The 72,089-nt window shown below is 29.2% G+C and overlaps 4 protein-coding genes across 13 annotated transcripts in view; all 4 read right to left on the reverse strand.

Annotated features, from left to right (window-relative positions):
- Positions 1 to 8,603, reverse strand: part of LOC122712123 (receptor-type tyrosine-protein phosphatase N2) — a 52,195-nt gene extending 43,592 nt beyond the window's left edge. For 2 of the 4 annotated variants that reach the window (XM_043931505.1, XM_043931501.1), the window contains exons 1-2: positions 8,387 to 8,603; positions 5,594 to 5,940 (exon numbers count right to left, since the gene is read on the reverse strand). The gene's annotated coding sequence lies outside the window, so the exon portion shown is untranslated. Of the gene's footprint in view, positions 1 to 5,521; positions 5,534 to 5,593; positions 5,956 to 8,386 lie in introns of all 4 variants that reach the window. The other 2 variants (XM_043931503.1, XM_043931502.1) reach the window with 2 other exon arrangements.
- An 11,875-nt stretch (positions 8,604 to 20,478) lies between these two features.
- LOC122712193 (pyruvate carboxylase, mitochondrial) lies at positions 20,479 to 47,336 on the reverse strand. Of its 2 annotated transcripts, XM_043931630.1 has the most exons (14): positions 47,182 to 47,336; positions 35,480 to 36,060; positions 33,455 to 33,774; positions 32,475 to 32,625; positions 31,139 to 31,350; positions 29,933 to 30,135; positions 29,303 to 29,564; positions 28,831 to 29,149; positions 26,375 to 26,425; positions 24,825 to 25,292; positions 23,694 to 24,083; positions 23,067 to 23,502; positions 22,554 to 22,950; positions 20,479 to 22,475 (listed from the first exon to the last, which is right to left on the reverse strand). In XM_043931630.1, exons 2-14 carry the CDS (start codon positions 35,610 to 35,612, stop codon positions 22,227 to 22,229), a joined length of 3,591 nt encoding a protein of 1,196 aa, XP_043787565.1. In that variant the 5' UTR covers positions 35,613 to 36,060; positions 47,182 to 47,336; the 3' UTR covers positions 20,479 to 22,226. The 2 variants fall into 2 exon arrangements, with proteins under 2 accessions (XP_043787565.1, XP_043787566.1); XM_043931631.1 differs by lacking the exon at positions 26,375 to 26,425.
- Positions 47,337 to 55,333: 7,997 nt separating this feature from the next.
- LOC122712133 (cell wall integrity and stress response component 3-like) lies at positions 55,334 to 67,911 on the reverse strand. Of its 2 annotated transcripts, none has more exons than XM_043931529.1 (4): positions 67,853 to 67,911; positions 63,070 to 63,531; positions 61,667 to 62,091; positions 55,334 to 57,206 (listed from the first exon to the last, which is right to left on the reverse strand). In XM_043931529.1, the coding sequence occupies exons 2-4, from the start codon at positions 63,518 to 63,520 to the stop codon at positions 56,997 to 56,999; spliced, it is 1,086 nt and encodes a 361-aa protein (XP_043787464.1). In that variant the 5' UTR covers positions 63,521 to 63,531; positions 67,853 to 67,911; the 3' UTR covers positions 55,334 to 56,996. The 2 variants fall into 2 exon arrangements, with proteins under 2 accessions (XP_043787464.1, XP_043787463.1); XM_043931528.1 differs by having other exon boundaries at positions 61,649 to 62,091.
- Positions 67,912 to 68,466: 555 nt separating this feature from the next.
- The window catches only part of LOC122712166 (probable methylmalonate-semialdehyde dehydrogenase [acylating], mitochondrial), a 6,310-nt gene continuing 2,687 nt past the window's right edge, over positions 68,467 to 72,089 (reverse strand). The window contains exons 3-9 of one of the 5 annotated variants that reach the window (XR_006346273.1): positions 71,264 to 71,463; positions 71,037 to 71,115; positions 70,479 to 70,846; positions 69,542 to 69,970; positions 69,155 to 69,433; positions 68,667 to 68,957; positions 68,467 to 68,574 (exon numbers count right to left, since the gene is read on the reverse strand). Coding sequence is in view for 3 of the 5 variants with exons in the window: in XM_043931579.1 (XP_043787514.1) it covers positions 68,856 to 68,957; positions 69,155 to 69,433; positions 69,542 to 69,970; positions 70,479 to 70,846; positions 71,037 to 71,115; positions 71,264 to 71,463 (1,457 nt within the window). In the remaining 2 variants the exon portion in view is untranslated. The other 4 variants (XR_006346274.1, XM_043931579.1, XM_043931580.1 and 1 more) reach the window with 4 other exon arrangements.

Raw genomic sequence — 72,089 nt, forward strand, 5'->3', positions numbered from 1 at the left:
TTTTAATGTTTTCGTTGAATGTCATTCAATTTCTTCCATTTTAATTTTACGCAATAGAAACCATTTTTCTAAAAAAAAATTACGAATCGTTTTCTCTGTATAATACGTAATTCTATCGATTACAACGAATTTCCATTCGATTCCATTATCGTTCGATCTAAATGGCAACATAATTTCATTTCCATTACGATCGAGGCTGTCGACGATCGTTGCGGCTCGCCGCCCGTAAAGAACTGAATGAGTTATGAGATCAGAAGTGAAAAATTATAATGGCACGGGCCGCGTATTGCGTGGGTCATTGAGAGTGTCACGTCCGTGACGTGGGAGCGCGTGTACGCAGAGGTATGTGAGAGAAAATACGGCGGAAACACGCACCAGCCGCGGGCATCGCACCGGGGAAAAGAACGAAAGAGAAGGGGGGAGAGGAGGGGGTTGAAAGGAGGACTGGCGGGGAGACTGGAAGACTAAGTACTTACTTAAACCAGACAATTATTTTTCTAATTTGTTGCTACGTTCTGGGAAGTTGAATTATATTGCGAGAAGAGCGTTGCTACTGGAAACCTAGTTAGTATAAGAAGAATGATATTGTTCTTTCTTTTTTTTCTTTTTTGAATAATATTTCTCGTCGACATATTTCTTTTCCTCTGTCGATTTTGTCGATTTGTTAGGAAATTTACAGATGTTGATTATTTAGATTGATTATTAGATTTATCATACATGTTGTAAGTTAACCGAATCGTTTTTTTATTTTTTTTCTTTTATTTACCTTATAAATTAAATATTTCATGGATCGTTATCAAATAATTCTGCGGTTAAGATATAATAGCGGAGGATCGTAAAGGATGACAAAGAGTTCATTCCGTGCATTGCTTCGCGCTGACGCATCATCCTTCATAACTGTAGAATTTTCTCAAAAATATTAGCTCGTGAATTCTGAATTTATGAGCTATCTCAATGTGATATCACCGATTTATATTAATTAAGAATTATTAGATTTTTAAGTAATTACATTCTGTATTAAAAATTACTTTTTTTTTGTAAACAAAGAAAGAAAGAAAGAAAACAATTGTATTTAAAAAATATTAGGAAGATGAAGGATAAAGAATATTGAAATTTTATTAAAAACGTATTGAATCATAATTCCATACGTTAACTACTTTCTATATTGAAAATGTAGTGTGATGCAGTGTATTTTCTATAAAATTCCTTTTTTTTTTTTTTTTACATTAAAAATAAAAATGTATCTATTCATACGGAGAAATAATCCCATTGCGGATAAAATCTTGCATTCGTCGAAGAACTCAGTCAAAGATTTTTATCAAAGGAGATTAAAACGGTATTTTCCGTGTATAACTATATAAATTTAACTTTCTTTCTACGTGTGAACATCAACACATTATCAGATACCGTAACTTTTCGGTCCGATTACAACGAGTAACAGCATCCGAGAAAAAAATTAATCTAGACGATCTCTGCCTCTTGTCCTCTGCCTCTGCCTCTCCAATAATTTTTATATATGTCACGATCATTAGTTAGACGAATAACAAAAATTTATTTTATACTTTGCGTACTGTCATTTAGTTGACATCTGTTTTATATCTGCATTTTAATTAAAATATCTTGTTTAAGATGAACAATGTACGAGAAATAAAATATATCTGATTAATTTTTTGAAATTTTATATAGATATTGTTATATAGATATTTCCTGATCGATTAATCAGATAAAAATTTCTTTATCTAAAAACGGTACTTAACATCATTTTTTATATTCCTAAACAATTTACATGTTACCTCATTCATATGACTCACAACCAGATAAACCTTATCGAGTATTCTTTTTCTTGTTATTGTTATCGCAAATAGTTGTTTATATATAGACTGTCAATCAATATGAAATATCTTACAACGTTAAATTTTTCTTGTTTTCTTACTATTATTTATACTCGTATAAATATTTAAACTCGAAATTATAATTGCGAACATGTTTCAATTATGTTAAAACAAAATTAAAAGTATTAATTATAATATCTGAGCTAATTACTTGGATGAAATTTTATCAAAGTAAGCTTCGAGAATTTGATCCATCGAACAGCTTTGATATCACTGATAAAGTAATTGTAATCTGATAAACGTGAAACGAAGAATAAAAGAAGAAAAAAAAAAAAAGGATTTCAGTTGATACAATGTACAACGAGTAGAAAATTACTAACACGCAAATTCTATACAATGATATTAAAAACAAAATGATATAATTACTTATTTTTCCATTCGTTGGATAACATGGTTTTTGTATTTAAGTATTGGAAATTGCCACGATTAAAAAAGATAAGATAAGAATTCGTAAGAATTAAAATTTTCATAAACATGTTTAAATCTACAATGAATCATTCTACAATGAATCATTAACGAATATTTAATTCCTAAAATTTAAAAATTGAAATGATAATAAATATAGGCTCGTATAAGAATTTTATTTTACTTTTTTTAATGAAGATTCACCCCTTTTCCGGTTGTGTCTATACCACTATTGCGGGCCATCCTGTATTTTCTTCTCGGTTCCATGCATATGTGCATGACCACGGTTTCCGCAACGATGAGAAAAAGCACTTGGTGGATGAGTCAGCTGCTTCTTTCGCAACTTTCTAACGTCATTTACACGCTCACGAATCCGTGTCTGATCGTTTGCATGCAACTCGTCGTCCAACATCGATTAATCCAAAACGAGCTCAATTGTTTCCATAATACACACACATATTAATTGTGTTTCCCGGTTAATATGGAACGAAAGTATTCCAAAGTGTTTTTATTAAAATTTTATCAAATTTTTAAAACCAAGTATATAAATATTTAATGTCAATTAATATTTGTAAATAATGTTTAAAAAGGGCGATTAATAAGGCAAATAATTAAGAATTTGTTTGTTGGTTAATAGGATAATAGCTAGAAATGTTAATTCCTTTCTTGATATTATAAATATTATTAAATTATTATAATTATCAGAGTTTCGATTCAATTTTTATTCTAAATATAAATACGATTATACCTGGTTAGAAAACTTTATTTTAGTTTTAAACTGCATTGCTAGCGAGCCATTTTCACATCGCATCGATCATTTTTTATACGACGGGATTTTGTTGAAATTGAAATATATTCTAATTCACGCGAAAATAGTTTAAAAAAGTTTAATTCATCATTTTCCTTGTTACCTTGAAATTGTTAGAAAAAGAGTTACAGAGTTTCAAGGTTGGTAATTTTTGCTCAATTCCATGAAAACTATTTTCATAAAAGAAGTTTCATCTCGGCAATTACTTACAATTTTATTTTTCTCATAAGTTGTAATTGAAATTAATTTGTTCTTACTTATCAATTTTTATTATTCTTTTCATTCTTGATAGAATATCAAATACTGTAAAAATAATTTATTTTAAAAATATATGTATATTTTAATAGATCGTGTATACTCTAAAATGATAAAATAATAAAAATTATAAAGCATTGTATTGAATGAAAAATATTTGATAATTGATTTCAATCTTTGAATACTTACATGACAAATATAATATATCTTAATTTCGTAATAAATTTTACTGAAATATGTTTCTCATTATTTTTTCTTGTATCGCGTGGCATATGAGAAAAATAGGAGAATTCTTTAATGCCTTGTCACGTTTTGAGAAAATTATAATGCCATGGAAAAAATTATCTTTTTTGTTCTTCATGTTACGTTTCTTTAATCGTAAAAAAAAGAAAAAAAAAATGTTAATTTATTGGTGTTCGATAGTATTGAAAACTCGTTTTTGATTTATTGTTTTTTTAAAAGCAATTAATTTTATATATAGAATATACAACTTTTGACAAATAAAAAATTACTTATGTTTTTAGTGTTTTTTCCATAACCTACTAAAAAATTATCTTTCCACATTTAATTATTTATAAACAATTTTTTAAAAATAAATAAGAATCAAGTTTTTAAAGAAATGTATTGAATATATTTAAAATGTCAAAAATTAGCAAATTCGCTATTTGTAAACTGCTGCTGATTTAATTAAGCCGATTCACCTTCGGATTAACGTTTTATAATTAGATTTGCGACTCTAAGATTTCAGTTATATCTCAAGGATTCGCGGAAATTTCATTTCTTGAAAAATTAGAAGGTCGCTAAAATTCTCAATTGTTTTTATCGTATTGTTTTCGGTTATAGAAATATATAATTTCTACAAGATGTGAATGAAAACTTTAATGAACGAAATTAAAATAGTATTTCAAAATAGTTAGAAAATTTCTTGATATATTTTCAATTTTTACAAATTATCAAAATATCTTTGATTGTATTTTATAAATTAAACAAACAAACAAACGAAATTTCAATACATATTTTTAAATACTCTTCAAAATATATATATAAAAAAAAAAAATTAAATTACTCTTTATAAAAATTTTGAAACATTTTTAGATACGTTAAATTCTTCGTGATAGATTAATTAACAAATTTTATTTCTCATAATATCTGCAACAATAAGTACCGAAACATTTCTTTTTACATCTCGTGTCAAGACATTAATTAAGTAAACGAGCAACTTTAGATGGAACTACTCTAGAATCAAAATTCATCTTTAGAAGTACAAACCGTATAAAAGATTTTTTATATTTTCTTTTCCTCTCGTACATGGCACTCGACCATGGCAGGTGGAGTTTCATCAAAGAAATTGCTACTTTGATAAAGCTTCGTTTTTCCTAACGCGGCATTCAACGCATAAACTTGAATTAATCCAATTACGCTAATTTGACGACTCTCTTCATACGGTATTTCAATAAAGAAGTTTCTTTGCCTTTTAGACGCTGATTTTTCACAGTCCTTTAAGTCTAAAAATTGGATATTATTTCGCGATAAACGCCACTGATTGTATCTTAGTTTATTGCCAATAAATGAAAAAAAATTCTGGGATTTATCATCATAAAAGTAATTTTTGCAAATATAAATATTAATAAAGTTTCTTTGACGGTGTTAATATAACGTCGAATGTTTCGCGTATTTAAATGAATCCTATTGATCATAAAGACGATGCGCAAATAGATGTTCGAACGAACGAGTCCATGTTGTAACGGTTTATAGTAACTTGTCACGGCCTGTATTGTACTTTCTATTGACCGACTAGACCCTGCTCGAAACATCCTTGAATACACCAGGACCACTTATAGCCGTCCACTTCTTTTTCCACGATACTCGAGGTTAACTTTGTGGTTAACTGCTCTCGCAGTTTCTACCTTGTTTTTCAACACTTTCGACCGAGGAACCCATCTTTACGTTCCACCATCTTTGCATCAGGAGCTGGGTTCGATGACTTTTTACCTGAATCTCTGGATTCTCGTTTAACGAAATCCCAAAAGTTTGCTTATTCCCTTTTCATTAATCTAATATTCGAATTGTTCGTCATCCGTCGATGTAAATAATCGCACAATCGATGCAAATATGGATATCGATCGGTCGAACAATCCCACACAAATTATAGCAAACTTACCACGAAAACAAGCTGCAAACAAAAATCCAAGAGTTCGAAGAAAATTAATTTTTTTTTTTTGCTTCTACTTACTACGAGCAGATCCGAACGTCCTGTTGATCAAGGCGGAAACAACGAGACCGCATTATTCTTCCTCTTTCTCTCGCCGATTCTGCTGCCCTCTCTTCAACGCCACGAGAGAGTAGTCTTTCGAACTCTTGCCGGTCACGCTTGTCCACGCGTTCTATATCTTCCTTCTTTCTCCCGGACCTTTCACTCTTCCCTCCTTGTTATCCCGTTAGCTTGTCTCTGTTCATCTCACCGTCTCTTCCCTTCGATCACGGGGTTTGCACTACACGCGCGGACCACAACACACGGTACCCATGGCGACGCGTTCTCTCATTTACGCAGTTTGTCTTCTAATGTCCTTCCGTCTCGATCTATCAAATTTCCTCCTTTTAATTCGTTTGCATCCACGACTTTATCGTCGAATTGCGATAATTCATAATGCATAATTCATTCATATGAGTTTAGAAAATTATCCAGGAATATAATTTTATAACATTTTTATAAACGATTAAAACAAACAAATAAACAAAATTTCTTGCGAATTAAACATAATTCTGCAATAATAATAAAAATAAAAATACATTATTTCAATGTAAGACAATACGAGAGAAAGATTGGAAATTATTTATCATTTAATTCTCTGTAAATCAAACTGTGAAACTATGAATAATTTTAAGTTAAATAACTATTATTAAATAGGTTTAATTGAAAAGAATTCCAAGTATTGATGTATAAAAACTAAGCTATCCTAATGAAATTATTCGTCAATGATTAAAAATCTTTTCGTAATTTACTTACTTTAGTTTATAGAAAGTAATATTTTGATTACAAAATTAACAAGTGATTTAATTTAATTTATTCATAATAAACAATTTTTTAAAAATTTCTTCTTTCAATGATAATAAATTATTTTGATTAACGATTGTAAAATCATGCTATTATTCGATAGATTAACAATTTGTCATAGAACACAATAAATATCAAAAAAAAATAATAATAATAAATAAATAGATACGTCTATCAGTATATTATAATCGACATTATCAATAAATTAATGTCATTTAATATTAATTGAAATTGATAAATCATATTCAATCCAATAAAATTTTTCTCTTTAATTGATATAACACAAAAAAAAATGAATTTTAACATTTTTACATTTCAATACCATTTATCTAAAAATATTTCTAAAAATTTCCTTCTCCTACAATAATTACAAACTACAATAAATAATAAATACACAACGAAGCATTCTATTTCGAAAAAACACTTAATGCTATCTATCCATTAGCCGTAACAATTTATTACACATCAATTAGCCAAGATTATTTATCGATTTATCGAATCCTTTTCAACGTACCAGATAAATAATCGTATACAAAATACACCATTATTCGATCAAACGTTTCATTCTCAACGAACGCACGATTACTATTAACCATTACAAGCCCATTATAAATATACACGTATATACACGTTTGTGTGTTATGTTCTTTGTGAAATTACCGTTTCCAAAACGGTATTTTTTTTCCCCTCGATATAATTAGTCAGCGATAATCGCGTAAGCGTGTCGAGAAGGAAAGTTCTTCTTCTTTCGAGGAGACTTGTTGCACCGCGGCCCATTTAAATCCGCAAATTTCTTACTCAGCTAACCGCAACGTTAAGGTAAACTCTCCTTTCGTCGGTACACGCGTGTCCATTGAACGAGATCGTCGTGAAAAGTTATTATTATTTCGTTGTTATTATACGAACGTTCGACGAGCAAGTTTGACGGACAAGCGGCTTAATTATCGAAGTTTGTCGCAATCGACGGTTGAATTGGACGGAATTGCATCGACTGATTGTCAGTCGTATATATTCGACCGAGTTAGTCGAGCGTTGGATTTCAGGCTAACAAGTTACCTATAGAGAGAAGTCTCGATTTTCCTTGACGAGGAAAATACCGACTAACAGCGCGAAAAACCATTAACGCGAAAAAAACATCAAGAGGGAAGAAGAAGATTCAAGAAAATTGTTATAACAATTGCGAATATATATGCGTTATAATATACGAAATACATATCGTAATACAAATCTAATATTGTGTATTATTATATTTTATTTTATATATAAAATATTATAAGTAATGCACAATGTTAGATTATATTAAAATAATTCACTGTATGTTATTTAAAACTTGTATGTAATAATTATATTATATTGTGTGTATTGCTATTGAGTATTGTTACAGGAGGATATTTAGTAAATACATATAATTATTATAGTTGGTATAATATAATACGTAAAATGTCTTTTTTATTATATTATAGTAATATATTCAATTATATTAAGTATTACAATATTAGAGATTTATTTGTTATATAGTAAATAAAATTAACGATTAGATTATATAAAAAAAATAATAATTACATATAAATTACTTGTTTCCGCAAACGTAATAGAAAGTTTTTGTTTTCTCTTACGGTTTAATCGTCCTCCAATATATGTTACACATGACAAGAAATTAAAATTAGGAGAAATATATTTTCAAAATCTCTTTAAAATTAATTAAATAAAATATTAAACAACAATCCTCCAAATAATTAAGAATATTATTCTAAAATAGTTTTAAAACATAAACACACTTGTCAATCATGATAATGATAAGCAATTCTGAAATAATAACAAAAGTAATTAAAATTTCGTAAGATAAAAACAATACGAGATGGGAATCGAGAGATCGAAAAAGCGAAAAAAACCGCGTTCGCGGTTTTAGTTCGATTGCACAATTTCTTTTCACAATTTTCAAGAACCTTTATAAAAACAGGGAATGCTAACCTTCGAACGTTTGTGATCGCTGGATGCAAACGAATTAACGATTTGTTGCTTTTTGTCTCTTCGACACGAGAAATATCACTTTGATTGTCTGTCACCTACACACGTTAATATCGTGATATATTTCGAGTTCTCGAAAATTTTCAAATACACAAATCCGAACCACGAACGATATTATTTCCAACAAAGCGCACTATACAACGCTCGGCGCGAGACTGACTATGCGAGTCGTGCACGTATACTTGGTGTTTCGGAGCGTCTGACCGTCTACCAATCAGTGGCACGGATTCTTGCGTCGGTATGCGTCCGCGCATGCGCAACAGCGCGTCGAACAAGCGCTTGCCGATCGCAAACTTGTGATAGCAGTTACGGATAATAGTGATTTCTGAATTGTATTGGGATTAAAAAATTCGAATTAGATTTCAAAATTTTGAATGGACAAAATAAAAAAACGAATTGATAATTTTATTTATATTCGATTTATCTTACTTAAATATTTATAAAATTCTTATTGATAGTAAAAATTTACTTAGGAGAAAGTTTAGTTTCCTTTTTAATCTTTTGCTTTACAATGTCACGTTACAGTCTTTGCCACGGATTTAATAACTCCATTTTACGGATTAAATACATGCTGTAACAAAGTTTAATTTCTATTCTAATATTTTTAGCTCCAATTTTTCATTTCAGAGATTATTAATAAATACGAAATCTAGATGATACATTAATATGATACAGCAATGAAATAAAATGTTTATTTAAATAATTATCGAAAAAACAGTGATACAAGTTTGATGAATTAAGATGATTTATATACGAATTTTTTGAGGAACTGCTATTTACCCGCTTTTGCTGTTTATCTTTTCTTTTTATTATTCTTCGTATCATTTGATCGTTTTTCCATATTAATGATAGTAAAATAGCAACTTCATACAGCAAATTAAATGAAGAAACAAGTAATATTGAACAAAAAATTAGATAATAAAATTGAATGAATGAAATTCGTTTCTTCATAAGATATATATTATATTCTTTTAACTACATATTTTTATCGTGTACTTTTGAAATATACATTACAATGCTATTATGAATAGAATTAATAATGGAAATAAGAAAGAGAAAAAGAAAAAAAAAAAGAAAAACTATTCTTTTATTTTCCTGGTAAATGTAAATGATTTAAAACAATATACATATTGTCTTAAATAAAAGTTTTATTTTACGATTTTATCACAATATAAATTTATATTTATCTTACCTCTTAAGATTACATGAAATTGTCAAGATAAATGTACGTTCGAGTTCTCAATAAATCAAATTGAATCAAATTGATGAGATTTTATTTGATTAAAGGGATTGCAATCCTCTTTTCCCATGAGAAATCGATTCTGGACCGCAAGTTGTAAAGGAAAAGCAATTCGAGCAATTTGCAAAACAAATTAAGCTTTCACTTACGATCCTTGCTCGGTATTTGATATTAAAAAAGGAGAATTGAAACATTTCACATGTTGTAAAAACCTGTGATTACAAATGATTACAAATTTATTACAATAATAAATGCAAATTAAAAAGATTTATATCATATGAATTTATAATATCATGGATTTAATAAAATTATAAGAAAAATGAAAGATAATATTATAAAATTTATTATATTCTTATCTACGTCGATTCTGTTAAATTAATAATTGTATAATTTAATAATTTATGACAATCAATATTTTCAGAAATTTCAATATTCTTTGATAATTTATAATTTCATTTTTAATCTATTTATAATAACGATCTGGAAATAATTGTTATTAATGATATTTAATTTTTCTTTTTAATTATATAAAATTTCAGAACAATTATAAATTAAAAACCGCTTAGCTTCGGGCTCGTTGCAAATATGGTGTTTAAAATTATCATTCCAGATAGCCGGAAGTTAGAAAACATTTACTGTAGTCAAAAACAAATTATTCAACTGAAAATTATTTATTTCTTTATGCAAATGTTACATGCCATTGTATATTCGATTTGTACAAATATTTTTCTCTTGCGATTAATTTAATATTAATGATTAAATAAAAATGAATTTTGAAGCACAATTATCAAAAGGAATGCCATAAAATAACATAAAATTGTTAAATTTTATTTTATCAAGAAAATTTTTGAGACAAAACTGCGTATATATTTCACCCCTAATTTTAATTTTAATATTAAAAAGATTTCCAAAGATTCTTTAATTATTTAATTCTTTTTTTTTTTTCTTTTTCCAAACAATTTTAAGAATATTTTCATGCCAACTCGCCATGTTTACCAACCATGAAGCAATTATTTCCCTTTTTGAAGCTTAAAAAACAATCCTTGCGTTAATCCGTGCAAAGTGTTTGAAGTTTTTCAAACCTGCAAAATTCTGAAAGCACGCGAATACCCCCACACTCGTGAATAAGAGTTTCGTTAAACGAGATGTGACTGTTTATTATAACTTATAATGTACCCTGTTACAGGATATAACACACCACGTGAATTTTGAATGATGGAAACAAAAGCAACGTTGCTTTGTATCTTGTTTCGTATTTCGTTACGCCATGTGTACCAGTGCATTTTATCACAGCCACAAATATGAATTACTTGCATAAACACCACTCTTAATGATACAATTAAAAAATAAAAATGAAAAAGAGAGCCGGTTCTTTCTTTGTTTTCGCATGAAAAATTACAACAATAAAAAAATTGTGGGGCAATAACAATAAAACTTTTGAAGGTTTGATTTTTAAAGAATAAAAAATAAATACAATTGATACACGAGAATATCTGTCTTGATTTATTTATTAAGTTACAAATAATTTATATATATATTTGCAAGACAGAAATAGAATTTTTTTATTACTAACATTATCATTGGTGTAAACTTATTTCATATTCGTTTATGTAACTCCAGTTTATTGCCACATTGCATTCTATAGTAGATTTCACGCTTTCTCGGTATCTTATTGACGTTATTAAAAAATATCAAGCGTCGATTGTAACCTCGATATCGTGATTTTTTTTTCTTTTTTTTTTTTTTTTAATAAAANTTTTTAATAAAACGTTGCAATACGCGAGAAAAAAAAGTTTCTTTGTTAGTTATAGAGGCGAAATATCGAAAAATGAATATTTATTCGAATATCGTAATGTTATTTTATTGAAAAAAGTCAATATTACTTTTTTTTCAATGATTTTCAAAACATGTTAAATTTTATCATTAATTATATTTTGATTAAAAATGTAAAGATAGATATACATTAACATGCATTAACATTTCCTCTAGAACTTGCAATTTTTGTATTATTATTAAGTAGTTATCAAATGTTAATTTTATTCATTTTAATTTATTTCAGGAACGATAGATAAAAGAATATTTATAAAATCGTATTTTAATATTGTTTATGTAATATTTTAATGTATATTATTATGGTATTTAATAAGATTAAATAATATTTTTAATGTAATTCATTAGCTAATTATATACAATCGCTTTTTAAATTAAAATTTGATTACTTTATTAGCATAAGTCGTTCATTAAGTTTAATTTATAATAAAATGATGAGATAACGAGTAAGTTATAAGTAAATATATATATAAATAATTATATTGCGTGTCGGATTTAAAAATACTATATAAAATTGTTTTGTACTAATATGTATTAAATTATATATTTAATTGTATTAAAATTATTTTAATAAATATTATGTTAAAAATTACATAGTTTGAAAATATTCAAAATATCCAATTCAATAATGTAAAACTCTTTAAAAGCTTCCTTCGAGCAAATGACTTATTAATCTTGAGACTCGAATTAATAATAAATTATTTGCTTCAGTATTTAAAATCGATGTGTAATATTAATTAAATTAATTCTATATCAAATATCGAAATATTATAACCTTGCAACGAATTTACTCAAATTTGATCCTTTTAATCAGAATTCGAATATATGGGGAAAGGAAAACTTCATACTCGAGAGATTATAAAAGAAAAAAAAAATTTTAAAATCCAATTACTCAAATTCAAATATGGATAAAAATCTGAATTAGTCATATCCGCTTTTCGAAGCGAAATTTCTTACAACGAGTATTCCTAATATTCATATATTTGAGTAATAAGAATTCTATTTTCTACAGATTTTATATTTTTTTAAAATAGATATATAATACATATTTTACGTTAAATCCAATTATATATTATTTTATTTTATTTGGAAATCTTTTTCATAGAAAAAATACACGATAAAGAGGCCGTCTTGATAAATCTTGCAAATCTAATTTTCCACAAGCAGAAACTCTTCTCGTCGTTGGGAACAGAGTTATTCGGTCGATTTCGTTCGAAACTTCGATGGATTCCGTTTCGGGTGAATACGTTTCGGATCCCGTGGGATTTTTGTTGGCAATATCGACGATATCTTGTGTCTGTTTGTTGTGCAACTCGTTTCCAGGCTACGCGCCGTCGATCATTTATTATTTTACCTACCTATTTAATGCTCCTATGTCTAATTTTCTTCGACTATTTTTTTTTTAAATATTGCAAATATTAAAATTTTTTTTGTAAATTCTTTAAGCGAATGAATCTTCTAGAATTCTCCTTTCCTAAAAAATTCTAAAATTCAAATGACAGTTTTAATTTATATGATACATTAACATTATTGTATTTGTTATAATAATAAAATTTATTTTTTTTTTCAAAAAGGTGTAAACAGAATATTTAATAATTAATATTACCAAGTTACAATAATTAATTCGACGAGATACCAGTTCCCCATAATCAATTACACGCCCCTCACCAAGTTATTAATACTCGCAATTGATAAGTATTTTTCTGATAATATGAAATTAACACGTGCACGTCAATTTTCTCATGATTCACCCACTGATATTTATATACGTACTAATATATACGTGGATGAATAATTTATTGATCGAATGAAACGAATTTTCCTTATTCCTTTTATGATGTTTTGTGACAATCATTGGTAATAAATTTGTTAATCTTTATTTATAACCTGCAATTGACAACATTTCTTTTATTATTTTAATTAATGCCAATGCTACGTTCGAAATGTTGATTAATTAATTTTTTTCAGTTTTTAATTAATTATAAAGCGTGTCGCTTCAACAATCTGGAAAGATCAGGACGAACGAGATCAAGGTGTGAGTGTGGAAGGAATCGACGCTTGGAATAGCTTGGGATTAGAGAGAAGGTTAAAAAGCAAGCGGGTATCCTTGACACGACTCGAGTCAGATGACAGTACTCGAAGCCTTTGTTTTACGATAAGTATTGCGGAATTGCGAGGAATTATTTTCCCATTTCGACGCTGAACGAACCTTAAGAACCTTCCTTAAGATCGAAACGCGGACGTGGATGGTCTCGGTTAATTCCGGGGGGCACCCACCGCCGCTTCCAATCGAATTACACTCGATCGGATTATGGAATTACAAGGTTAAAGCCGAGCGGCGAGTTGGACGGTTGATAAGGTTAATGGATGTAAGATCGGGAAAGGAAGGAATGTCGTTGGTAGAGATGATGCAAACTAGTATTGCATATTTTTTCCATTGACGTGGAAATAAATAAGTTTCGAACGAGATGAAAACTAAATTTATTATTATACGAGATATTGAAATATCTCGTTGTGTGTAAATTCGAAAATTTTATTTACGATCTATGGATAAAGGTTATTTCACAATAGAGACTGCTTGAAAAGGTATGATAATTTTATAAATTTCGCGAAGCTAATCGGTTAAAATTCTTCGTGGATGAAGAAACAAAGTGAATCATTTTTAGAAAAATAAACGTAAAGTCTAAAGTTGAAATTCCAGATTAATATGGAGCAAGCAACTTAAACGAGCATGTTAAATGACGATTCATTAAAATTTTGTAATGTTAAAGAAGCTTTGAATTTTTGCAATTAAAGATAGTATACTTGTATTGACTCGAATAAATTTTATTATTCTATTAAGCAACTTGGCTCTGCAGATTTCATCATTTTTCCAGTATAATATATTATAAATGTATTAAAAAAAAAAAAATAAAGAAATGAATCCTTTCTTAGATTTTCCTGTGATTTGATTTATGTCATATATTTTATCAAATTTACATCAAATTCGATCACCAATAACAACTATTGACTGAAAAGTGTCACGACTGTCTCCACTCGACTGAAATTCGATTCCAGACGTGATCTTTCCTGGCAGAAAGTCTGTTATTTATGACAGTGGGCGTATCATCTGAATTTTCACTCAGATCGAAATAAAATTCTACGATATTTACAATTTAAATAATTGTTCGATGTTCGACTTGAGAGAAATCATCGTTGAAACATTTTGTCTTTTTTTCTCTGTGATAAATAATTTTCCATTAATTGTCCAATTAATTCCAATAATCTTAACATTATATCTAACATTATTTATATATTGTTGAATTTTTGTTTCTTTAAAATTTATCATGATATTGTTCCATTTATCAGTTTTTCCTTTTTTCTCCTGTGTAATAGATTTTCAGTCTCCTAGATTTCCCAAGAAAGAAAAAAAGAATCAAGAGAAGATTCAATCGAACGAAAAATTCCATTGTCCTAATTTCGAACGAGGAAGTCCTAAAGTGCTACTTTCCCGATTACAGAATGATTGCCAATCATCAGATTGCTTGCTCTGCTGTGTATCTCGAGTCAATCGCGAATTTCTTCTTCTTTTTCTCGTAAATCTTGAGTTAATCGATTGCTACATGATTTTTTCATGTAAATTAATGTTGGCCAACCGATTCAATAATAAAGAACCAATGTAATTCCGCTACGATTTAAACAATTTTTAGTATTCATTCAATTAATAAAGAAAGTTTAATGAGTTTCACAACCGTAAAAAAAAAATTGGAAAAAAATGTTTTCCTCCTATTTCTGAAATATGAAAGTACTCTTGAAATAATTATTCAATTATATCACGTTATATTAAATATTTACTTCTTTTCGTTTATTACGAAAAGAAATTAAAATGTAGAATATAAAATTTAAATTTAAAAGGTGTTCTCAACTTTTCCTTTAAAAGAAAGTGCAAATAAATGTCCGTGAAAAAAACTTGTTGTTTTGAAAAATAATAAAAGCGAAGTTGTCGTTCTTACGATTAACGAGGTTGTTTCATAAACGAAGAATTAAATCGTGAAGGAAATCACGAGCAATTAAAGCAGCATCCTCGTTACCTCGAAATGCACTAGCAGCTTTTAATTATATCACCGTTGGAATAATATCAGTTGGTAATTGCTCGCTAAAACGTGGCAAACGAATTGCATGGGAACCCGCGTCGTTGACGCAATAGTTGCATAATTGCATAACAGCGTGGGTAAATTAAAGATCGTTGTTACAAACTCGCGTTGCTCTCGAAGCGTCGAATGTAAAGGAAATTAGATTTCTGATGTGGAGGATTGATTTTAGAAATCAGATATCTAACTTATAACATTTGGAGACCGTGCAATCGAATTTTTTTTCGAAATAATTCGGAAATATTATTTATCTAATAACACATAAACGTATAAATTCTTTTAGAGAGAAAGAAAAAAGAGAAGAAAATTTAAATATTAAAAAATATATAAGGTTATATTTTAAATCTAAATGTAATAATAGTTAATAAATCAAATTTCAGTAAAACGTTTCAAGCAGTTCGCGAGTGGAGTCGAAGAGTAAGCGCAGAAAAAATTTGTTCACTGTTTAATTTTTTTGGACACAAGAGTCTGTGACGCGGTTACCAGAAACAGGTCAAGTTGACTCACATATAGCTAGGGAGCACTTGTACAGATTTTGTTATATTTCTATTTGCACAATCTGAACATCGTATAAAACAAAATAATATAACGTGATGAAATATCAATGAAATATAATAGTTAATTACTTTGCTTAAATGAAGTACGAATGTGGTTAATCTGTCAGTCGAAAAATAAAATGATCGGCGTTTCTGCGTGTGACAAGCTGAAATCACAATGTTTGAGGGACGATATGTTTGAGGGAGCGACGTCGACATTTTGCGGTAACATCGATCGGTTCAGCACACATGAACGTTCCAGACGACTTTGTCGCGAATAAAATATTTAATCGGACGGTCTACGCTACTCACCCTTCCGTGAATTATAGAAAGGGTCAATAACCTTGATCGATTTCCGCCCCTGGATACGGTTAATCGTTCAATCGTTGAAACGTGTGTCGTACACGAGCAAGTTTAAACGAAACAACGGAGTAATTTAAAAATATAGCTCGTTTTGCGATGCCACTTTGCATATAAGATAATGAATAGCGGACGAAGAAAAGCTATAATAACACGTTTATTATGAAGAAAAGAAAATTTGACACAACGCGAACACCGAGTTACATTTTAATGAATCGTGATATCCTCGTGATATCTTTTTGAGATTTGGGTCATAGAGAAATAGAAGGTATCCGATAAATCTGTTTGTTCTACGTTAATTTGAATCATAATAATAAGGTAAAGCCAAACGGTGATCCTAATGAATTACCGCGAGCGTTTCATCAGTATTATTAATTACATCTCATTGTACTCCCTAATGAAGTCATTAAAGCAAGATTATTACGCTTTAGCATGTTGTATCGTTAGCTCTATTATGCTATATCCTATTATGTTATCTTAACCTCGTGTAAATTGAATAGGTTGGTTACTGCTAGGTATTGAATTAAATAATGAACAAATATAACTTTCGTTATTTGTTGAAACAATGAGAAAGTTGAATTACGAATATTATTACTATTGAATGCAACGTAATGATATTTCTACTGAAAATGCAACCTCGTGTGCAAATGGCTCGCATTGTTTTAATAATAAAGAACATCGTCGTGTCGGATTCAGTCGGTTGTATTCAAGATTGTTCTCAGTTATGGATCATGATAAAAATTACATTAAGACTATCCGTATAATTCATTATTTTTAAGACTAATTTCTATTTTACATACTATTTAAATCAGTTTATATGTATAATAATATATTCTATGTTTAACAATTACAACTTATAAAACTATTGCTACATATATAAATTCAAAATAATAAAGGAAATCAATAAACATATCGCTTGATAAGATTAATGAGTATTTAAAAGTCAAATCTATTGCTATGGTTCGAAAATATTAAACTAATTCTATAGATTTGATATGAAAATATTAGAATATGACAGGTAAGTGTAATTCATATTATGTTTCATTTAACACGAATTTCTTAAATACGACGAGAAACGCCGATTGTCGCCTATTCGATTTAATGCTTATATCTACGAGGACAAATAATACTAACGAGATTCGCAGTGGCGCTCGGAGCCATCTAGTGGCGTGCTCAGTACTACGGATCGGCGCACAGCTTGGAACAATTTTAACAATTATTTCAAAAATGAACAATGTATCATAGATATTCTTTTTATATTAATTTCCAATATTAATACTAAATATAATTAATTATATTTTTAATTATATATTTTTGTGTCATTCTTTTCGGCAAAAATAAAAAAAAATAAACTATATCGATTCTTTCAATATTTTTTCAATAATTCTTCAATAATTCATTTCTCAAATGATAAAAAGTAATTTATTTCAACATACATATACACAATATTATATTAAATAGTAATTGTAATAAACATTTAATCATCGTATCTGTATCTATTATACGTGGCTATCTCTTCTTTTTCCTCATATTTTTTACAATCTCTGCTCTGATTGTCTCCATTCCTTTTCTTTTCATCTTATCTTTTAATGTTCTCACTTTTCACCCATCTTCCTTTTCATTTATCTCTGTTGCTCGAGAAACGTAATAGGAGGAACGATTATGGAGTAGAAGAAAATTGTCTACAATTTATGATAACCTTCCAGCACAAATAGGATTTCTTTTGTGGCAAGTCTGCTTTTTCTTGCGTTTAAAGCAAAATGCTTGACGTGTCGTCTCTACTTGTCATTTCGTTCTACCTTTGAAGCCGATTTGAAGAGAAGGAAAAAAATATCTTGAAAAAATTATTGTATTTGTAAAAACTATTGTATTTGATTCAACATTTTGATCTTATATTTACGAAACGAATTAACATTTGAACCACAGAACACAGTGGCGTGCAAGCAGGACAATATGCAAATTGGCCAAAATGCAGATAGGATAGTGGGAACGCGTATTTCGCTTAGCCAAGCCAAGCTTCTGACATCACGTTCCAAGATAAAACGGTGGTAGTTCCAATTTTCACTATTTCGTTTTTCACGGTAAAAGGAGATTGGAATGTAGTTAAAGTGTTACACGTCACAACATGAAGAGAAAGCGTCTTGTTATAGGACAATACGTAATTCTATTTTCTGTAAGTAGAGCCAGTTAATTAGTACATCGATTAAAATGAATATATTTCGAATAATTAGAAAAGTTTCTAATTTAAAATCATAACGCAGAAGAATTCTTTAACAGAGAAATATGATATTATGCGTGGAATGTTAAAGTAATACTTTCTTGAGAAATTATAATTCTAAACTGTAATTTTATTTTTTAAGAATCATAATATGAATCATACAAATTATACATTTTATTTTATCATTTTTATGTGGAAATGCTTTTAACATTATCTTATATAATACTTTCGTTAAAAGAATCTATAATATACGTTTTCGATTTCACGAATCGAACAAAAAATGAAAATTCTCGTTTAAAATAAAAACTCTATGGTAAATTTTTGTGTGCATTCATTAATGTATATGGTTGACGAAAAAAAAAAAATTAGCAACGAAATCGTGTTTGCAAATGCATCAGAAACGTTGCCTTTTTTTTTTTTTTTTCATCAATGTTCCGTATAGTAACGAATTTATTGGAGCGAGAGAATTTCCCTGAATCCCATCTGGCAGAAAAATAAATAATGCATAAGGGTCGTTGAAATTTTCGGATTCGTGGATTGGAAATTCGAGTGGATGGATTCTTTTTTTTTTTCTTTTTTTCACGGTTTGACGATAATGAATAGAAAGCGACGAATATTGCCACGTAACTCGAGCAAATGCGTTACTTAACACTTTTCTAATATCTTCGAGAGTCAATGAATGAAATTAGACGCGTGAAAAAATTAACACATCAATTTTTTTTTATTAAAAAAAATTTTAATAATTCTATCTCTTCTCTTATTCCAAATCACAAACACTAGATAGAAGGAACATCAAGAAACAACTCGTTGATTTAATCGTAAAAGATTATGTTGCATTTGCTGCTTTTACTTTGTACAAATGCAATTACATTCGTTAAAGTTTAATATCTACACAAATACATTGCGATTTCATGGATGGCAAAGGGATGATTGCGAATTCAATCTTTTTTTTTTTCTTTTTTTTTTTTTTTATATCAAATACAATTATACAATCTTTTGAAGCGTGATCAAACGCCTCTTACACATTTACACGTACGATAATATTATATATACAACAACAATTTTTCAATTCAACCTGATCGAAGTTAACGTTATTGATTTTTGAAAATAAAAATTATCACATTTTTAATCCTTTGTAGAATTAATCATTAGTTGTCTTCGTGGTTTTGAAAATTGACATTAAGCTGAACTAGGAAATGAAAATCACGATCATATGAACGACTTAACTGTTAATATGTACAATATTTATTTCTCCCTTTTTTCATGTTATAATATTTTTAGCAAGAATGTTTGAGAAACTTTCACCAAAGATATAAATTATATTCATAAAATTAATGTTACATACAAGTTACGATATTTTTTTTATGTGATAAATTTTTATGTAAAATAATAATGGAATTTCTAACTAAAAAATTATATGAAATTATGCCGATTCCTTTTTTTTAAAAATATTATGCACTTTCGTTATTATGTTATAATTGTACATTTTTTTAGAAAAATCGCAAATTACAATAATTATGCGAATAATAAATTTTAATTTTCAAGTAATTGTTCGTGAAAATTTAAAATTATATTAGATTAATTCATACTTAAACACAATTTATTCCTACTTTCTACGGTAAGAGATTAAAATAATTTGAAATTCGAATCGAAACTTACATCTGCTTTATACACAATTTCTGTTATCTAGTTTCTTCCTTTTTTTTTTTTTTTACCAAAAATTTAACTATTTTACAACAAATTACAACAAGACAATGTTATTTGGCCATGTTTCGATGTAATAATAATATATTCAATTTTTACATTCAATTTCTACATTCAATAAAGTTTCTCTCGATACTTCTTTTGATTTAAATCCGGAGGAAGCGTTTCCTAAACCACCTTGACTCACAAATTAATCACTTTGTACAATCTCAATTATTTCAATTATATCCTGAAGATCTGCCAAATTAGAAAACGCAATTGTTTCCCGTGAAAAACTTATCTATGATGAATCGATATGAATTTGAATTTATAACAAACACAAATACAAATAATTTATCATTGTTTTTTGAATCGATGGGAATGGAAATCTTTAAATATCTTCACGTGAAAAAAACAAAAAAATAAACTAACATCATTTTTATAATTCAATTCTAATGAAAATATGGTTTGGAAAACGCTGATGTAACGTTGGCATTTAACACGTTTAAGGAATTCACCTTTATAAAGAATATTTTGTAAAATATGTCCGATTGAATCTCTTTGATATCAATAACGAATATAATAGAGAAGTATCATCATTCAATTTCAATGTTAATGATGAGACTATACTATAGGCCTTTGATACATATATATATATATATATATATATATATTATTTTCAACTTAATTAATCAAATATGAACACGAAGATATCGACATTTGAGGCAGCATAGATCAATTCTCATTGCAACACGTAATAGTTTTTCGTCGAATCGCTAAGCTTCAACTTTCTTAACGATTCAATAGACGACGTTACTCTTTTAATTTAGATCACGATATTTCATCGAAAGCATTTCATTTGTGTGTGCAATGTTAAATTAAATAAACTAGAGATGTGATCATCGCAAAAAGGATGAACTCGAGATATAACTGTACAACGTCTGTCTCATCTAAAACAAGATGTCCTGTTTCAAATGATCTGTATAATATTCAAAAATGTAATAATCGATAAAAAAAATACGCTCGATGATGAAGACGTTCATGAGGATACATTAATGGAACATTCGTTGCTTTCGTTCCTTGATGATTGATTGATTCATTCGTGTTGGAGCGAATGTTTATACACAATGTTTTTTCCTAGGCGAACAAGAGGTGCACCTTTGTTTAATCAAGCTAACATTACATATTTTGTTTTCTTTCTATTATTTTTTCGAATAAAAAGTTTACAATCTTTGTGCAATGATTTCACACTTAACACTTTCGTATATTTAAAATTTTTGAAATTTGTAATCACTTTGCTTCTTTCTTACATATAACGAATATTCGAAATCTTAAAAGTCATCGAAACTGAAAAAAGAATTTTCTTTTTTTTGCAAGTTTCGAAGTCTGGCGAAATTTCAGATTCGAATTTTTAAAATGTAACAATTAAATTTTCGATTTGATTCGATATCGTAAACGAATGTAAAAATCTTACGTTATCAGAGAATATTTATATTTATATCGATATTTTTCGATGCTTAAATGGTTAAAAAGTGGATTAAAGTCGTTCAAAAAAAGTATATATATAAAAAGTACTTTCAAGTTTTGATTATCGATCAAAGATAAATATGTATGCGATTCTTAGATCTAAAAATTTTTTACACAAGTGATTATTCTCTACTATTTTTTAGGCAGCAATGTTGCTCAATTTTAATCAATCGAACAAAATGCACTCTCATAAACGTGCATAAACAATGAAACGAATTTCAGAGACGATTCAGTCCCAGGAACAGTTTGGTTAACAGTTCTATTCAAAGGTCAACACTAAATCGTCCCCTTCTAATCTCATTCCCTGAGTGACGTCCAGCGTCTTGATCTTTCCAGCTTTCGGCGCCTGGACCACCATTTCCATTTTCATGGCGGACAATACGATCAACGGCGCTCCTTTCTCGACAGTGTCGCCTACTTTTACCCTGATGTCGATCACGGTACCAGGCATGGGTGCCCCGACCTGGTTTTTGTCTCCTTTCGCAGCTTTGGGGTGTACGTGAAGCTCCTGAAGTTAAACATAAAATTCTTTGTTCCTCGAACTTGAAAGTAACAATGTATGAAGAGACGTAAGAATTGGGTGTACCTTGACGGCTTCTTTATCCTTAATGAACACGGATCTGAGTTGGCCGTTCATCTCGAAGAATACCTCGCGTTCTCCGTTCTTCGTGAGATCTTCGGCAACGGCCAGGGTCTTGATGGCCAACGTTTTACCTTTCTCGATCGTCACATCGAACTCCTCGCCAACTTTCGGTCCCGTCAAGAAGATCCTGGTTTCCAATTTGTCCACCGGCCCGTACTGTTCCCGAAAGTTTAAGTAATCGTTGGTCACTTCGGGATAGAGGGCGGCCGACATGATATCTCTGTTCGTGAGGTGAGGATGAGATTCTCGTAGCTGGCTTTTCAACGCGTCGAAGTCCAAAGGTGGTAGACTCTCGCCAGGCCTTCCTTTCACGCGTGGCATGTCTTTTAATACTTTTGACCTGTGAAGCAAAGGTATATTGAGCGAAAACATCGGAGCCAAAGATTTAACTTTTCGAATTTTTTGCGCAAATACAAGTTTGCAACGTTTTATAACATATTTGATATTTGAAAGTACCTGAGAGGTTCGGGGAATCCTCCGTGAGGTTCGCCGATAGCACCTTGTAGGAATTCCACGACCGACTTAGGGAAGGACAATTCCTCTGCCTTGTTCACGACATCTTCGGAAGAAAGTTTATTTTGAACCATAAACTGCGCCAAATCACCAACCACTTTCGAACTTGGAGTGACTTTGATGATATCGCCGAGCAATAAATTAGCTTCTCTGTAAGCTTTCTTCACGTCCTCGAAGAACGCCCCCAAACCAAGAGAATAGGCTTGGAATTGCAAGTTTGTGTATTGACCTCCGGGGATTTCGTTCAGGTAAACGTCCGCGTTTCCGGATTTCATGGTCGTTGTGCATTCGAAGGGGGCGTACAGAGTTCTGGTCTGCTCCCAATACGCAGAATATTCCGAAATGTCGCTCAGATTAATCTCGGTGTCCTTTGGCGTTCCTGTATTATTTTTCATGATGATAATTATTCCATTCACCTCGAATCGTCTCGTTCGTTTTATCTTCGACGAATTTTAACTTGATCTTTAAAACAACCCTTTTCTCTTTCACCATATTATTATTACGAGTTTTGTTTATCATCGATTCGACAAAATCGATGGCATCAACACAAAACAAAAACAAACAGCTTACCGATAAGAGAGGCGACCACGGCACCCATGGAAGGTTGGCTAGTCATTCCAGACATACTGTCAACGGCAACGTCAACGACATCTGCCCCGCTTTCCGCGCAAGATAACATGGACGCCACCCCAGCCCCCGCGGTGTCGTGCGTGTGAACGTGGATCGGAATATCGGGATGCCTCTGCCTGATCGCATCGATCAACATGCTGGCCGCTTTCGGCTTCAGAAGACCCGCCATGTCCTTGATCGATAACACGTGAGTACCGGCCTTCACCAACTCGTTCGCCAAGTCCGTGTAATACTTCAGATTGTACTTCTTTTTATTTGGATCGCTCACGTCACCCGTATATGAAATCGCGGCCTCGACTATGCCTCCAGCTTTGCCAGCCGCGTCCATACCTGTTCAAAATATAATTTTAACCTCGATCGATGTTTCATTTTTTCATTTCTTCTCTTTTAGACTCGTTATTATTTTAAATTGTCAGTAAAAAATTAATTTATCACAAAGTTCTATTCTGAACCGATTAAGAGCAAGTTCATGCGCTAGTGAAGGTTTATATTTTTTATTCGCAAGTTCTAAAGTTCTGATTTTGAGAGCGTTCTGAGATTACAAAAGTTCTGAAGTTGAAAGAATTCTAAAGTCCAAAAAGTTCTTCCAAAACCCTCTAATAACTCTCCAATAATATCGTGGACTAGTCTCTTGATCTTGACTCCTAATCTAAGAAAAATTTTTAGAATAAGATTAATGAAGTTATGTCATTCATTGTTTTCAAGAAACTGAGAATGATGTTTGCAATAATTCTTCCAAAACGCTCTAATAACCCTTCTCCAATAATATCATGGACTAGTCTCTCTTGATGAGCGACACTCCCAATCTAAGGAAAATTTCTAGAATGAGACTGACGAGGCTATGCCATTTATTGTTTCCAAAAAACTGAGGATGATGTTTGCAATAATTCTTCTCAAGAATGATGATTGCCATTGAGACGTGGCAATCGTTTCTAACAAATGTACAAAGCGAAACATCCTCAAAATTCTTCTCTCAAAAACGGCATTGCCCTCGCAGCATCATTCTGTACCTAAATCTGTTCAATGTCTGAACGATAAGTAGACTTTTTCCCTTCCTCTCGAGATTCTTACCGAGAATTAAATTCGGCAAATAATTCAAGGAATCGAACACCCTGAAGACATCCATCCCAGTCTGTACAGCCAGTTCGCAGAATTTATAAACGACATTGTCAGGATAGTTGGTGTAACCGACAGCGTTGGCGCCTCTCAGAAGCATCTGGAAGGGAATGTTGGGTATCGCCTTCCTCATGTCCTCCAACCTTTCCCAGGGACACTCGTGCAGGAATCTGAGGGCAACGTCGAACGTGGCGCCACCCCAATTCTCCATGGAGTAAAGATTGCTGAACTTGTGGGCGACGAATGGAGCGATCATCAAGAGATCGTGCGACCTCACGCGTGTCGCTAGAAGAGATTGATGAGCATCACGGAACGTGGTGTCCATCAGAAGTAATCCTTTGTGCTGCCTTATAGCTTTGGCGAAAGCTTCCGGACCTTGCTTCTTGTAAATGTCGCGAAAGCCTTTTGGTGGTTCCAATATATCTGAAAAATTTGAAAAAGCTTTCTTAAATAATTGGAAATTGGGAGAAATTTTGAGAAGCTTTTACGTGCAGGGGTTAGTATAGCATTTACGTATGCAGTGTAGAAAAGAAGCGTTAAACAGTTAAAATGGAAAATGTCTCTTGATGAGATTGGAAAAATTTTCTGTGTTTTTTTTTTTCTTTTTATATATTGCTTTGGTTTTAATCGTTAATATTATATCATTGTTATTAGGAATTTTTAATGTAAGATATTTTAAACCATCACCATTTTAAAAGTTTTATAAATTATGATATAATAATTAACAATATGAAATCATGTGTTAATTCGTAATTGTTAGAAACTTTATTTTCACAGTATTAATTTGAAGTATTAATTTGAAGTAGACTTAATTATTGTATTAAATGTTATTAATGACATTTTCCATTCTTCGATTCTTTTGCATTACCCTTTTTTTTTGAACTACTTTCTCTTCCTAAAAATTTAAACATTATGAAACAACTTTTCGTTAATTATAATCATGGTATTAAATACCAAATAATATTGAAATGTTCAATTATCCCCTTTGTACAATTGTAATATTTCAATTTGTATAGTGATCACTTAATTGGTACAATTTAAAATATAACATTAATTTGAATTTTTGAAATTCGTTTTTCTAATAAAATAAAATTCCATTACTATTTGTCATATTTAAATCACGTCAATTGTCAATTAATGATTATTTTTAAATAAATTATTACATACATATTATTACATTAATAATAAGTGAAAAGTACATATCACAATATTTTATTTTAATTTTCATGTGTAAAAATATAATGTAATGAATTTTACTTGATATTTCTGAATTTTACTTTATAAGAGACCTAACGAAATTTTTTTTCATTGCACAAATTCCAATTACAATTACACATATCTGCAATGAAATGAAATGAAATGAAAGTAAAAACTAATAAAAATTTGTTTTTTTTGTTGGATAAATAATCTTACCATTTTCTAGCTCTATTTTTCTATATCGTCAATCTTAGCCAATTAACTTAAAAAGAAAGAAATAAAGAAATAAAACACATATTAAAGCATACCTGTTGCATCTGGATCATTGTTCTCTTCTGCAGCTGCAAGCTTAGCAAAGTCTAAAAAAAAATGGCCAAACGAAAAGGTAAAAGCATGCGATAAACAATTTGGTGTAATGTACGAGGGACTATTAATAAAGTCTAAAATATAAAAAAAATGATAAAAAAAATTATTGAATGATGGAAAAAGAGAAAAATAGCGATGAAAATTTAAATAAATAATATTTTATCAAGGATAAAAGTAACTACACTTTCAGTTATGTAATTGTTGTTAATTAATAAACACAGATAAAAGAAGTTTTATATCACAAATATTTATGTTATTTTCGTGTATCGAAAGAAAAATTTAAAGTTACATAGAAATGGAAACACCATGTGTATGAAAATAAAAAATTTCTTGTATCTGTGTCTATGTATTATATGTATATGTATATAGTGTACATTAAAGAAATGGATAATGTGCAACATAAAATTATTATTTATTAGAATGAATCCCTTGCAAATATGTTTTTAACAGAGCAAAAAGCTTAGTGTATTATTGAACAAATAGAGGTGTCTACTAAACGTGAAATAAAATAAATTATAATAAATTATAAATTTTACTAACCCTTTTCATTTTATATTCTATAAATTAAACGTATATATAGAAGAAAATAGATTTTAGTGTAAAAAATTAAAAATATATTATAATTGGATTTATGCCTTATTTAAATTTCTTATTATCTTCTATTAATTCTATAATCTTGTTATTATTTTTAAATATATAATTATACATAGATTATGTATAATTTAGAATTTCTAAAATTTATTAAAATAAATTCAAAAAGAAATTGTGCAATTTTATAATTTTTTCTAAAATACAATTCAAAATTCAATTTCGAGCGCCAATTATATATACTATATTTTTAAATAGCATTTGAATTCAACAACTTTTTACTGTTGAAATCTTCAATATTGAAATAAATTTTATCCTTTTGAAGTCTTAATGTAACTTTTTTTATATTTTTGTTTCATAATGATTTTTTTTTTGAGATCACTAATGAAAAAAATATAAAATATAAAAAATAAAAAATTAAAGAATATTTTAATATACTTCGTGAAATAATTTATAAATAGTAAATATCAAAATAATAAGCTGTCTTTTAAACATAATATCTAATGAAAAATAAAATTTTAAATTATTATGTAACGAAAAAGTGAAATAATATATTCTGGACAACAAAAGGTTAATTTTGAAACCACATTTCCAAACCATGGAACACTGATTATTATTTAAGTAATCATATTATATTGCCCTTCATCAAATAAATAATATAAAGATTATACAAAATGTTAATATATTCTAGAATTCAAAACAAACACAAAAGTCAATATACAAAAGTATCGATTAAACCTTATTTATTAAGTTATAAGCAATTTAAGTTTATATTAAATGAAACAGAGGGAGACAACACAATTGCAAGACGAAGATAGATCTGTTTCGCTGTATCACCGCAGCGCGGCGCAACGTGGCGTTGTCTTGCTTTATCTATGCAAATTAAATCGCTCGTAATATAATAAATAATCATTCAACATTTTTATACCAAAATTTTATTTTTTTGTATTTTTTTTATCCTTTAAAATCAAGAAACTGTCTGATGAATATATTAACATCCTATATATAATTTTTTCAATAATGTTCTTTACATTACCTATTACCATATACGATGTTTGAAATGCAGTTTTTTTACATGCCGTCTATGTCACGCGAACTTTTTATCCTATCTTTATCTATAATAAACACATACCAATACAAAATTACCGTAATCTGTACATATACAGACCGATACACGTGAAAAAACTGTTGTATGTACCATATGGAGTTCGTTCTTGAAGACAATTTTAAAGTATATAAAAAATCTTAAGTCGATACTCGAAAATTATCTCGTTTCCCATTAATATAGCGTAAAAGAAAAGTAATAAAATCGAACTCTTCGTGTCTGAGAAGTTAAAAAAAAAAGATTCTCTATTTCTATTTTATTTATCAATTAACAAAAGTCTAAGATTTGAAGAAAAAAAATTTATCTTAATTTTATAGTTAAAGATATTTAGAAATGAGAATAACATATTTTAACTATTTTAACTATAAATATATATTTTACTATAAATAAATATTCAGTGTTCCATAGTAAAATAAAAAATCAAAGAAACAAACCGCTATGCAGCCACCAATAATCACCCTCTATGAACACACAGTGAAGAAAATAAAAAATTTGACCCCTTTGATTCGTTGTCCCACATATTGAAAGCAATTCTTCGTGTAATTCCAATATCTCAACCCAAAATATAACTCCAATATCTTTTCCATGCCCAATTTCAGCCTTCATCACGAAATCACAGTGAGAAGCGACTCGATTGATATGATATTAATATTTGAGTATACACCTGATTTAAATTTACTTATTCCTATATAAAGGATACTATACCTAGAGCGACTTGAGGAATGTGAGCTTTTATCTCTGCTGGTTTTAACGGTGTAGCCAATGGAGTGCTTGGTCCATTTACCAAGACCGAGCCAAGATAGTTGAGCAACTTCTGAGCACGGTTCTGACTCGGTTGGAACTGAAACAACTGTGGATTCTCGTCAATGAAGTAAGTGTCCACCTTTCCGTTCAGGAATTTCTGATTCTCCAACACGTTCAGAAGGAACGGTATGTTCGTTTTCACTCCACGGACACGGAACTCGCGGAGGGCACGATTCATTTTCGCGCAAGATGATTGCAAATCACCCGCGTGGGCTATAACCTGAGAACAGAATGGAAGAGATATCACTGAAAATTGATTCAATTTTGACGGACGTCGTTTAACATCGTTGCCTCTCCACGTTTTAAAAATCATATCTTGGAACTATTGAACAATTTTCTTCAGACTTTTCCTAAGATTTGTTAAGAGTTCTACCTTGACGAGAAGCGAGTCGTAGTAAGGCGAGATAATCGCACCAGCGAATGCAGAGGCACCATCCAATCGAATACCCATACCCTCCCCAGAACGGAACACCTCGATTCTTCCGGTATCCGGCTGGAAATTCTTCGCAGGATCTTCTGTGGTAACTCGGCATTGTATCGCGAAACCTTGAGGAATGATTTTCTCTTGCGTCATACCCAGCTCAGGTAACGTGATACCCTCGGCAATACGGATTTGAGATTGCACCAGATCGATTCTGGAAGATTAATCTTGATTGGTTTAATGCACTTTTGATTGAGAGTCATCGAATACTCTTTACAATAATTTTTACAAATAATCCTTGTATTGAAACGATATAAATTTATTACGTGTCACTTTAATTCTATTCATCGATTATATATATTTAATTGAATTTAATTTAATTGAATACTGGATATTGTTTGATATATCATAAAAACGAATATAGAAATTTATAAATAGTTTTGAGATATTTAGAGTATCTGTTATTTAGTTTAATACAAAAATATTTTGCAATATATAATTTGCCATATAAAATACTGTTACATCATGTAATATCTATAAGACAAATTCATGCAACAATCTCTTCTATACAAATACACGTACCCAGTGATCTCCTCCGTGACAGTGTGCTCGACTTGCAATCTAGCATTGACCTCAATGAAGTAGAAATTTCCGGATTCGTCAGCCAAAAATTCGACGGTACCAGCGTTCGAATATCCAACATGTTTTGCCAATCTTACAGCGTGCTCCGTCATTTTATTTCTAACTTTGGGATCTAGCCGTGGCGCAGGAGCGATCTCAACCACCTGAAATTTCCGTTTCTTGAGTTGACAAACTCGAATACACATTCCACGGAATAAAGATTAATTTACTACGCTAATTTACTATTCTATTCTATTATTTTCAACGTCTCTCGACAAATACGTTGATCTAGAAGTTTTTAATTACTGCCATATTCTTCTGTCTTTTATTTATTTTTTTTTTTTTGCACATTTGTTCCGCACTTTTGCAACGTTGCCCTCGTTTTTTTTACGATTATGGAAGCAGTCGAGCACGTGAACGTATTCCCATTCGAATTCTTGAGATAGAGAAGCAAGAGAGTGAAATTTAATTATTTATCGTGAAAAATAAAATTTTTATATTTCTTTTTTATAGAATTCTGTAGTATTAATTTTAATGTAGTTTAATTTTAGAATGTTTATGCTAATCATTATATACAATCGATATTTATTTCATAAAAGATAATAGCAGAATATTATTAAATGAATAAAATTCAATCGTGTCAATATTATTTTTATCAAGAAATATTTACTTTCAAAGTTGTCACCATCGTAAATTCATATTTCTCTTATAATATAATTTGTAATAATATCTGTTGACATACATTAATGAATTTGCAAAAATAAATAATTCATAATAACTAATCATAATAATTATATCGCGTAAGTCATATAATCATATAATTATACGTAATACATATTTTCATAATATTTCCATCAATAAATTGCGTACGAGCAATCTTTTAATCTCAACGTTGAAATTTATTCTCGATATAAAATTTTATCAATATCTATTATATATGAAATAATAAAAAAAAAAAAAAAGACAAATAATTCCGTTATAATTTTTGCTTAAAATATATTCGATCGTCCATTCATTTAATATAATTGTATTATTTCTATGAATAATGTATATGTAAACATACGTGTTTAAAAATAGATCGAAAACGATCGAAGAGAATTAAAAAGAATGATTTTATAAATAACGACTGTCCACGATTATTTATATTAATTTTTCTCGTTTACCAACCTTTTGATGACGACGTTGCACGGAACAATCGCGTTCATAAAGATGAACAACATTGCCAGCTTGATCTCCCAATAATTGAACCTCGATGTGCCTTGGCCTCTCGATGAATTTTTCAATGAACATCGCCCCATTCCCGAAAGCTGCCTTAGCTTCGGAAGATGCCCGATCGAACATTTCTCGGACCTCCTCCATGTGCTTTACGACTCTCATTCCTGTAAAATATAAGCGTTCCTTTTAGAATCGCTTGAGGAGAAGTAAGATCGATTAATAAATTTAGAAGAAAAAATGAAGAATCATGGTACAGCGTTATTTCGAAGCAATTATTTTTATATTATGCTTATGGAAATAATTGCACGTAAGATTCTATCGATGTCTGATCCATTTCGTATTCTTTTCGTGTTACTGTTCACACAAGATGATTCAGTACTCGTATTACAAACATATATATATATATTTTTTTTTAGAATACATTTATTGAACGTCTATTATGAACTACTATTTTACTCGTTTTGAACTTTTGCCAAAAAAATAGAATATGTAAATATTATATATATATATATACTGTATTTTTTTATATAGTGATATTATTTAAAATATATACGAGATTCAAGCAGATCGAATTACATGTATATTTTTACTTTGAAATGAAATTTCTAAAAAGAAACGAAAGAAATTTAAATTATTAATTTATAAAACATTTATTCGGTTTTTAAGCAAAATTAAATATTTAATTTAAATGATATTCAAATGATTTGATGATAGGTAACAACGAATGAGAAAAAAGACAATAAATCCGTATGATTTTGTTCAAAGTAGAGTGGATTCTACAAAGTAGTTCTCGCGATGAATAGACGTTTATGGCAAAGGAAATGAAAGACAAAAAATACTAGAAATAATAGAATGAATACATTGTACATCTATCAGCTTATTTTACTGAGACCTAGATCTCATTGTAAGATAGGAAACAATTATAAAAGAAAATAATTACATATTACGACATATTATGACTTATACAACTTAAATACAATATTTTCTTATGATATAATACCTTTTTTTACGATTATTCCGTAGAATCTTTCAAAGGTATTCCAGGAAATTCATTTAAAAATTAAAAAAATACTTTTAAAAACGCATAAAAGATAAATTAACGAATGATTCGAAGAAAAACAATTTATAAGAGAAGCGAATGACTCGAAAGAATAAAAGGACAAAAGAATGTAGAAGAAAAAAAAAATTTTGAAAATATAACAAATTTTAGAAAAATAAGAAACGATCGATCGATGTTGTAAATTAAATTTAAAAATTTAAAGTTGAATTGAACAGAATGAAATTCTACCTCTTCCACCTCCTCCATAAGCGGCTTTGAAAATGACCGGAAGTCCGTGTTTCATGCAAAATTCCATCGCCTCGTCGGACGTGGTTACCGGTCCATCTGTCCCCGGAACAATCGGCACACCAGCGTCTATCGCAGCTTGTCTCGCGGCTACCTAATAATAAATATATATTTTTCATTTTTATCAATAAACGATTTTAAATAAAATGATATATTTAAAAATCAATCTATATATATATATATATATATATATATACATCTTCGAACAACATTTTTGTAAGAATATTTTTTCTCCTTAATCTCCTTTAACTGCGGATATGGTTTATAAACCACATATTAAAATTATAGCCAAAGGAAAATATATAAACAACATGTTAATTTTTACTAATATCAAATAGTGGCTGTGGCTTGTATACCACTAAAAGAAAAATAAAATAAATATAATAAAAAAAATTTTTTTAAATAGAATATCACTTCAGTAATATAATTTAAAAATAGAATGTATATACTTATTTTCATTTTATTTTTCTTATCGTTGATTATAAAATGTATACTTTGTCAATATTCTTATTTCTTATTTCTTATCGTATTTTATCTTATTTTATCCTAGTACAAGATAAAAGTTTAGTTTTATTTTGACTACTATTCGAATCTCTTTCAAAGTGTATTTTTGTGAACTTTTCCTAATATGGATAAGTCTTTTACTTCTTCCAGAGTTCCTCAAGAAAAAGGCGAACAAAATGTTGACGAATATAGTGATGAAATTTAAAAGTATAAATTTTGAGATCTTAGGTTTCTGTAATAATAACTTGTACGTTTATTATATGATACTTTCTTATTTTGTATACTTTTTGTAATTTATAAAATAATTAGAATTATACTGTCTAATATTATGATTTGATAAAATATTTTTTTATTTAGAGCTGTGCTAAAGGATATTTTTCGAATTTTTTGAATATTTGAATTATTGAAAAGTAATATACCTTGTCACCCATTTGTTGAACCACTTTGGGGCTAGGGCCGATGAATCTTATTCCAGCATTGATCACCGCCTCCGCGAAATCCGATTGCTCAGACAGGAAACCATAACCGGGGTGAATAGCGTCCACGTTATTCTCTTTCGCGATTTTGATGATTTCCGGGATATTCAAGTAAGCCTGGACAGGTGGTAGCCCTCTGCCCACCACGTAACCCTCGTCCGCTTTCTGCCTGTGCATTTGCATCTTGTCTTGTTCCGAATAAATGGCCACGGACCGGATTCCCAGTTCCGTGCATGCTCGAAACACACGGATCGCGATTTCTCCTGCGAAAATAATAAAATAAATCTTTCCATCTTGCGGATGGATCGAAAAACATTTCAACCAAGAAGGAAAAAATTTAATATGTTAAAATGTTTAATACGAAACGAAAGAAGATTAAATTGGAACGAGATTATCCTGTATATCTGTGCTTTTTTTATTTTTTCAAAATAATACTTTATTGCTTTTATTTTATTTTTATCTCGAAATCTTACTCATGATATCTACAAATATTTGGAGATAAAAATGTCTGTAGAGAGAGAAAAAGAGAGGGGAGGAAAGAGAGAGAGAGAGAGAGAGAGAGAGAGAGAAAGTGTGCGATAAAATTTAATAATTTTAAAAGAATTAAAAATCGTCGATAAATCAAAATTGGAAATTGAATGGAATTTGATTCTGGATAGAAAAGTACGTTAAAGATAACGTATGTACGTTCTGACATTCTATAATAGATCACAAAGATAGATCACTGATGTTAAAGAAGCTAGCATAATTAAGTAGAGTGCCATAGATTGATCGTACATCGTTCGTTATCGAATGTTCAATATACACGACAGTTGTTGGTATTTATAGTGTTTTATAAATGACAATAATGAAAGAAGGCCAATCAATATCCAAAGCGATAAAGTGACGAATTCACAGTTATTATTCTATATAATAAACAATTTAAGATTATGGAACCGTAAAAATATGAAAATATTCAGTTTTTTTTTTTGCATCACAATACATTATCTCGTTGTCCGAATATAAATAAGCATCATTATCGAACGAAGACATAATAATATGCGCTGCATCATTCATTTTGCATGTTATCGTTCGACTCGATTCGATTCGTCTCCCCATCATTTTCAATCGCGTGATTTACGTCTTTTCAATATTTCTATTATTAAAGATTTTGAACCGAATGGATATAATTTACATTAGAAATGAACCGCATAGCGAGGCCAATGTCACTAGTTGATGTTTTTGTAAAAAATGACAAAAATTGAACGAAATCAAAGATGTACATATATATATTCAATAATATTCATATCGAGAATAATCTTCGTCGGAGAAACAATCTAGTGTCTTCGTATCCATTCAATGGATTGAAATTGGACGATGTTCGATAAATTGGCTTATCAAATTGCATGATCGAAATAAATATTATGAATGAATATATATGCGCTGGTGAATGTTAGTTTACCAAATTTCGTAATCTAATTTCAAACTATCACAGATAAATGTACGATAATCGTTATTTGATAATCATTGTCGCGTATGTAAAAGATAAAATTATTTGGATATGTAAATAAAAAATTTAAAACCGACAGATCAAATGAATATTACTTGAAATTTAAATCATCGTTTAAAACTGTATTTGGTATTTAATTTCGAATCGTTTCATTATTAATGGGTCAGTTATACTCTTTGGACTAAAGATAGATACGCGAATGATTTAAATTCGAACTAACAAGGAGTAAATTAAGAAGTAGATGAATAAATCAAAAACCGACATCGTAATGGAAATTGAAACTAATAGATGTACGATTGCTTTCCATTATCGATTCATCCAGTTAATTTTTTAAATCTTTCTCTTTAAAATCGCCTATCGCTTTCCCTCTGCTTTGATTCTTCGTAATTTAATCTTTTTATTTTAATCTAATTTGAAAACATTGATGGAATAAAATGAAACGATTTTAGAAAGAAAAACGATTTTAGAAAGAAACTCACCTCGATTGGCCACAAGGACGCTCCTGATCGGTCTGTATTCGACATCGGTGCCGAAACATCTTTTTGCAACTTTATACACTTGCAACACGTTTCTATGTTTGACCAATGCGTATCTGGCACGCGAGGAATGCATTTTTATCTTTTTTTCCACACCACACTTTCACCAACAGTATCAATTACACCGTTCGTAAATTTTCGAATTGACAACTTGCAAGCTCGTAAACTACGTTTCAAAAATTATATATTTATATATCTTCTGTTATATTTTTAAACATCACGAACGAACTTCGAAGTTACGTAAAGTTTAAATATCTGTTCGGAAGTTGCCTCGATATTTTTCCAATGGGGGAACTTTTTATGATAACGTTACTTATAGTTTTCTCTATTCGCAAATAATGAAGGGAATATCACTCTTATTTGTTCTTCCCGCTCGATACTTAATAATATTTATCGCTTCTAGTATCTCTTAATCGAACAATACTGTTTAATTGTCACGAGCGTCGATGTATCGCGAAATTTGAATCGAATGGATGGATGAACTTCCTTATCGAGAATCCGGCGTGGAGTGATTGCCAAGCTTCCTGAAACACCACATTTTATAATTAATTTGCGATTAAACAAATCCTTATTATTTTCCAATGGAAGAATTTGAAACAATGATATCATTAGGAGAGATAATAGATTGTATCGATTAAATATTTTGTATTTATTGGATAGATTGTACGTATAGATGTAGAGTGATAGCAATCTGAACGATGTTTAGTTCAAACGTGAAAATATCACACGTTGAATTAATCAAGATTTTCAACCTGTTGAAACGTTTAACACGATCACAAAATAACTTTTATTCGCTAATGTAATTCTTCATACAAAAGATTTTATGATATAAATTTTCAAATATTCATTTTGATATAAAAATAAAAATAAAATTTTTAATTTTTACATATTTAAATATTATTGTCAGTATTTTTAATTTTCTCTTGAACGAATGACTTTTAATCAATTATCAAATAATTGATTTATCAATAGACGATTGATTATACGAATATCTCTACATTAGTTTGAATACAAAGGATTCTATTGTATTTTCAATTATTATATCGACGAAGAGCATAACTGTATTATTATCATCATTGGCGTTTTCGAGGTGTTTGAACTTTGGAAAAAAAGTCTAACGAGTTCAATAATTTTAAAGAGTAGAAAGCTAATCAATTTTATCGAATTTATTGCGTTAATATCGATTGTGAATCTATGAAAAGAGAATTTCGATGATATTTGAATATCGATAAACAAAAAATGTAGTACATGTTCGATATTTTCAAAACACGATTTGTAATATATTTGAAATAAAAGTTGAGCAAATGGAAAACGAAAATAAAATTAACATAGATTTACGTCAACAGAATATGAAATTGCATTTTTTCTTCTTTTCCTCATATTTATAACTGTGCTTCTAAATGTCGCAGTAACTGTATGAAAAAAAATGAATTAATAAATGATAAATTTATAAAAAATAAATACTCATATAAGATAAAAACAAAAAGATTCCTCATCAAAATTTTTAATAGAGAATTTCATAGAAAAATAAGATAAATAAATTATTTAATAAACTAATAATTAGCAAAAGAAAAACGTAATAAGAAAATAGATGATTTGATTTTATATAAAAATCTTTTAAATATGCAAACGAACTTATTACTCAACGTAATAATAATAATTAATAAACGGTATTACTCAAACAAATTAATAACCATAGTTATCTCATTATATAAACATTAATCTTCAGGTAGCAATCGTTCCCTGATGAAATGAGCTCACTTCTATCTTGGTATTTTTACCACGTTAACTCGAATATCTACTAAAGATTCTACTGTATTTCTAACTCTCATTGTCTGTTACATAAAAGTCTTCTCTATATAAATAATTCATTAACCGATAATATGTTCACAAATGGCAAATATAAGTCATAAAGTTCCGTTTTACGAGCAGTTTTTAAAATTTTATAATTTGATTGATATTTAATTGAGTTGTATAGAATAATCGATTTAAAAATCTTTCGCGCAATTTTACTTCATTATCAAATCACATTATTATCACATCATAATTTAGAAGAAGCATTAAATTATTTATAAACTCCATCACATCGTTATAACAAACATTCTAATTCATTATAATATTATTTCATTATAACGAAATTTCTTGAATCACTGATCTTATATTTATCAAAGCTAATGCCATGAAAAATATTTTGGACTGGAAACGATCATCGATTCGCAAATTAAACGAAATCTAAATTAATTAATTATTAGATCGCTTTCGGAAATATTCGATCGTTCGCAATAAATATGATAAAACTGTTAAAAATACAATGTTGAGAATTCAATTAAATTCTGAAAGTATTATTGTAATAAAAAAACTTACTGTAACAGACAAATTACAAACCTCAAACGACATTTTTGAATATCAACTTTCGTATTTGTTTTGGTCTCTAGAATCAATCCTTCACAAATATATATTAACATTCTATCATCTCGTTGTAGAAAATATTTGCAAACGAATATTCAATATTCAAAATACGAAAGGAGAAATTTTGAGAGTGGATTTTATCCGTTCGAAGATATTTTTTTATGGAAAAAAAAAAGATATATAAAATAAAGACGTAAATTTTTATCGAAATTAGAATTTTCTGATTAATTTTTCTTTAAAATTACGTTTTAATATTTTTTCGAATTAATGTATATTTAAATACGGTTCGATACCTCGACCTTCGACATCGTACTTTGAATCAGCAGTGGCTCTCACAATCAGTTCTCAGACTGTTATTCCTCTATGATACGCGCTTCTTATAAATAAATAAAGACTGCATAAAGTTTCCTCTGAATATATTATCTCAGTTATTTAAGAGATGTCACGAACGTAACAGCATTCATTGAATAAATTAAAACATGGAATTCATTGCAATAATTGAAACGATGAGACGAAGATTAAGATGTTTCAAACAAAATGAGTTTATTTATTTCAAACAATTATTTCTGTTTCTGTTTCTATATAAATTAAAATAATTAATTAAAATAATATATATATATATATATAAATTATAATAAAATAACTATATAAATTAAATATATATAATATATAAATTAAAATAAAATAATAATGACTTTTAATACCTTTTAAATACAATTATTTATACATAAAGAGTATATATATACACATATATATATGTATACATATATATTTATATTTATTTATATTTATATACTTATAATTTTTTATTGAAAGATTAAAGGAAAAATAAAAATATTTTTTGTTTCTGATTTTATTGATTTTATATTTTATCTTACTTATACTCTTTGTTTTTAATCAATTAAAAATATATATAATTCTAATAATACTTGCAAATTGTGTAATCCATTATACAATTCTCCTCAATAATCTTGCTCAATTTTCTTAAATGACAAATAATCTCGGACCTCAAAGTCGGAAATCTTTGATCGAATCCATTTAAATCTTTCAATATCTTGACATTGCAAATGTTCTATTTATGCTAATGTAAATACTTTAACTAATTTGTCAAACAAAGATTTAATATATCATGATATTAGAAACAAACTATAAATTTTGTTATTTGTTAAATATAAGATAATTACCGAATATCTTATATATATCTGTTATAAATAATTTTAAAAATAATTAATTTGCAATTAATTTATATACGAAGGAAATAAGTAATTACATTTTGTTCAAATAAAGCAATTGTAATTTCAATTTCAATTTCTTTTTTTGAAATTCTTTCATCTAAAGCGATAGAAAAAAGAAGGAAAAAAAAAATATAGAAGTATAATCGTAAGTAATAAAATTTCGATCAAAAAAAATTAAAAAGTAATTTCTTTCTAACTTCGTAATCGAGTTTACTTTATTTGATAAAATCGATAAAAACTTCTTCATAAAATGTAAATTTTCCACCAGACTCCAGACAATCTCTCTTTCAAAGTTCTCAAGCGTCAAAGAATATATAATTTATTTTTAAAATAAGTAACATAAAAAATTACAATTAACAAAAATTATAAATTATAAAATTACAATTGATTTACAAATTGCAAAACGAACCGTATACTATAACAATAACATGATTTTTGTAATTTCCCCTATCAACTTTCTTTATTATCAAATGACCCATAATGAGATTGATAAAAAGTCAATGAGGGAAGAGAAGAAAAAAATGAATCGTGTTTTATGGTCCATTGAGATCGATACCAGTTAATTATGATAACGCTCTTATCGTTCCTTGACATCGTATGTTTTCCACAATGCTTTTCTTACGTAACGTTTAGACTATGAACCTCACACAAGATCGTAATTTGTCAACTTTGTTTAAATGCATTGCTATTAAAAAATATATTAGATAATTAATAATAAATTCAATATCAATAAAACATTTCTTTCAATGATTTTGTCAAAAGATTGAAACTTTTATTTTTGTTGAGGATTATTGGGAATTCAAATATTCAAATATTGAATATCCGAGTAGAGTGTTTTATTTATTATAAACTTACAATTTTTTAAGTAACTAAGAATGGCGGTTAGAAACAGATGAAAATATTATTTGAAAGCATTTAAAAAAGATTTATGTTGCATTGTTTGTATGATATCCATGTGAATTCCATGTGATATCCATGTGAAGGTAATCAGGTGCCTGCTCTCACAATTTTTTTAATCTTTGAAAGATCATTGATTTGATCGATCTTCCGAGGATGAAAAAAAATCATCTGCAATGTAAATTATTTATATTCTTGCCGGTAAACATGTATAATGTATTAAAATTCTTTTTGATTGCTTTCTTTCATTAGTTCAATGATAGATTCTAAATTGCTATAATTATAGAGAGAGAGAGAAAAAAAAATTTATATTTATTCAATGTGAAAAGAAAATAATAAGAATATATTATGTCTATTAATTATACAGAAACTTTATTTATGAAAACAAAAATAAAATATGAAATTTTAGATAACTTCAAGAATAATTTATTCGACGTAAAAAAAAAAATACATAAATGCGAAACTTTATTTTAAAAATATATTTTTTTGATCTCAGTTAAACTTTAGTCATTGTATGATCATTATATAATCTTATATAAGGAAACTTAAGAAAAATAATTGAGGAGACTAGAATTTCATAAAAATAATACTTGATTAAAATTTCTCTTTTTAATAAAAAAAAATTAATTTAAAAAAAAATGATTTCTTTCTTTATAGCACGGTTATATGAGAATATAAAAGTTTAAATGAAAATAAATATTTAAATTTGTCATATTTCAATAAAATAAATGAAAAATATGATTATTTACGTTTACATAATACTTTTTTGAAGGGACAACTATTAGTTATTTTAAAGTTTCAATTTATTACAAAGGCATCAATTCAAAATAAGATATTAATAAATAAATTTAACAGTATCATTTAAAAAAAGCAATATTTTTACCATACGATACTAAACTCAGTACATAAGCTATTATATTTACAAACTTAATGTTACAAAGTTGAAAGCAAATTGGCCTGAAAATTGCGATGGAAAAAATACTTCACCAATAAATAAAATTTTAACTGACATAAAAAGATTCAATTTTCGAAAGGATCATTTTATTTATGTTTTTGAATACGTATATGTTAAAAAAACATTTTATACTCGTTCATCTTTTTTAAGCAGAAAAGAAGTTATTGAATTTGTCCCTTATATACGATACGTAAAAGAATTTTTAGAAATGAAATTTTGCATCACTTGTTATGTAAGTTAAACATAATATAATCTGTTTATTTAATTTTACTCAAATTTGATAATAATTTTGTTACAACATTATTATAATTTTAATTATTCTCTTTTTTTTCCATTCATATGTATAAAATATACGATATGAAGCATCTTTGCTTCACATAATTATAAATTATTAGTTATGCATATTATAATTTTTCTGAGTGGCCTTATGAAGTGAGTGTATATTATGAATATTATTATATACAGAATTCGATTGAATAACATGTACAAGCATGTACGCAAAATATATAATATAAAAATTTATCATAATTCTTATACTACTATGAATTGTACATGGCAAGTGAGAAGAAGAGCCTCGAACTTCTGCCAGAATTTAATAGAGTTAAAAATAGAATAGCCTTATAGCATTGATCTATCTAGTTTGCCAAGAAAACTACAAAATAGTGATTCGTGTCATTGACACGAATGAAAATACTATTATTCAATCGCAATCAGATATGTTATATGATACAATGTATTTTCATAATTGATCGAAGGATAAATAAATTTTTCTCGAATTATTTAAAATTAAATATTTAAAAAAATATATATTTTTAAAGTATATATTACATAATTTAAATATAAATATGAATATAATTCTTTTTTATTATTTTCAATTGAAAAGAATCTTTTCTATCATTAGAGATTTTTTTAAAGATAAATATTTATAAAAATACACGATCTACATCTTTCTTGATTAAATATGAAAGAATTAAATATGAAATCAAATTAATTAGAAATAAAAAAACAACAAGAAGTTTGATAATTTTATTTCATTCTTTACCTTCATCTTAATTTGATGGTAGAACCATAATAATATAGTATAGAAATATACATTACCTTTACACGTAAACACAGGAACAATTAAAGACATCCTGAGAATCCATGTTTCACATTCAACCATATAAAACATATGATGATATATGATCATACTGAAAAATCTCCTACAGTCATAATATCTTTTGTAAAGTAATTCTATTTTACTATTCATTTATATTGATATTTCAATTTATCATGTTTATAAAAATCATTATTATCATATTGAATTGTTATACATTTTAAACCTTCGGAATTAATATCATAATTAAATATAAGCCTTATTGCAAATGTGTGTTATTATGTCATTGCCCATGATTTGAACAAATTCAACGTGCAATTTGCATAGAGATATTTGATAATTTTATCATTTCACAGTGAACGAAAAGGAAACTGTACTATTGTACAAAGCGAAATGGTCGGCCTTGAACGTAATACCGTGCCGGACACATTAAATTAATACGTGTCATAGAACCGATTCAATAACCCTTACGGTCTACATTGACTTCTTTCTCCTTTTAAATTAGCCTTTTCGAATTTTGTGCATTTTTTATTGAATATGTAATATGATAATTTTCATTCTGATTGTCTTTTTTTCTTATAATAATTGAAGCAATATATTGTTCCTTGTTTTTTATTTGTTTATTTTTTTATAAAGCCATTTTTTTTCTGATAAATAAAATTTAAAAATAAATTAATTGTCAAACAAAAAATTTATTCGAAATATGTTTAAATATAAAGTTATTCTTGGTGTGCATTTATTGTTGCAATGACTGTACACAACCATGTGTTTATTGGTCAATGACCATTCAATAAGTCGTCAATTTAATGTTCATTGACAATGAAATTCAAGTGGTGTTTTTAGCTTTACCTTTAACATCTATCATAATAAAGAACTTCATATGTTAAAAACAATAGATAAAGTCGATTAAAATAATCCCAAAATTAGAATCTCATATATATATATATGACTTAGCAAAAGAGTTTCAATATATTTATTATATACATGATTTTTACAGAAACTTTTATGCATTTGCACTTCATCAATGAGGAGGTTATTTTGCAGTACAATGTACGTTTTAGATTTTAGGTAAAATAAATTACAATAAATTATAGATAAATCATTATTTAAGCTTTACTTTAATTTTTAATATAAAATTTTGATATCTGTTCTTATGTGATAAGGAAATAACGAAATTTAAGGATAAGAAAAATATTTTCACAACAAAAATTAATGTATAAAAACATAAATTTGAGATTCTTTTTCTTTTCCTTTTTTAAATGAAATTATAAGTAATTTAATATATAAAAACTCAAATGATCGATTAATCTGATTTTATGGGTCATTTCAAGGTCAAATAAATGACAGCACAATTTAACTTCCTTAATATCGTACAATTTTTCTTTATGGAATTTTTTTCATGCTTGCATTGAGAGATTAAAATGAGATATTCTGTTTTGAATACTTTCAATAAAATCACTATTTATCCGACTTATTGTGACAAATTATCTTCTAATCTAGAGAAAACATCGGAATCTCTGGATTTTCCATGGTACACTGATAAACGATAATTATCAATGTCAATGGAAACTGAATTACACAAATAAAGTATATCGTTATCAATTAGTAATTGAAAATATAGTAACTGAAAATTACTATATAGTATATATTATATAATAATTGAAAATTAAATATTTTTTTAAACGGTTTCAATTATTGACTAGATTATAAATTTAATGGAAAAATTCCATTAAATTTATTTCCATTTAATTTATCACTATTCTGTCATATGTTCGTATATTATAATAAAAAATTAGTTTCAAATATCTCAACTTGTATTATATGATATTATAACTTAAAACAAACATTGTACTGTAAAATAATCTTCTCATGGAGATTTAAACCATTTCAAGTAAAAATATAGAATTCAATTATATATTGATAAAATTGATCAATTAATAATTATTTATCATGTTTTATTAAATCACAATTCGAAGAATAATGATAAAGTTTTAAGTTTTATGTTTCACAATTATGAAAATGCGCGTTTCTCATAAAGTTGCGAAAATAAGTTTGATCTTTATATATTATAAGAAGAAGAAAAATGAGAAACAGAGAATAATCTGTAACTCGAAAAGCAGAATATAATAATAATTGCATATCGTTATAATATTATATATAATATTGATATTAACAATTTAATGATAAAAAATTGTAATATCATTTATACAGATGTTGCAATAAACATAACATAAACAACTATCTAATGCATCAAAAATAATTTTCTCTTATCCAGTATAAATCATTTTTTAATTTAATAGAAATGGTATATTTTATGCTTCACACATGCAATTTAATTCTCTCTGCGTCAAGAGTTCTACTTCTATTAATACGACTTCTTAATTAGTCTATCCTTATTTTCCGTATTATAGGTCTTCATCAAATTAAACTCGTTAAACATTACCACCGCCAAGATTAAATTTCAACCAAACCACTTGAGATACGTCATTGAGTTACGTTGTAAATTTACTGGTGCAAACTGCGAAACAATTCCCAGCTATCGATCCAGCAACAGCACAGCGTCGGGAACAGTTGATCCGGAAATCACGTACAATCTTAATCCCTATATGTTTCACAACATTCTATCAAATGGAAACATTTTGTTTACCATTTTCTTCCCTGCGCCATTTCATTCACTACATAAACTTCCCTATGCGATCTCGATCAACAGATTTTGCCTTTTAATATTATCTCACTTCCGATCGTGCACATGTACACACAATCTTGAAACGCAATACCGTTTATCGTTCTTACCATTTTGTAATCGTGTCTATGACTCCATTAAGCGTGCGATTTGATATGTTGGAAAAGCGGTATCGATTTTTAGAAACTGAAAGCATCGTCGAGATGAAAAAGGGAAAAACAGCTGATTCATCGATCTCATGAGTGGCCAGACGAAAACTGAGCCAACTTAGAAAGCCGCTGCAGCTTATTATTCTCCAATTTCGACGTTAACCCCGAAAAAGGGGCGTCAGCTCAATCGATATTACTCGCAGGGAAGTAGAAATACTAACCAATTCTCCTGAAGAGTCACAACCATCCTCTCTCGAAGACTTTTCATTTTTCTTTTCTTTTTTACTTAGTTTTTTTTTTAATACAGTTTGAGTATTAAGTTTATTCGATAACGATATTTTTTATTGGAGAAAGAAATTGTAAAGAACGAATTTAATTCTTAAACATGAATTCGTTTCTTTAGATATTACTACGCAATTTTCATATGTGTGTGCACGTGATTTATAATTCGTATTATATTTGAAAAACGACGTGTCTCTTTGATTAGCGTATGTATGTACTATGTATATTATATTATACGCAAGCGACTGATGCACGTGTTCTCGTCGCCGCATTGATACCTCACTTAATGTATTTGTGCGTATTTATCGTACAATTGTATCGTAGTTGTCTGTTTAACGACATTTAGTAATTAAACATTTATAAAATGCATAAAATATCCATGTATATATATTTTCTTTTTATGTTAATTTTAATGATATTATTCAATCGAAATAATTATTTAAACGTTTGATTTGAAAACATTTTAATCCATAAAGAGAGAAATATAAAATATAATATTATATAAATATATATAAATAGAATAATGCGAGTGATAATATCATCAATGTTAATATCATAATTATGATTCATCAATCGATATTTGTTATTTGTATCATTAAGAAATCGTTTATCGCTTGATTATTTAATTGCATGTAATTATATACATATAAAATGAATTTTTTTATATTTTAAAACAAAAATAACGAGAAACAGACCTTACTTGATAAAATTAAAACTAAATTGCATCGCTGGACGGATTATGCAAATAATATTTGCATACAATAAATAGTAATAGATCACGTGATAGATTAAAAAATAATTTTAAGAAAAAAATCTTATGTGCTCGTTGACCTATGAATTTTTCCGATTATTTAACTTCGATAATTTAGCAGAAATATTATTCATAAACTTCGATATTTTACAACGAATATAATTTTTCAATCAAAAACAATTCCCAAATTTTAAATCAAAGTAAAAAACTTTGTTTCTTATTCATATAAAAATTTTAAATATAAAGAAATTAAAGTTATCTGAAATCTTTACAAGTATATGCATAATCAAAATACAGAGCATAAATATTGGAAAAAGGAACTGAATTAAAACTTCATTAAACTTTTTAAATCGTGAAAAATCACAATAACGTTCGAATAATCAATACGAAAGATCACGATCTTGACTGCAGGATCGAAGATCATGATCTTTCATATTGATTATTCTTCGATCGACTGTAGCGATTTTACCCGATTATTATATAAACGTCCTAAACGTCATTCGGGGTAGATCGTATGCCCAGAACGTTTATAAACGTTTGATTACATCGACCGTTCGATTTAATGAGTCTTTGTCACCGAGCAAAAGTTAATTACACGCGCATAAAAATTTGCGTGTATAAAAAGAAGAAGAAAAAGGAAAGAAAAGAAAAGTACGAACACAGCATGCAAAACAATCGTTCGAAACGCACGTTCGAATCGAATCGATTCTAAGTCACAGGACCAACAATTTACATTTGCACGAAGCCACGATCGCGTATTGCGCCAGTTCGAATTCGGTCGAGAAGTTCGGCGAGAGAAGTGGTGTGTCGGTAACAATGCCGAAAAATTCGGCACACGCGCGATCAATCAACGCGCCGTGACCCTCGGGCATCGAATCGAGAGTAGCCGAACCGAGGCACGATAACTCGTGGATGAATTTCGTGCACATCGCGGTTCACACGCGAGAAAACTAAGCGTCATCGTTTGAATTCAACTTGTCACAATGGTCACGCGCAACGATTTCAGGTTTCTAGGACAATTTCCACCAGGCACGATGCGTTGTGTGAATTGTCAATAATAGATATTGCCGCGTGAGGAAAATCGCGCGGAAAAAACGTTAGGACGCGATTAAACGCAGCGATTAACCGGTCGCGTGACGCAATGCAGGCGAAATCACGCGAAAATACAAAGAATTTCGGTGTACTTACGGGTGTCGTTACGCCGGGGACAAGGCAGGCCAGACCCCGTCCGGCTAAAGTCTAAGCCGCAGTGAAATCTTGGAACACGTCGGACTGATCTCGCTGGCACACGCGTTCGACCTCTACGGAAATAGAGACAGGCGCGATTGGTGTATCAACTTGCGCCTGCTCGTACTTACAGTGACGCGCGTTTCGTCGGACGATCGACAGTATCGCCATCTGATGGCCACGCGTGTAAGGGAACGTTATCGAAAGCTGGACAATAGTGGCGCGAGAGACAATGTTTTCCGATAGTGTATCGTGCGAGTTTGAACTGCTTACAGAATTTATTCGATGCAGTCAAGGTGCTTAAAGGATTATATATTGTTCGATGTTTGATTTAGAAGAAAATAAAAGTGTGTTAGATAAGGATAGGAATGATAAAGATTTATGAAATATGAAGTTTTGTTTAAACAAAATGGAATAATATAGGAAATTATCTTCTTCTCTGGAGAAATTTTTATTGATATTGGCATTCATAAAAATAATCTCAACAGGTGTATAGGTGTACAGGTGTTTTATATTATTATTAATAATATTATTCCTAATTTGTTTACTATTTGAAAATTTAATAATTAATAATTAAATTTATACTAAATGAGTGTTTTGCCAAAGACAAGTTGTAAATTTTAGTATAAGTATGAAAAAAATATATATAATTCGAATATTTCGATATATTCATAAATAAAAGATTAAATGTTATATATTATATAATTAGAATTTTAATCACGTACAAGTTATATCATTATAGTTTATTGTAAGAGAAAAATTATATTTTATGTGTTTACTTTAATAATTGTTTTTCAAATATGTAAAAAGTTTCTTCAGACAACCGTATAATAGTGCCACCTATCGGACATTCAATGTCATAGAAATTTATCATAGACTTAATTATTCTTAATAATAGTGTATCGTATGAGTTTAATTCAATCATAGATCGTTTGTGTGGTTCAATATCTGGCCTGACGATCACGCCACTTCTGATAAAATGCAGTTTTCGACTTTTTCTACGTCATGTAAAATAATTATTCTATAATTATTCTCATTAAAATAAATTATTTTTTTTTATCTATATCTTTAATTTATATTTTTTGGTGAAGTACAATAAATATTTTGAAGAAGAAAACATTTTTAAACCAATTTTGACATTAATTTTATAATTAATATCAAATAATATTTTTAATTAATATAAAGAGAAAAATATAATATAAAATTGATATAAAACCAAGTATAATTACTAATAATTATATTTATTACAATTTAATAATATAATTAATAATTTTAATTTTATGATTTTATTTTATTTACTAAAATGTATGCACTTTTTAAATATTTTATATATATATACAATTTTTAAATATCATTGCAGTATTTGATTTTGCTATAAAAATTTATCACGAATATGTTGAAATAATGAAATAATATGGTTAAAAAACGTATTAGACTATTTACTAGTGAATCTGTAACTTGTAATCTGTAATCAAAGGAATATTACCGAATATGTATTTATTTACATCTAAAAATTGTTCTTTCATTCTTTGAACGATAAAATTCTATTTACGCATGTCAAGAGAATCACGAGAATATGATTGATAGCAAACGTCGAAAAAGTTATCAGTAAATAACCTTTTGAAAAATTTTTTATATATATAATATATTTCATATTATAATATATAATATATTTAATAGAAAAACTGTAAAAAGATGGCTTATCAAATCTCTGATGTATAATTTTAATATTTATTATATATCTAAAGATGAATATAAATTATTATAAAAATTAATATCATGATAGAGAAAAATGCAAATAAATGTTCATGTATCGTATAATAATAAAGAAAAAGATAGATGATTGTATAGATACAATCAGTAGAATAAGACACGGTAGTATATATGCGGTAATATATATGTATATATGCGTAAGTAAATGCCTGATGATCGAGTATGAGCGTTTGTCATGGCATGTCTGTTTCTCCTTATTATATTCTATTGCCATCAATGCCATCTTGCGATAGTACTGTGCAATATACAAATCGTGTGCTATCTATCTATGATTTGACATGTTATAAACTTAAAATTTTTATAAAAAATAGATCAATATAAGAAACAATAAATATAAATAAATTTCAATTTTTTTCAATATCACATTAAAATATTTTAACTTAATATTATTATTGAAGAAAAAAGAAATATATCGTTGCAAAATATGAAATAAAGATATAATTGATAAAAGAATGATGATATGATAGAATCATTGAACTTTCTAATCAAATATATTTGAATTATAAATGATTAGTAGAATATCAATAATATTAAGGTAATTAAAATAATTTAAGATATACAAAATGAAAAACAAAAAAAGAAGAAATATATAAAAAAGAGACACGTTATGCAACTGATTCAATTTACTTTGAATCTTCTCAGAGATATTTTTTGCTTTTTCCTTTTTATACCATAAAAAATGAGATATCTTTTTCTAAAATAGAAAAAATAATACAAAAAAATTGATAACAGATTTGCTTCATTTATTTTTGTTTCTTATTTCAACATAGCTTATCTTCTTTGTATTTTCATACTTCATATGGTTTTTGTCATATATCCGCAGAATTTAAAATAAGATATAATTTTTAAAATATTTCTAAAAAAAAAATACTTATAAATATTCACGAAATAAATCAATCTTACAACAATTCGTATAATATTTTAAAACTAGTTATTTTCTCACATAATAACTTTTAGATTCCATTAAATATGAAAATGTTAACAAAAACATCTCGATTTATCTAATGCAATTAATAATTATATTTTGGATTGATTCAATAAAATCTTTTGACATATATGAAACAAAAAAAAAAGAGAATGAAAAACCAAAATATATTCTCAACATTTTATTCATTTTGTATACACTTATAGGCCCTAATTAGGCATGAGCTATTCCAATTTTAACTCGAATTAATATATCAATTCTCAATAGTAAACGCACCAACGATCAATGATCCATGCCGTGATTCTCGAGACATACATTACAATGTTTAATAATATATGTACACAGAATTATTTCGCCTACCTAAGCTAGCTAATGCGATGAGCCGTGTAACGGTAATCAATTGTTACATTAATTGCGTTTTCATTAATAATATCGTGTTCATCGTCGAGTCGAATCGTTGTACACACGGGCACAATTGGTCAGAAATTATATCGAATTAGTCGTAAATTCATACGTTGTTTCCACCGAAACGTTCGTAAATCCACGTGTGATACAAATTTATTTTCGTTTCGTTATTACACCCACTCGAAACACGTATTTCATTTTTGTTAATCCATTCGCTTCTACTATTCGTTCGACTTGTGCTTCAATCACATTTTTTTTCATTCTCCCTTTCCTTCAATTTCTCATAGTTAATATCGCGACCGATGAATAAACGTAGCTTTCACTGTGGAAAATTGTCGCATTGCCTTTTAACGTTTGTGATATTAATTAAATTGGCGAGTTGACATTTTATTTGGCGAAGGATCAAAGAGTAGAGACACTTTGAATTCGGTATTTTTTAAATCGTCAAGAATAGATGGCTGAGAAAATATTTTTTGCTTTGCCAATTAAGATAACTTTCCTGTCTCAAAAACTTCATTTTCTCGAAATGAAGTTAATTTATAATATATTCGAGGGACAAGTGAAAATAAAAGATTCATCAAAAATTATGAAGCTGGATCAAGTAAATGAAAGATTTTTATATAGAAATAAAAGGGAAGGAATTTTATTGGAAAATAAAAGGAAGAGGAAGTATTTATTTTTCTGATATTCTGTCCCTTTCTCTTTCTCTCTTTCTTTTTTTTTGAAACAGTGTGTTGTATTTTATGATAATCTTCAAAAAGAATTGCAATTTGTGCCTTCTATCTATTACAGCGGTTAACTTTTTCTTTCTTTATTTGTCCGCATTTTTACAAAATGCTGTTTCACGTTGTTTCGAAACTTGTTAAAGTTTTATACACAAAGAACAAGATAAAAATCCCAGTGACTGCCACACTACTATAAAGACAAATTGTATTTCATATTTGTTTGTTGCGATTACAGAATGTCTTTATTTGTTTTATATTTTTATATTTTTTAAATTTTTACGGAATAATTGCTTATTTTGGAAATATACCGATCAAAATTTTGGAATTAATAACATGTTCCATAAAATTCAAAAATATTTAAAATAATAATTAGATTATCAATTAGAAAATTTTTTTCTCGAAAAATATTTTATCGAAATAAGTAAAATTGTTAATATGTATTTAAGATCAATTTCAAGTTGACAAAAAAAATTAGAATAAATATAAAGAGAAAAAAGAAAAATTCCAACTTTTGATCGGTTTTCTTTTTCAAGAAAATACGAATCACATTCAATTACATTGTCGCTAATACTCTAATTGATATTTCGATTATTTTCATCGTGATTATCATCTCGAAATTTCAAACATTCATATAGATGATAGACTTGCGATGTGCTTAATATTATTTTTTAAGGATATTTCACAATTTCATGCGTTACACGGCCTCATTTTTTCAAATATATATATATATATGTGTATGTGTATATATACAATATCTCATTTGTTATCCACTTAATATTTATAATTTTTAAATATATACTTATTTATTTATATTTATATGTGTATAATAGGTATGCGAATACTTATATACAATTATATGTATGTATATATATATAAATATATATATATATGTGGAAGTCAAAAATTAATAAAGTTAAAAAAATATAATCTTCAAAATAGAAACTATAACCGTCTCTCTCTTTTCAGCTACAGCACTATTGTGTCACTTATAAGTCCTTTATTCTCATTTGTCTTTTTTTTTTTCCTTATTTCTTCAAAAATGCATAGGACATTTCTTTCTCTCTCTCTCTCTCTCTCTCTCTTTCTCTCTCTCTCTTTCTCTCTTTCTCTCTCTCTCTCTCTCTTTCTCTCTGTCCCTTTTCTTGTTTTCTTTATACAAGAATTACATGTGTATTTATAATTTGCGTGTTCATTGGCTCGAGAACGAAGGAACGTTCGTGAAAAGAAAAAGTTACTCTTTCTGATCACGTTTTTTAAAGCTTTGTCAATCTAATTACCATTCGACGAGCTTTCGAGCTTGTCCTTTTCAATAATAAATCAATCGATTGCGTTCGAACAGATATAATAAAAAATGATACAACATCGTGAACGTTCACTGTTCGCATCTCATCTATTTCTATCGATATGATTTTACAAAATCGATTTCTAGCGTACGATTATTTCGCAGAAATAATGTATTTCTCGCATAATTATAGGAAATATTGGTTCAAATAATTGGTCTTACACTTAATTAGAGGTAACACATATTTATACATATAACGCGTAACGTATCGTTTTATATGTTTATCGATGAACTAAATATTTTAGTACTCGCTGGATTTTTCTGCAATGCAGTTTTTACTGTCGACTACAAAAATCTTTTTTACAAAATCTTCATGATTTTTCTCGCAGTGAAGCAATGGTAATTGAGCAACAGGTCTTATAATCTGCTAATAATTCAGTAAAATTACTGTTTCGTAATTAAGTCGTTTTGCTGACTTTTTACAAAAATTTATTTTTTTGAAAGAAACAATCGTTTCGTTCAAGCTTTTTTTTTTTATTAAGGAAAATGATTCAATGATTTTCATTATTTACAAATATTGAAAAAAGTGACAAAACATAAGGAATATTTTCTTAAATAAAAATACAATATTGTAATGAAATTTTAAATAATCATTTTAAAATTATTGTTAATTGAGCTCGTTTATTATTTTTATTATTATTAGTATTAGTATTAGTATTAGTATTATTATAAAAATATCAAAACGTATCTAAATTTATAAATTAATTGTTTAAATAATAATTTACCTTCTTACATTCTGTGTATTGCCTTAAAAAATACTGAACGATGCTATTTGTGTTTTTTGCAAATTGCATGAAAAATGGCGCAAAAAATACTACATTCGATTGTCTTCTAAATTCTGTTATAGACCATCGCCATTTTAATTATAGAAGAAATACATTTCACTAATAGAAATTTTAAATTCTTAGTAAAAATGTCTTAATAATAAGAATGTTGTTTTTTCTTTTTTTTTTCTTTTTTGTTAATATTAACATACAATACGATATCGTAAGACAATCCAATTAATCGTTAATTATTCACAGTGACAAAGTTTAATTAATAGTTAATAATTGTAAGTCGCAATTTGGAATATTGATATATCAATGAAAATATAAATATATTCGAAATTGAAATAACATCTTTTTACACAATTTATACACATTTTTCATAAATTAATCATAAAATAATATTTTTGCTACAAAATTCTGTTTCATAATATATGCAATGTTTGTAGATAATTTTTACATAAGAATTAAAATAGAAAATATTGTTAAAACGATTTGATTGTTATATAAATAATCATACAAATTTATTTAATAAACAAATCGCATATAAATTTGAATTACAAAATTTTTTTAAAATAATATATATTCAATTCGTATCGTAGAATAATGAATAATTTTAAGAATATTTGTTGATTTAAATTAATACATGTCGTGTGATGATAAATTTAAATATATCGAGCCAAATTGTTATCATTCTTTCGCAATGTATCTGACGTATTATATCAAAATGACATGCTGCTCCGTTACGTAAGCTTATCAATGAAATTATAATTTTAATTTTATCTGTATCATCAAATATTTTTTCTCATTTTCATCCATTTGGTTATATCTAAGGGACAATAAAATAAAAGAAAATAGAAAAAAAATGATAAGGAATTTGCGGGTCAACTTTTCACTGATTAATCGCAGCTCGTTTTACAGCGAAGCGATTAATTAACAAAGTGAACATTTTTTTTGAAAAAAAATATCTTTATCAATTAAAAAATTGAACGAGAAATATTCAGTTAATTATATTTTGTCTTTAAATGAACTTTCATTATTCTGAAACAAAGAGAAATAAATTGATTTTTACGAACGTCTATCAGGTAATTAAATAATAAAATAAGATATTGAATATGAATGAGATGATATATAAAATATTATAAAATATGTATATCGTTCGAGAGACAATGAAATATAATTTTAGAAAATTTTATGATCTATCTTTGATGATATCTTGTTTACATGTTTAAATTACATTGTATAAATTTCTTAAAAATAAATGCAATAACATATCTATTAATTACAAAGAAATGTTTGATATGAAAAATTGTATAGTTTAATAAAAAAGTCATAGAAAATTAACAAAATTAAAAGAAACTAAATTTAAAATTGTTATATTCGATAATTCGAATGTAAATTAAAATTCGAATGAATTTTCAAACAATTAATTAAATTGATTGTTGAAGATTTGGTTACCGATTTTTCATGGCAGTAAATTTATGCGATGATAAACGAAACAAAGAATTTTGTCAGTGCTAGAAAATTTTAGAGTGCAATTTCTTCCGATTTTTCAAAAAAATCGGCAAAGTATTCGTACCATTTTACGATCATGTATAAGTGCATATTGCATACATTATAGAAAATTTAGCAAATAGTGTGACCGAATTAAGGAGATTGTCCTTTAATATTTGACATTATTCTTGACGTATCGTTAATATCGATTTCTTTTTAAAGATGTAATATACGTGTAATATTCTTGTTTGACATTTTAGAAATGTCAAATAAAAGACTTATAAATTTAATAATTATTAATCAATAAAAGTGTGCATAAAGATATAAATGAAAGAAAAAAATTTGACTACAGATTGGAATTCAATATAGAAAAAAAACATAAGGATCAAAAATAACACAAGATAATTAATATTCACTCTTTGAATATTAAATATTTTATTGACCTTTATTGATTAATGATAAATATTATAATTATTTCCAAATCTCGATAAAAAGTGATCTCTAAGTATCATTAATAGAAGATTAATTTTATTTCTTCTAATAAGATAACGATAGTAATAAACAAAATATAAAAGATTCCTTTAAGATTTCTTTAAAATTTTTATCGATAATTAACGATAACTTCTTTTTTTTTTTTTTTCAGAAACTCCTTAATAATCTCCTTAATAAGTCATCGAGGTACGTAGCTTTGTTTTACTTACTCATATGTATAGATTTATTTCTTCATACATATGTTTGTAGCAAAGAGTTTCGAAATTTTTTGATAAATCTATGATCTTCAGCAGAGATATGCAAGATATTTTATAAAACATTAAAAAATCATTAGAACTTTCTGACATCAAGAAATATGAATCTCGTGCAATTCACTATTAAACTATTAAACAGCCAGTGAATATCTATATAGTGATAATCGAAAGGAATCTCTTTTTTTTTTCTTCTTTTGAGAAAGAAATTTTACATTTTATCTCTTAAACTTTGTTGATAGAGATTTAATCGTAATGTTTCAAAAAAAATGTGTGTGTAATACGTCATGGTCCGATGGAATATCAATTCAATCTTCCAAATTTCTTTTTTAAATAATTAAAAAATATAATTCTTTTTTAAATAAATATAACCATTCGTAAAAACTTAAATTTGGGTCTATTTATATTAATAATATAAGAAATATACGTATAGTTTTAAATTTGATTATAAAAATGCAATAGATAATACATAATGTTATAAAGTAAGTTGCAAATAATTAGATATTAGAATACAAAGAAATCACAATCATTTTAAACAAATAGCGTTTAATATTAATATATAATGGAAATTAATCGGACCACAACGCGTCAGCACAATAATAAGTGAAAAATGTGACCACGCCACGTTATTCCATTCAGTCGTCTGCATATCTCAATCGCATTTGAAAGAAGAACATTTGTCGTCGAAAATTTCCATGCATCTACAGTCGATTATCTTTTCGATCTTCTCCTTCTTGATTGAATGTATCGACTGAAGAAATTGAGTCTGATTCCTCGCGTAGAAGATCGAAATCATTGAATTAATTTTCGAACACGATGAAATCTTTCGATGATTATAAATAAAAGATCTCAAGTATATTTTGGAATGATTAAATTGAAAGCAATTTGTCCTTGGAATTGATTATTGGAAATATATCAAAAATCAAAATATTAATAACAAAGAATTATTAATACTTTGATCTATCAAATATCCTTGTGAGAATTAAATATTACACGATATTTTTCAAAACTGTCAAATATTAATAACAAATGTTCGTATCAAAAAAACCCTCGTAAGGATTAAAACAACACATAAGTTTAGCATATATGTCTCTGAAACTATAATCGAAATTGATTTTTCACGACAACTACGTACGCACAAGACGTAAAATAAAAGGAATATTGCCTTATTGAAGAAGATAGTAATGTGAAATAATCTAACGAATAAAACATAAATAAAATAAAAAGTAACTGTATTGTAAAATACAGTATCGCTTAATTATCACAAAATTATTCTAAATTACCACCAATTTCTAAAAACTTTTCACGCATATATTCATTCCAAGAACTTAAGAAACAAACTGAAAATTTACGTTGATTCGTCAGAATTAGATGTGGATTAGGTGTTTTTCTCCATAGTTGGGCAATAATAATTATTTCAATTCCTTTAAAAAACGGAGCCTCCCACACTCGATCAATCGAAGTCGGAAAATATTACATACCCCCTCCATGATCATCCAGTGTTTCACGCGAGATTATCTAAATCTAAAGTGACGCATGTACGTGTTGTAAAAATATGCGAGTCTTACGAGCTACGTGGCTCTCTCCCCGTGATGGAAATCACGATTACTCTTTCTCCTCGGTTTCCTGGCTCTCGGCGCCCAGCAGAGTCGATTTGTCTTCCTCGTGGCCCTCCACTTCCGGTTCCTCCACACTCTGACGCTGGCGTCTTGTAGCCTTTCGTTGCACGTACAGTAGAAGGGAGATGCTGACGCTTGCCAAGGCCGCGAACACAGCCAGGACTATGTAAATCCTTATCGGCATTTGGTTTAACCCCTGTGGAATAACGCGATGCCACTTTTTCTTTAGTCTGTCGAGGTTAAACGTTGAGAGAAGATTGGATTGTGTGATAAGATAAAACGAAAATAAAAAGAAATAAAAATAATAAGGATACTTCGAAGAATTGATTCTTCCAGAGAGTAAAACAAACGCAAAAGTTGATATGGAAAAAAAATATTGGTTGAGACTTATTTGTTAATTTATGAGCAATTGAAGATTGTTTTATTATATTATTTATTATATTGGATATTATTTATATATTGTTTTATATATTATTTATTAAATTGGAATTAAAATATTTTTTTTTTTAAATTTTCATCACAATATTTAATCATTCGTAGATTTCCAAGAATATTATTCATAATCATTTGTGAATGGTTAGAGATTGGGATGAGATCAAGATTACTCGATAAAGTTTAATATACGTAAAGTTCTTGAAAAACGATGCTTGTTCAAACACATTCCTGACTCGTCGTAAATTTATTCATTTATAATGAAACAAAACTTAGTATCGGAAATTTTGACCCAGTTAAGTAATTCAATATGATAATGGTTTTAAGGTTCGTGTCTATTAAATAGACAATTCTCCAGTAAATATTTTATATTGAGAAATTATCGGGAAACTAACTAAATTTCCATTAATAAATAATTATAAATAGTTTATTAAATAAAAGATTAGTAATAGAACTATTTAGAAATATTTTCTAAATAGTTTCTTTTATATTAAATTATACAATGATAAATGTCTTTTTTTTTTTATTCAAATTTTCGTTCAAATTTATGCAAATTTATTTATACTTTGGAATTTATTAATTCGAAAATTTTTGTACCGAATAAATTATTTTAATTATTTTAAAAATATCGATTTTTTTGACTTATGTTTAATAGAACATTTTTTATCCTGAAAATTATGAATTTTCTTCTATGAATCTTGTATAATAAAGCATATAACATTATTTGTAATTAACGCGCCAAATTTCCATCACCAAAAGATTTGTAACGTAATATTTTAATGTCATCTCGATCATTATTTTATACAACGAAAATCTCTATAAAATTTATTAAATATTTGAGAGAATAAAAAAAATAAGATCAAGTTATTTCATCAAATGTTTATATTTTCCATTAGTCTTCACCTTTGAAATTCCTACAGAATTTTACAGAATTTTATGAGGTAGATATTCAAGTCAAAGAAATAGAAACTGTAAGATATTACATCATATAAATATATATAAATAATACGGAATACCATGCTTTTATTTTACTTAAAGAAAGTTTCGTCTAAAGGCATAAGATTGGATTTTCCTCCGGTTGTTTTAGAGTATTCTTAACATAAATTATCCTCGGGAAATCGATATTGAATGGGATTTCCATTGAAATCGAACACTGATTCCGCGTGTTCCGGATAAGATCTTTGCCTGTGAAGACTGTTTGAAATTCTGATTGGTGGGGGGTCGTCTAACGGTCGACACGTAGGATTAATCTTCCATTTAAATAACTTTTCCCTTTAAGAAGACATTTACCGTGGAATGTAATTTAATTTAATCCACGAAATTGGATGCCGCCCTTCTTCCAGATTAATTTTTCACAGCTTCCTCTGCTCTCTCGTGTAAACCTCGCCGCATCGAAATATTGAAATTTAATGTTATTAACAGCTAGATTATATGATACGCAGCCGTATGATTTGAGAGACGAAGAGAGGAGAAAAATACGATTCGATGTGGGATTAAATGATGATTTATATGGAAAAACTGATATTTCGATTATACCTTGTACAAATATATAAATTCGTATTAAGATTAAAAAATGTGCAGATTATTCGTTCTATTTCTTTCTCTATTTGTTTGAAAGTGAAGATATTTTAACATTCTTTGAGTTTCGGATATCTCTCTTTGTATCCTCTTTTTATCTTTGTAATTTTGTCACGATAATGAATTACACGTAAATATTTTAAATATCAACTTTGGAATGGATTAAATGGAAATCGATAATTTCAATGAATAATTTTCAGTTTTTTAAAATTTTTAATAATAGCCAATGGTCAAGAGATGTGCACATAATTTTATAACATTAAAAAGTGGGGACCGTCGTCTAAATATTCAAGGAGGAAACGAACCGTCTCATTTTGCGCACAGCTGATTTGCTTCTTTGTCTGTGCTACTTCAACCGGAAGCAGTGATAAACACAGGCGCGTTATCACTGCGTGGACTGCCGCAATTTATGAAACTTGCATTAAGGCGATCGTCTGTTGCCTCATCTCGAGTCAATGATAAATCCGTTTCAGTATGCAATGATTTGAAAATTCTGGTGGATAATGGCCGTCCAGGGGAAGCGGAAGTAATCTTGATTATTTATTAATTTACTATTTTCCACGCGAATAAAATTGAAAATGTGACGAGAAAAAATAAAATGGATCAAAACACCGATAAATTTGATGCATCTTGAGCGTTTATGTAATTAAAAAATATGCGATAATTTTTATTCTTTAAATAAAATTGTATGATAATTGTGGCAATTATAGCAATTACTCAAGGATGACCGCAAAATGAAAATGAAAGAGGAAAATAATCTCTGAAGGAACGATTACGTGGTTCTTTCTCCTCATCTCGCGGCCAGAAAAAGATAATGGTAGCCTAGAAGAGAAAACCGTGGGAGAAATATAAAAGGAACCCGGCTATTTCTCGTCTCTGCTTTAAGATTCACCAACATGCCCTGCCTATCGATCGCGACTCGCTAGTACCTTCGGTTTTAGATGTCTTTGCTGCAACGCGATCAATATTTATGTAGAATACAAATTAACCTTTGGGATTCGTAAAGATCCACCTTAAATTTTCTATTCGACTCGAGTGTGTTTGAATCCTCGAGAGGGATGCGCAAGAAATTTTAAAAGGAAGGCAAACTTGTACCGTTCGATTTTCTATTATTTTTATCGAAGATTCTACCACAGAAATTCTATCTGATTATATTTTTATTGCTATTATTTAATTTTATCGAACGGTATTTGTTTTTTCGAACTTGTTTTTGTTCGATTTGTGATCGGTTTTATTGTTTAATTTAAAGTTTGATGGAGATAAATGTTTTTGTTTAGGAAGGAAATAGTAAAAGGATTTAGAAGAAATGGAAACAATTTAGGAAATTAAAACTTCAGTTAAACGAGGTTCAAGCTACGACGATTAATTTTTATCGAAGAATAATTCAAGACAAGAATGAAAACAACGACAAATTTAACTTTACTCGTTTACTTTTGAAAATCAAGTGAATACTCGTAAAATACGATATAATAAAATATCATAATGTTTATATTCTTATATTTTGATACATTCGTGAAATATTATCGGAGAATCTATTCTAGATGTGAAAACAAATGTAAAATATACAAAAATAATGAAGTTTATTTATTAAGTTACGAACGAGTAAAGTTTTCTTTAAATAAAGCGAGATGGAGACAAAGTAATGGCACGCGGTATGACAGAGATAAAACTTGTTGTTCGCGATAACGCCGCGACGCGGCGCTGCATTTCGCTTCGTCTAACTTGAATTACTTATAACTTGTTAAATATGCCTCAACCGATATTTTCGTATATCAATTTTTGCGTTTATTTCGACGTTTAGAATCGATATTCCAAAGATATGTCATAAATATATTTCTGTATTGTTAATAACACTTGTCGTTATAAACAAAAATGAAAGAAAATAAGTGGAAAAGGATAGCAAATTTAAATAAGAACGTGAAATTGAAAATAATCGCGTGAAGCGCGTAATATTAAAATCGAGGATTTTTACAGAGACGAATGTGAAAAAGCGTAGAATGTATGCCGTTTTTTAGACGCAATTGTCCGGTATTCACGGTGTGCTTGTGAATTCCAAAGCAGTAAAGTTTTGAACTATTTGGAGCGGACAGAGTGTACTCGGTCATAGAGTTTATGAGATAAGAAACCACAAATACGCAGAAATTTACGCTGTCGAATAGCACTGTACTATAACTCGACTGAAAATTTAAAGCAATGACGAAAGATATGTTGAAATTTTTTCACTATTCACTTTGTATATTCACGCTTCATTTAACGCGAACTTAAATTGCTTACAATTTAACATAAATCCTCCACAAATATCTCCAAACATTCCTTTCTAAAAATGAATATATTAATAATATTGTTCGTAAAAAAAAAAAAAAAAAAAATACGATGAAAAATTATAATACGAGAACATAAAAAATAATAAGAAATAATATTATTCCATTAACTAGAATTGTTACAAATATTGAACAAAGATTTCAAAGTTTTTTGCGAGTGAAATTCAAACTTCGATATTTCCAAGATGAAAACTAGTGAAATGGTGGGTATCAATCGATGGACGTAACAATGCACGACGAAAAGAGCGATAAGAGTAGAATTCGACCCACTTACACTCTGCATTATCGCACATGCTCGTTAACTTACTTGCGAAGATGACTGTACCTTCCATTGGAAGTCGGACGAGGGATCGGTGAAGAACCACTTCTGCGGCCACGGGTTTATCGTACCCTCCGGCGTCTTGAAGATCAACCCTTCCAGGCTTAGGCCGTGGGCCAGCACGCTAGTCGTGATGTTTCCTTTCTTGTACGACGCTATCCCCGCCTTCATGTACATCTGCGGTATCGTCTCGTTCTCTCTCAGCTTCAAGGTCACCCTCGGCATCTTCGCCTTTCTCGACGCGTTCGAAGACGTCTTGGCCACCTCGCTCGTCGTGCTCGTCCATGTTTTCGAACCGGTCGACGATGTCGATGACAGAGTCGACGACGGGCTCATCGTGGACGTGAATATCGCGGAGGTGGACGTCTGTCGAGTACTCGTCGACGATTCCGTGCTGCTTTCTTGACGCTGCGTGCTACTTGTCGTGGAATCTGGGGACAGAGAGTTCAGGAAAAAAAAGGAATTGAAAGCTCGTAGATGAGAGAGAAGATAGGGTAAAATTTTTTTTCATTCTTTCCAAGTCAATTTTGAAGGTATATATTGTCGTGGTTATCGTTCTGTACGAGTAATTTCGCTTCAGAGATATATGCAAAAGAAAACATTTTTTAATTTATCATACGAAATAAAATATTTGACTCGATCATCGTTTCCGATAAGCGAGTTTACTATTAAATGTTTTGTTATTTTTTTTTTTTTTTTTAATAAGACAGAGTACGAGAGGGAAATTGGAGTGTATAACGAGAAAATCAATATTAAAGGACACGATAAAGGCGATAAATGTCACAAACTTGATGAAACGATTAAAGGTGAATTTCTCAACGCTCTATTAACCTCACGTTGCCATCGAAATGTTTGCATAATGAAAGCATTTCGCGTGCCGTGTTACGGGAAACTAACCGCGAAACGATTTGAACGATAATTGCGTGGATATTGTCAATTTCTTTTTTACCCATCGATCCAACTACCTATTAAAAGTTTCGAGAAACTTTTATAGGGGCCGATTAAAGGATAACGTAAACTATTTGCACTTGAAGGACAGAATGTCGAATTAGCTCGTCTTACCGATCTAAATTGATCCCAAAACTGGAATCAAACTTCTTAAATGGATAACCCGATAAGATATTGCCGATACATAAATATCCAAGGATAAAGAGACGTTCTTCGACTGAAAACTTGTCCTGTACAACCGATAATACAATCTTCCTCCAATTTTTAACCTTTTTTCCAAGGAAAGAAGTAATTCTCTCTGATCTCTTGTCGTTTCCTAGGGAACTAAAAAAAGGAAATTATTTTTTCCTTCTTCCTTCAATAATGAAAATCTTCGACTTGACTTACAAACTACGCGCAACAAGCATCGATTCAGTCTGTGGAGAAAACGAGGGGAGAAGCAACACACAAAGAATTCATACCCGTGGTAGCGAACTCCTCCGACTCTTGTTCGTCGCCATTCAACGCTCCCGTAGTCATCTCGTCCTCGACATCCTGTTTCCTGTAAGCTTCCGTCGATGGGAGCGTGGTGGTGGCGGTGGTGGTGGCGGTGATCGGAAGCCTGCTTTTGCTTTTGTTCACGCCGATCTCTTTCCCCTGACTCCTCGACGAGTTTCTCTCTATTGTGTCGTGCCCGACCCGACCCATCGCGAGCACAGTGCCCGCGAACAGGCTCTGATCATTCTGACTTATGAGAAACGGGGTCGCCACGCAGGACAGGATGATCAGGATGAGCAAAGTGGCTATGGTATACTTGATCACCCTCGGGCTAGATTTTTCCGACGTCTGAGGGAACTCAGACGAAAACTGATCCGTTTGCGGTACAATTGTGTACTGCAGACTGGCATCGCCTTTTCGTACCGTTTTGTACATAATTAATAAACCTGTTGGAAGAAGAATTGGAGAAGAATTGGAGGGGGAAAAAAAAAATATGGTACAAATAAATGTGATAATACATTTAATTAGAAAATAGTCGTGAAGATGAAGTAATAAATATTCTGAAAAATTGGTAAATATCATGAAGCAAAGGATCTGAGAAGAATTTAATGATTCATAGAGCGTTTGAAATAAATTAAATTAAAAATACATTGAAATTACGTGAAATATAAGAATAAAATTTTTTTTAACGAGCAATTATTTTTCCCTTGGAATTATTTTTGGCAAAAAAATTGCATTCCTATTTATTTTCGTCGTTCATTTATTTAGAAATGGATGAAATGAAAAATATGGTACAAATAAACGTGATAAGAGATTCAAATAGAAAATGATGAAGATGGTACAAATAAACGTAATAATAGAAAATAGAAAATAGTGAAGATGAAGTAATAAATATTCTGAAAAATTGGTAAATATTATGAAGCAAAGGATCTGAGAAGAATTTAATGATTCATAGAGAGTTTGAAATAAATTAAATTAAAAATACATTGAAATTACGTGAAATATAAGAATAAAATTTTTTTTAACGAGCAATTATTTTTCCCTTGGAATTATTTTTGGCAAAAAAATTGCATTCCTATTTATTTTCATCGTTCATTTATTTGGAAATGGATGAAATGAAAAATATGGTACAAATAAACGTGATAATAGATTCAAATAGAAAATGGTGAAGATGGTACAAATAAACGTAATAATAGATTCAAATAGAAAATAGTGAAGATGAAGTAATAAATATTCTGAAAAATTGGTAAATATCGCAAAGGAAAGGATGAGAAGAATTTAATGATTCATAGAGAGTTTGAAATAAATTAAATTAAAAATACATTGAAATTACGTGAAATATAGCTATGGAATAAAATTTTTTTTAACGAGCAATTATTTTTCCCTTGGAATTAATCTTGGCAAAAAAGTTGCATTCCTATTTATTTTCATCATTCATTTATTTGGAAATGGATGAAATGAAAAATATGATACAAATAAACATAATAATAGATTCAAATAAAAAATAGTGAAGATGAAGTAATAAATATTCTGAAAAGTTGGTAAATATCGCAAAGGAAAGGATGAGAAGAATTTAATGATTCATAGAGCGTTTGAAATAAATTGAAATAAATAAATTAAAAATATTGAAATTATATGAAATATAAGAATAAAATTTTTTTAACGAGGGAAACTATTTTTCCCTTGAAATTAGTCTTGGCAGTTACATTCCTATTTATTTTCATCGTTCAATTTATCTGGAAATGGATGAAAGAGGCGATGTACCGTTTACCAACTTTGTTCGATACTAATGAAACGAACGTGGGCTTCCTTGTGTAAAGACAAAGTGAACACGTTACGCGACCTGTTGAAAGTGTACACTGTAGAATTTACCGTCCGATGAAACAGCTTTCAATCAGAACTGTTTTCTTAAACGACATGGATGGCAACAGAAACACCAAGCTAGGACAGAAGAAAACAGAGTTTCATTTAGGCGACAATGCGAAAATGAAATTTGACGCGTGTAAAAGATAAACGCGTCCTACTGAAACTGAACTCGTATATGCTTGGCAATTTTCCATACGTTTTTCAAGCAAAAGGCAGAGATCCCTTTTTCTTTTTTTTTTTTTTTTTATTTTGCATTCGCGCTTTTCACGATCCTTTCTCTGCTTTTTCTATTTCCATGGAAATTATATAAATATCCATTAATCGAAATTAAACGTTCGCAGTAGAAAAAATAAGATAAGAGGTAAAAGTATACTGATTTTTTAGAAAAGTTTTATACAAGATTCTTTGATTAAATATTTTATTGAAAATTTGGAAATTTCGTTGAAAAATTTATAGAAATTGAAAGAAGTGTGTATCTCGCGTCTTCTATATTTAGAGAAAATTTTATTAAAAGTGCGATAATTTGCACAAAAATTTTCTTAAAGAAAATTATTACTCTTTATTATATATGAAGAAAAATTTTTTCAATATTTTTTTATAATATTTATTTCATTGTGAATTCAATAATGAATAATTTGTTTCAATTATCATTTTCTTATCGCTTTATAATAAATAAAAGTTTAAATTCTCTTTATTTCCATATTAGATCGATTTCCATGTGTTTTATCCAACTCTAAAATTACATCATTTTTAGTAAAATTAGAAACGATATAACGATGTTAGCAATTGCTAATTTTAATTTTGGTTGCAATTTCTGATGAAAATTTCTCTGTCAAAGATGACCTATATTCTACCATATCCATCTTTGATAGTTAAATAAAGTTAAATAAAGGCCTTAATCGAAAGTAATCCGCGTCAAATAACTAAAGATATTTCAGAAATAATACAGATATTCAAAAAAGATATTAGAAACTATGACAATTTATACAAATTAGATTATAAATTTCTTCTTTCTAGAAAAATAAAAAGATTTTTTAAATTAACAAAATATACTTTATCGATAAAATAATCTTTTTTTTTTTTGCATTATCGTTTTTAGAAGCAAAAATAATGGAATACGTAAAGAATTTTCCTAATGCGATAAAGAAAAACCTAATTTCAATGTATTAACATAAAATGCGTGACTACGAGTTCTAATATATAATAGTCGAATTATTAAAATTTTTTTATAACTTGGAACAATCCCTTTTTAACTTTAATCTTAAAAAAAAAAAAAAAAGTTATCGTTTATTTTAAAGTATGCACGAGATGAAACGTGGTAAAATACGAGGTTAAATAAAACGCGCTTATACGAAAATAAAAAGTTAATGCGGCTGCGAAGGTATACTTCCGCGAATTTTAAACCTCACACTACAAGGAAGGGGAAAAAAATATAGCAATATCGTTCAATTTACAATTTTTTTTAAATCCAATCATAAAGTTAAGATAGGGCAATAAATTTTCTAGGTAAAAATACATTTCAACTCTTTATTTATTCCCTAACGAGAGGTTATAATTTATTATTGCTACTACGGTTGGTCGTAAAAATATAAAACAACATTTACATTTTATAGCAATCATAAAGAATTAACTGCAATATACTTTGACAAATTTTTCAATCCAACTTAAAGAATGAATAATATAAATTCGTATTACGTTTCAGTTCCAATTCGTTTTCTCGTAAGAAGAAAAATTATAATTTATTTCTAGAGGAAATTTAAAATTCACGAAAGTACGAATTCGATCGTCAGCCTCGTTATAAAAATATATGTAATTATGTTTCGTGGCAATTTGAATTTTAAATCACGTATGTATCTTTTAGATTGGATTATATACGTAGAGATACTAATAATTAGGATAACGTGTTTGCGTGTATTTTAACGAAACAGTTGTCTCGTAAACTTGCAATAGTAGATCCCTATCTTAATAACTATAATCTCGTTTGGTTACAAACGCATGTACATGTTTCGTTCGAATGGAATGGGACAGAAATTAACACGTGAAATTTACGAACGCACGAATAATTAATTAAGCAAACTCGATGAATCAAAACATAATACATATATCTGTTCGTATGAAAAAAAAAATATTTTTAAATTTTACCTTCCTAATACTTATTATTATCAAATAATATTCCTTTCATTTTTCACTTTCGTCGAGTAACGAATAATATAATAAAATATAAAATAAAATAACGAAATATAAGAACGTTCGTATAATAATAACGTTTACAAGATTCATATAAATTCAGAGATACAAGAATGTCTTCGAATTTTACTCCTCTACTGGCCGTAAATCAGCAACAACGTCGACCCATATTTTTCCAAATTCCCAAAGGATTATCGAGCGTGGTCGGAGAAAAGAAAGGACAACAGAGGCCGACGTCTTCCGCCGTGGGAAATCGATTCCCGATTTTCCTCGCCAAATATTAAATCACCGAGCCTAAATCGACGCCGGTCGTTCGAACGTACCCTCGAAGGTTAACACCGCCGGTTTCTCTAATAGGTGACGCTATCGAAAAGATATTAAAAAAAAAAAAAAAAAAAACCAAAGAAACCTTCGAGACAATAATAATAATAAAAAAAAAAATCCATCCAAGATCCAAGAAACAAAATTTGAAAATTGATTTCGAGACAGAAACGGATGATATCCAGAAGAGATGATGTCCAGAAGAGGACACGAAAGTCGATGAAAACAAATGAAACGACCACGATACGCTTGCGAGGCGTACTACTCCTTTACAAACAAATGGCGAGATACGAGAAATGCGTGGTAGGAAACGTGGTTGGAAAAGGATCGATGCGAAATATCGCGGGGAAGGACGACAAAGTAGAACGAGCGAGGATGGTGCGAGGTACTCACGATATGTGAACAACCGAAAGGGGTTGGTATTCTTCGTATCCCACTTCCGGCAGCCTGCTCCGTCGGAACGAACACGACAATCCGGGACAGGCAGAACCTCGCCTGTGAGAGAAATTTTGTTGGAAAATGCGCAGATGCGCCTGGCCAAGGGGTGGCAGTGCGGCTGCGCGCGCGTTCCGCTCGCTTTCCGGAAATCCGTCACCGTTTCAATGTTTTCCACGATGGGGATGCGAGAGAGCGAGTTGGGTTCAAGGACGTTGCAGGACGTTGTCGACCTTGAACTTCTCTTGCGGCTATCTTCTTATTACGTATATCCGCTCACCAGTCGTTTATCTTCCATCTTCCGATCTCCTTTCGTCGATATCAATTTTTTATACAACGCGTTTATTATTATATTTATATTTAAGGGAGAAAGAGAGAGAGAGAGAGGGAGAGTGAGAGAGAAGTAATTTGATATGAAAATTATTAGAAATCGCTTTTTCGTTGGAAAGATTGAGAATTTGAAGGTTTTGAGTTATCTTGGAATATTGCGTGTAATGTAGCTTAAAGAATGAAATGTAGCTTAAGATGTTAAGACGTGTAATTTTCGTTTTATTTTATGTAAACATTGTTCAATTCTTACAATATGAAAACAATCGAGAGAAAGATACTTCGATTGAGTTTTCTCTGTATTCTAAAATTCATGAATAATTAAACAATGATTGAGCGATATGGTATATTTTCTGAAAGATAAAAATAAAATTTTGCTAAAAATATTTTATTATTTTGATACAAAATATAAATATAGTAAATATAGTATGTGTATTTTATTTACTTATCGAAATAATGGAAGACATCGATGTACGTAACATAATTTTAGAATATCCTGTTATTTTCCTGTTTAAGGAAAACGAATAATTTGTATTCTATTCATCATTAATCGCAAAAATCGGTAAAAAATATTTTTAAGATGCAAGATTTTTTAATAGCATCGAATTAACGAATATTATGCATCTTATTATCATTATTGCATAGTCGGCATAGCTGTCGAGGAAGCGATATCACCGGCATCTCCGGATCTCCACAGCTGAGTTATCGTTTTCACTTGTGTGTAAAAATTTATACCCTGAAAAAGTAACACGTTTAGAAAATATTTTCACAATTTGTAGAAAATGTTAAATGTTATGTTATGAATATCAAGGTTTAAAAACTATGACATAAATTTTTATTAATACAAAGAATCTATCGAGAAAGCGACTGGAAAAGCGACTCCAAATGTTTTATCGTTGATAATCGCGCGAATTTTTATATAATTTCACTCACGTGCTTCCCGTAAAAATGATTATCACCCAGAAATGATCCCTTATTTCCAGTGAAACTGAACATTGGCAAAGGTACTGGGATAGGAACGTTTACGCCAACTTGACCAGCTTCGATCCTATTTACAAACGCTCTCGCTGTTGCACCGTTTGATGTGAATACAGCAGTCCCGTTTCCGTAAGGGCTCTTGTTAATAATATCGATCGCCTCGTCCAAAGTGTCGGTGAAAATGCACGAAAGAACGGGTCCAAAGATCTCCTCGGTGTAACATTTCATGCTAGGCTGAAACATATTGCGAAATAACCTTCTATTCAACTCGATATTAAACCTATTGAACCTCGATCACATGCGTTTTTCGTCATACATACATATGCACCACGCTATAAATACCTTCACGTGGGTCAACACGGTCGGTCCAACGAAATTCCCCTTTTCGAAACCATGGACAACGAGCCCTCTGCCATCGAGAGCTAACGTAGCGCCATCTTTCACTCCCGACTCGACGAGATCGCATATCCTCTTCTTGGATCGAGGCGATATAACTGGTCCAAGATCGGTCCCAGGTATGTGTCCGGCGTTCACTTTCAATTTCTTCGATGCTCGAACCAATTCTGGGATCCACTCTTTCGACTTACCCACGAATATGGCCACCGAGAGTGCCATGCATCTTTGCCCAGCCGCTCCAAACGCGGCACCCACGATTTGGGAAATGGTCTTATTTTTATTCGCATCCGGTAGAACGATGCAATGGTTCTTCGCGCCCATGTTGCACTGCACTCGTTTTCCATGAGCACTGCTCTGTTTGTAAATGTATTTACCCTGTAAAAAGAAAGAAAAAAGTTACTCAAAATTAAAATTTGTTTTATTCGATTCGATTCAGAAATTTGTATTCCCTCTTCGCTGCAAATTTACAAAAATATAAGATATAACGATTATAACTTTTCACGAAGAGTCCCAATATTAAAACAATAAAATACTGTTAAATACTTTTCGCATCGATATATGTCTGAAGACAAATTACGAGACGATTCCCCGAAGAGTCGATACACGAGTTGGAACCCGAAACGACGTCAGAAATTCTGCTTAATTTTCTCATGAACCGTTTCAGTAATAGGGGGAGCATCTCTTATCAGAGGTAAGCACCGGTTAAGACCCCATGAGATTCAGGAACATCAATATTCTACTCGCTGGAAATCTCTACCACGTTCGACGTTTCGCCGTCGACTTCTAACTTTACCATCAACCGTCGAGCAGATCAATTAATCAATAATCTCTCCGTAACTCTGAAGAAAGAAAAGAGAAGGAAGAGAAGGATTTGTGAACGCACCGCTTGATCGGAGCCGACGAAAGAGACCGCTTTGATGTCCGGATGCTCGCAGATAAAATCGACAGCCTCGTGTTGGCCGTGTACAACGTTCAACAATCCTGGTGGCGCGCCTGCCCTGGTGAACAGATCGGCGAGGATCATCGAAGCGCCTGGCACGCGTTCCGATGGTTTGAGAATGGCGGCGTTTCCGCAGGCGACCGAGACCGGAAACGACCAAAGGGGTATCATCGCCGGGAAATTGAAGGGACAGATGGAGGCAGTTACGCCAAGGGGAAGCTTGTAGGAAATTATGTCCATATCTGTGGCGATATTTGGCGTGCTCTCCCCCATTTGAAGAGAAGGAATCGCGGCACACGTGTCCACCACCTCTGCAACATAAATCAGTCGCGCGTGATCTATGGTTCCTACATGGCTGCGATTCGAAGGGGGGCGAACGAGGATCGTCATCGGGATGGATCGTGCGTTTGTCTGTGTATAGGGCATTTATCGAGATCTGAAAGTATGAGAGGTTAATAAATATAATTGAGTTATATATGTATTTTTTCTTAATAAACTTACGTAACCCTCGGAGAACGTCACCTTCGGCATCGGCCATTGTCTTCCCATTCTCCTTTACCATGTTCTCTGCGATTTCTTTCTAAACAAAATAATTTATTATACAAGTATTTTACGCGTTGATTCCCGAATTAGAGAATGTTGAGTTTTATAGAAGATTTAATTATGAAATAATTTTTAAAAAGAAAGTTTCTTTCTAGGATAAAGTTGGAATTTTACAACAAGCTTACCGAGTGTTCGCGAATAAGGGCTTGATATTTGAGCATCAGTGTTTGTCTGGTAAGTACACTCGTATTTTTCCATTTTGCATAAGCTTCTTTTGCACTTTTCACGGCTGTCTCCATTTCCTCTTTCGTGCATTTCGGGGTACGACATAAAAGTTCATTTGTTGCTGGGTCGTGAACATCGGTGAATTCCGTAGCCTTTGATTCTGAAACAAATTAAAATATATTAAACCAAATGTGAGTTAAAAAAAAAAATGACGGTAATTTGTTACGTGTTTATTTTTGGAATTTTAAATAATTATTTTTTTTTTTTTTGAAAACGTTTAAAATCTTTTAAAAATAACTTTATTTAGGGTAATTTTAATTGAAAAGTTTTTGCAATCTTTGTAATCTTAGGTTAAAAATTTAATCCTATTTTTTAGATATCTTCCATATAAAGCTATTTATAATCCTTATCGTCTGAATATCGTTTAAATATTTTAACATATACTATTCTGATCACCTATGACCCGATAACAATCAAATGAGGATAAATTAAGACCGTGGAAACCGAATGTTTTAGCACCAAAGACTGCGTAAAATGATCCAGAATATAAATACATATTGATTAAAGAATAATAAAAAAAAATTATCTCGATATATCTTCTATCTGGAGAACAAAAATATTGCTCCATTTAACTTTAATAACTTCCATATAAAGAGTATTATTTATTTCATTTATAAATGTTCCTCATTAAAACAATTCTTGGAATTGAATTCATCTCGAAATATGACGCCTTTTCTGTACAGTTTCAATGGGTGCTCGAGAAGTACTCTTGGACCGTAAGCTTCA

Source organism: Apis laboriosa, unplaced genomic scaffold, assembly GCF_014066325.1.
Source record: "Apis laboriosa isolate Shangri-la unplaced genomic scaffold, ASM1406632v1 scaffold19_cov150, whole genome shotgun sequence".
NCBI lineage: Eukaryota > Metazoa > Arthropoda > Insecta > Hymenoptera > Apidae > Apis > Apis laboriosa.

What these genes read in the sequence shown, in the direction of transcription:
- LOC122712193 (XM_043931630.1), bottom strand. Translation starts at nt 35,612, where the DNA reads ATGCATTCCTCGCGTGCCAGATACGCATTGGTCAAACATAGAAACGTG. An exon ending in TGCAACGTCGTCATCAAAAG is followed by an intron (nt 30,136 to 31,138) that starts GTTGGTAAACGA and finishes CGGAAATTTCAG; the next exon opens with GTGGTTGAGATCGCTCCTGC. An exon ending in TTTGCCGAATTTAATTCTCG is followed by an intron (nt 24,084 to 24,824) that starts GTAAGAATCTCG and finishes TATTTTGAACAG; the next exon opens with GTATGGACGCGGCTGGCAAA.
- LOC122712133 (XM_043931528.1), bottom strand. Translation starts at nt 63,520, where the DNA reads ATGTACAAAACGGTACGAAAAGGCGATGCCAGTCTGCAGTACACAATT. An exon ending in GGAGGAGTTCGCTACCACGG is followed by an intron (nt 62,092 to 63,069) that starts GTATGAATTCTT and finishes CTCTGTCCCCAG; the next exon opens with ATTCCACGACAAGTAGCACG. An exon ending in AGGTACAGTCATCTTCGCAA is followed by an intron (nt 57,207 to 61,648) that starts GTAAGTTAACGA and finishes GTTATTCCACAG; the next exon opens with GGGTTAAACCAAATGCCGAT.